Raw genomic sequence first — 72,089 nt, 5'->3', positions numbered from 1 at the left:
AAGTCTAAAATTACCTAACGAAGCTAATCGAATCATAAAAATCCTCATCCGAATTCATTTACTCATAAGTCAACTTCCGGATGACTTTTCTAACTTAACTTTCTAGCTAAGAGACTAAGTGTTCATTTCACTCCAAAACTACTACGGACCTAAACCTACCAACTCGATACAACTCAACACCACTGAACAATACATAAAGAAGCAGGAGTGGGGAAATATGGCTATAGCTCTCGGAACGACTGGCCGGGTCGTTACAGATTAAGTGTGTTATCCCAACATAAAGTGGTTCAAGCTATCTTGGTAGGATAAAGCCAGTTCTCGGGTAACCATTGAAGTTATACTTATATTGCACAAAAATTTGCAAGCTTACCCGCTTTCGGATCAACTTCAAACTTAGCGTGTCTGAAAAAATTTTGTTTGGAATATAATAATATTGATTGATCAATTGTAATTGAGAATCCAAATGCTTGAGATTAAGTTGTCAGGGAAAACATATGAAATTCTTTTCTTATTTGCTTTATCATTATCGTGTTATTCTAATAATGTAGAGATCCCTAGTGTAATTCAAGAAGTTGCGCGAATGAATACAAATGTGCGAACGAATAAAGTTGGTTTATGAAAAGAAATTTTTATATTCATATACACTATTTAAAATTTTATTACCCTCCCTACTCAAGTTTTAATTTGATTACATAGGCATATACAATTTACCAATTATGTACATTTTCGAAATTTAATGAGAATAAATTAACTCCCATAATCACTCTAACGTACACATCCCACTCCCCCCACGTTTCTCTCTCCATACCCCCCATATTCCACCCACCCACCCACACGTTTCTTCAATATCTCCCTCCATTAACGCCCGTTTTCACTCTTCTTCAAATATTCCTCTCGATTTTTACATATTCCAACTCTAAATCCTACCAAATTTATAGTTGCTTACATTTTTCCTTAACTTTCAATGAAGAAGAAAGCACTTTCAAAGATTAGCCCTAAAAAATATAAAGTATGTGATATTCCTACTTTTGATTTGGGTGTTTTCTCACAGGTTTCACCCAAAAAAGTTTCAAAATCGGCACATGCAAAACCAGAGACAAAGCCCAAGCTTTCCCCTCGTGAAACTAGGGCAGAAGCTCGAACAAAACATAAGCATGATAGGCAGGGGCGGGCCTACGCTAGGGGGTGGGGGGGTCACCGGAACTCGTTGGCATATATATATATATATATATATATTTATATATATATATATATATATATATATATATATATATATATATATATAATACAGGGAGGACCCCTTTAAATATTTAATGCGGCCTCCTAAGTCACAAAGGTCGGACAAAAGAGTTGGTTTGTGGAAGTTCTCAACAACCATCTTTTGCCTGATGACCCGGATTTGAATCTGGGGTCCTACAATCTATATTATATTATTTTTATTTTTAACTTAAGATTTAAATAGCTTAATATTTTTTAACCCCCTCAAAGATCCGAAAACAAACCCTTTTTTTCTCTAAAAAACAAACCTTCTAAGTTTCTCTGCCTCCCTTCAACTTCAACCTTCTTTTTAGTTCTTCACTTCTTTGCATCCCTTTGAACTTCGAATCCCACAGTTCTATTAGGTGAAGGAGACTCTTCTTAGAATCTTTAATTATTTGAGTAAGTTTTTCTTCTTTTTACAAATATTATTTTTTAAATTTTTGTGATTTTGACCTAGATTGGTTATGAGTTATGACTTATGAACAGATTTACTTTCTTCCCCATTCAAAATATCCCTTTTCACTAATATCATCAAATGCAAATCCAATTAGTAGCATTTAGTTTGAACAAATAATTGATGAGTAAAGTGCTCCTATAAATTCCTCTTTTTGTTAGCTTAATTTCTGGAGTTCTTTAATATAGTAGATAATGCTTGCAAGTTACAAGAAACCAAATCGTCTTCGCCATTCGGATTTCAAGGATACTTCTTTTAGTTTTTGAATTCATTGTTTGAGCAGACAACAATCATGGTGCATATTTACATGATGTTAAATCTTTAGTTGGTATGCTAATTCTTTTATCTTAATAAATTAATTTCATAGGTATTTGAAGATTTTGTGCTAATGCTATTTGAAATATTGTTTCAGTGAAGTGGATGATTTGAAACCATGCTGTATTTGGATTTCAAGGATACCTTTCACAAATTGGTAAGTGTTCATTCTATCTTTAAGATAATAATAATATAGTTATGAGTTATGACTTATAATATAATATAGGGGTGTGATTCCCCTATTAGAAATATTATATTTACTTTTGTTCGTGATAAAAGGGGTGTGATTCCCCTACTAGAAATATTTTCTTTGCTTTAATCTTGATGGAAGGGGTGTGATTGCCCTATTAAAAATATTATTTTTCTTTGTTCCTGATGGAAGGAGCATGATTCTCCTATTAGAAATACTCTCTTTGCTTTGTTCTTGATATAAGGGGTGTGATTCCTCTATTATATGTTATTTCTATTCTAGTATTAATATAAGGAGTGTGATTAATCATATTAAAAATATTATTTTGCTTGGCATTGTTGCTTTGTAGGAAGTTTTGTTGATGTGAATTGAGATGGACATATTTTTGGCGAGGTTTAATTCTTCTCAACCAAGTTCAAGTTTTAGAGACAATTCCTCCCATTTTGTAGAGGAGTTTGATGTGAAATCACTTAATCCTGACCCCGGAGAGAGAATACCCATTGATAGATATAGCTCCAGAATACGGGATGAAGTGAGAAGACACTACATCCAAAGAGGGCCTTGCCAACCAGTTTATCACAAATTTCCTAAAACTTTATTTGGGAAAACAATGCGCTAATTTAGTCCGGGTTGGTTTAAAGATTCACATTCTAGATGGTTAGAGTATAGTGTGAAGAAAGATACCGCATTTTGTTTATGTTATTATTTATTCAAAAATGATTACGTTCATGGTAGCACGGGTGGCTCTTTCACAAAAACCGGCTTTAAGGCGTGGAATAAAGGACCCGAAAGATTTGGTCTACATGTTGGTGAATTAAATAGCCTCTACCATAAGTGTTTCAACAAAATGCTAGACTTGTCAAATCAATCTCAATCAATTCAAGCTGCTTTTGAAAAGCAATCTGAGAAACAAAAAAAAATGAATATCGAATTCGTTTAAATGCCTCAATCGATGTTGCAAGATTTCTCTTGGATTTTGGATTGTCTTTACGAGGTCAAAATGAAAGTAAATCTTCAAAAAACAAAAGACCTTTTTATAAGGGTTTTGGAATGGCTTGGAAATAGGATTCCAGAAGTAGATAGAGTTATATTAAAACATGCCCAAAAAATGATATGATGGCTACGCCAAAAATTCAAAAGGATATTGTAACTGCTTGAGCACAAGAGACCGTGAAAGCTATAATTGATGACCTAGATGGAGATTATTTTGGGATATTAGTTGATGAGTCCAAGGATATTTTACAACATGAACAAATGGCCCTTGCTTTACAGTATGTTGATAAAAAAGGCCAAGTGAACGAGTATCACAACCCAAAATCCAACTAGTCGTGATGACACCTAACCTCACCCCGCTAGGTAAGTCAAATAACATAATTTGATTCAATTAATAATTAACTAACTATAATACACTCCCCAAGGACTGGTAGTACAAATCATGAGCTTCTAATACAACATCTATTCGAAATGTACATAAACAGATTCTTATAAATCTAAGGCTACAATGAACAAGAGGAAGTTACGATCGAAACACAAGTACATCTTCAAATCCAACTCTCGTCGATCACAGCAACATCAACATTCAATATCTGCACGCAAGGTGTAGAAGTGTAGTATGAGTACAACCGACCAGATGTACTCAATAAGTAACAAACCTAACCTTATGTTGAAAGTAGTGACGAGCTTGTACCAAGGTCGGGTCTCAACTTCAATAACCAGCAATAGTTCATAACAACGTAAACAAGTAATATCAGAAGTAACTCAACAATCAAATGCTCAGCAAAAACGTAATTTCTGAAAATAGTTCTGCCTTTCAAGTACATCAATGAAAACCCAACTCATTTACCAAAAATATAAGTAAGTTTGAAAATAGTAATTTTTCCCAAAATTCCTTTCAACAATAATAAGATGTATGTCCTTTCCCGATAACCAGTGGAAAATGCATCATTATGCATGTATGTCAAATGTGTATGTCAATGCGATTCAACTCAGTGATAAAATCATATGCATACTCTCAAAGTATCATTTCACTCAATCCTCATAGTCACCCATGCCTCACAGTCACTCAATCTTTCCAAATCACTTGGCACTCGCACTCAGTAGGTACCTACGCTCATTGGGGGTGTGTACAGACTCCGAAACGGATCCTTTAGCCCAAGCGTTATAATCTGCACGGATAACTCGCATGCTATAGTATCAATATCAGTATCCGTACGGACAACTCACGTACTATAATAAGCCAATCTAGCATGTTGCGGCGTGCAGCCCGATCCCATAATTATCCTCACAATCAGGCCCTCGGTGTCACTCAGTCATCAATCTCTCCAATCTCTCGGTCTCACAATGTCATGAAAATTAGCCCAAAATGATGATATGATGAATTAATAAATAGCAACAGAGACTGAGAGATGGTATGAAATGAATGAACATGGCTGAGTTATAAAACTTCAATTTAAACAAATTCAACAACAATATGACCTTTGTGGGTCTCAATAATACTGGCATATAGCCTCAACATTATTTTAACATGATTCTCAGCTCAATAGCTCTAGTACGTAGAGATTTGCATTATTTCAGATAAGTTCATGTAACTACACAGTACCACAGGAATAACAGAATTACAATTCACACGGTGCACGCCCACACGCCTGTCACCTAGCATGTGCGTCATCTCAACACCAAGCACATAGCACGTATAATTTATGGTTTATACCCTCAGCTCCAAGATTAAAAGAGTTACTTACTTCAAACAAGCCAAATCCAATACCGAGCAAGCTGTACAATATTCCGAAAATTCCATTCCGCGCGTATCAACCTCCATACGCCTTCTTATATCCTCAATTCAAGCCAAACGACTCGTATGTATTCAAACAACGTGCAAGTTAATCATAACTTACTCTAATGCTTACAATTTAACAATTTACAAAAATTTCCAAATTCGCTCGAAATATCGACAGTGGGGGCCACATATCGGAATCCGAAGAAACTCACAAAATTCGAACATCCATTCCGATACGAGTCCAACCATACAAAAATTATCAAATTCCGACATCGGATTGACCTTCAAATCTTTAGTTTACATTTTTGGAAGATTTTATAAAACTCTAATTTTTCTTCAATAAATTCATGGATTCATGATGTAAATGAATATGGAATTATGAAATATAATCAATATAGGATAAGGAACACTTACCCTAATGTTTATCCATGAAAATCGCCCAAAATCGCCTAAACCGAGCTCCCCAACTTTGTTTTGTCAAAAATAGCTGAAACCCCCCATTTTATGGAGTTTTTACGTCTGTGGCACCACATGTGGCGTGGGGCACTGCATGTGGCGCCCTTTCCAGTACCTCCAGCAGTCCCAGTACCAGGGATAGCGCCCCACGCTACCCTGGGCGCTGACGGCGACAGGAAATCATTCTCGACACGGAAATGGGCATAACTCTCTCATATGATGTCTGAATTCGACGATTCTTTTTGCTATGGCTCCGTAATTTTAATACGGATATAATTCTTCAATCAAAACTGAATTTGGGGATCATTTGCTTAATATGATATAATGTATTCTTGAAGAATCGATAAAGAAACATTCTAGGTTCGATTCCGAAACATAGCAAATCAAGTATGATTGACCTCAAAATTTGCACACAAGTCATAAATGACATAACAGACCTATTCCAAATTTCCAAAATCAGATTCCAACCCCGATATCAAAAAGCTAACTCCCCGGTCAGACTTCCAACTTAAATTTCCTATTTTCGCCATTTCAAGCCAAATTTAACTACGGACTTCCAAATAATTATCCGGACATACTCCTAAGTCCAAATTCATCATACAGAGCTATTGGAACTATCAAAACTCCATTCCGAAGTCATTTGCGCAAAAGTTAAACTCCGATCAATCCTTTACATTTTAGCTTCAAACATGAAATGCATTCTTCCGAACTAATCTCGAAACACCTAGAAATCAAAACCGGTGATTCACACACGTCATAATACATCATATGAAGCTATTCAAGACTTTAAATAGTAGAAAAGAGAGTAATTACTCAAAATGACAAGTCGGGTCATTACATTCTCTCCCACTTAAACATACGTTCGTCCTCGAACGTGCCAAGAGTTGTTTTCCAAGCCATCAAATCACTATTGGATCTTACCACGCACATACATGTGGGTGGTCCCAAGCCACCCTATTCTATATAGGCCTGACAACACAATACAATTGAAGATCATTACTCTAACCTTAGTCCGTAAAACTTAGAGCCCAATTTCCAATATCCAGAATTTCTTACAAGACCTGAGTCTCACATCTACACACTATATAAGTTTGAACAAGTTGTATCAAGCCATAACCATGACCCCAGATATAGTCACATAACATACTACACAATTCGCATACTCGCAACACCATTTCCGGTCACAGTAACTACTCAAAACCAACCTGGTACTAGTATTAAACATCATATCAAATAAAACTGCATTCCCAAAACCTTCGTACACTGCTGATAATTAAAGAAGCACGTGGAATCTCATAACCACTTATCAGACAAACTAGTCATGAAGCTCTCTCGCCCCAACCAGAATCATAATCACTTTCTAAGTCGACTTTCGATATCATCCTCCCAAATATACCATTATCAAATCCGATAGTACACATTATAGGTCCGATGACCTTATATTATCAAACACAACTACCCCATATACACGCCATACCAATATATCTCAAGCCAAAAATTGAGCAATCTGTGCACCCAAAAATGGAAAATATCTCAATGAAGAGAACTGTTTCGCAAGTTCAGCTAGCACCACCACAACCTAATATTTACAACCAACTCCTCAAATTTTGTGAAGAGGATAACCGTAGGCGCATGTACACAATTCCTCAAATACGTTTCTCATGTAATTTTTATCGCAGAGGAAGGAAAGCAATGAAATCCGATAAATTATCAAAGAAATAAAATTCCCACACATGGCACGGACAACTCACGTGCCAATAATATGAATCGTCCGGCATGGTCACAGGCCTCCAATCCCAACATATCATACAGGAGCAATTAAACAAGTACACTTGTATATGATAATAAAATAAGATTCGCATGCTCCTAGACTGGTATAAATAACACGCCATAGTGTAAGCATATGCAAAGTCTTCTATCATACTTCAAATCGGAAATTTAACGCAGAAATAGTAACTACCCCATTTATTTAGGGAATTAACCTCTTGTAACCTCAAGTGCAAACCAGATAGTTCTCAACAAAGGTAAGAACACGAGAAACGTAATAACTTTAGGCTTAACAGTCAACTCTAGGCATATCATAGCCTAAGCATTCTTTCGACTATAAATACTTGCCCAGATGCCCGCACATTGGCTCAAACCTCACATATATACGCACTCATGGTGCGTAGTTGTCCCAAATAATTAACGCAACTAGTGCCTCCACTGGATTTAAATAAAATACTCACTTCAAACAGGTCACAACCTTGAAACAATATGCTTCTGAGAACTCACAGTCTCCAAATTCATAGGACGCATGAATCATCATAACTAATCCCAACTCTAGCATTTGAATGACTAACACATATCTCATGCACAATCATCCCACGAGGAATTCTTCCAAAAATTTTCTGTGCCACAAAGCAATAACTTGAATATCAACAGTCTATCAACCAGGTGAGTATCGCAATATTGATGAACATCTGTAAGTCAAAACACCTAAAATGTATACCCTTCTTAGGGATTACCGAGCAATTATAACATTCACCTAAATATCTGAAGCTGACCATGCTGTCCAAAATTCTTAACCTTCCCTTCAAGACTGAACTGCCAACTTGTAGATGTAAATCTTAATCTCACACAACACAACACATCTATCATGCCATCATGTGACAAGCACAAAAATCTCATTATGAACTCTAAGTCGTCGGCAAATTACATACCTTGTTAGTTAGAAACATTTCTCTTACTTCCTTCCAGGAGGAAATCACAATACACAACACGTTCCCACACCGGTAAAAAATATATATATCCGGTTCAAACCATGGTAGAAACCATCAAGAACACTTTGAAGTCCATTTGCATATAACCAAGCTATTAGAACTGAATTCCTCTAACTTGACCAAGTCACGCAAGTCACCAAACCCAAGAATATTGCAATAAAAATATTTGTAGAGCCTCACCACATCATAGGTAACCAAAGAGCCGATCATACCATTACCATACTGGTCTAGCCTACTACCAGTCGTTTTATTTTCTCCGAGTTTCTTCTGAATTATCCTCAAGTAGACACTTCTCCTTATCAGAACTCCACAATCCTTACCCAAAGCTCACTACAAGACATCCTAACATAAAACCACATCGCCCTAAGGCCCATAAGTTATTGTATTCTTCTTAACCACCCCCAGAAGTACCACAACTGAAACGCCCACTCTAAAAATACCTTATGTGAATTTAAAATTGTTTTTTTACCTTTATTATGTTGGACTGTAGAATCCATAGTCATACAGAATTACCGCAAGTCCGGCACCATTAAATATAAATCTTATATTCTATCCATACACAAATCCGGAAAAATTTTCGATTGCCATATATAAATCTTGAACCCACTAGAACTTACTCGAGAGTAATCCACTCTCCTTAAATCTCAATTTCACCGCCCAAACGGGCCAAACTGCTTGTGCTCAATTAGCACAACAACACCCCAAAGAAGTAACCATGCCTTAATGCAACCGAGCAAATTCATACAGCGTGCACACTACATGCGTCACGAATAACAACTTAACTCATTCCGTGATTTTCATATACTCATAAAGTGTAATGTAACTTGTATCCAGGAATTTCTTTACTCGAGTCATCCTCGATCTCAATCTCAGCAAGTCATAACCGATTCACATGTATGCCTCCAACCGAAACTAGTACAACACATAACCATGAAATCAAATCGTCAATAGAAGGCTCCCCCACTTGGCTCAAAGCCATAGAACAAAACATTCCATAACTCACAATATCCAAACTCTATTACTACTATTATACTGCAGTCATTTCAACGAAAATTCTTCACAAGCTCAGATAACGCAAACCATAAAATGCCTTAAATCATTTGTTAAGCTCACCTTCATCCTCGTGACGGTCAAGTCAACTTTCTCAACAAATCCAAACTCGAATCTCAACACATATACCCCGATGTAAGAAAAGAAACTCCCCACACAACTTTATAAGAAACACACCAACGTAGATTACTCCGCAGGAGAAAACCTACCTGCTCAGTCTTAAATTGGCATCTTGCTATACCCTTTCGCAGCCAAAATTTCTACGCAATCACTTAATATTTCTGAGTCCAAACTCATTATCAAGACATGAGAATTTAATTTGTCCCCAATTTCACAACGTGAAAGACCCTTCAACACACTCATAACCCGAGACTATACGTCATATCAAGACAAAATTTAAGACACCCAATAGTCCTTTTCACACCCCAAACAAACTCATCATGTCATATTCAAACCACCTGGATACATTCTGTAGTTACATCATGCTCATCATATAGCTATTCAACCGCTCATCCAGCCACAAATTCCACTCATAGGGACAATACTATACATATGAGTCCAAATGTATAAGTTCACACAACTGAAGCTACCGAGCCTAAGCCGCGGTTTAAATCTGGACTCAAGTCCTTCATACTGGCCCATCACCAAAACACAGAATACACATCTCAAACATCGTTCATGGAATCACAAGCCGGCGATGCACAGCTGATATCGAGCACTCACATGCACACACGAATGCGTGGAAGGAATTCAAAGAGTTATGTTTCAAGCTGAATAAATTCCGCATGATAAGGAAAGAAAGATAGAAAATTATCCTAAATGCCATGTAGCCTCTCAAAGATAAGTATGGACGTCATCATACCGATCCGTAAGACTCTACTAGACACTTGATCATGACTTGTAGAACCTATGAACCTAGATCTCTGATACCAACTTGTCACGACCCAAAATCCAACTAGTCGTGATGGCACCTAACCTCACCCGCTAGGTAAGCCAAATAACACAATCTCATTCAATTAATAATTAACTGACTATAATATACTCCCCAAGGACTAGTAGTACAAATCATGAACTTCTAAGATTATAATTTACAAAACTAGTATGAAATAAATACATCATATGTTAGAAATGTACATAAACAGATTCTTATAAATCTAAGGCTACTATAAATAAGAGGCAGCTACGATTGGGACACAGGTACATCTTCAAATTCAGCTCTCGTCGATCACAGCAACATCAACATTCAATATCTACACACAAGATGCAGAAGTGTAGTATGAGTACAACCGACCCCATGTACCCAATAAGTAACAAACCTAACCTTAGGTTGAAAGTAGTGACGAGTTTGTACCAAGGTCGGGTATCAACTTCAATAACCAACAATAGTTCATAACAACTTAAACAAGTAATACCAGAAGTAACTCAACAATCAAATGCTCAGCAAAAACGTGATTTCTGAAAATAGTTCTGTCTTTCAAGTACATCAATGAAAATCTAAATCGTTTACCAAAAATATAAGTAAGTTTGAAAACAATCATTTTTCCCAAAATTCCTTTCAACAAAGATAAGATATTTTATTTCCTTTCCAGATAACCAGTGGAAAATGCATCCTTATGCATGTATGTCGAATGTGCATGTCAATGCGATGCAACTCAGTGATAAAATCATATGCATACTCTCAGAGTATCATTTCACTCACTCCTCCCAGTCACTCAGTCCTCACAGTCACTCAATCCTCCCAAATCACTCGGCACTCGTGCTCAGTAGGTACCTGCACTCACTGGGGGTGTGTACAAACTCCGGGGACTCCTTCAGCCCAAGCGCTATATTCTGCACGGACAACTCACGTGTTGCACGGACAACTCACGTGCTGCACGGACAACTCACATTCTATAGTATCAATATTTTTATCCGTATGGACAACTCACGTGCTATAATAAGCCAATCTGGCGTGCTGCGGGGTATAGCCCAATCCCATAATTATCCTCACAATCAGGCCCTCTGCCTCACTCAGTCATCAATCTCTCCAGTTTCTCGGGATCACAATATCATGAAAATTAGCCCAAAATGATGATATGATGAATCAATAAATAGCAACAGAGACTGAGAGATGATATGAAATGAATGAACATGACTGAGTTTTAAAATTTCAATTTAAACAAATTCAACAACAATATGACCTCTCTGGGTCTCAATAATACTAGCATATAGCCTCAACATGATTTTAACATGATTCTGAGCTCAATAGTTCTAGTACGTAGAGATTTTCATGACTTCACATAAGTTCATGTAACTACACAGTACCACAGGAGTAACGGAATAAAAGTTCACACGGTGCACGCTCACACGCTCATCACCTAGAATGTGTGTCACCTTAACACCAAGCACATAACACGTATAATTCAGGGTTTATACCCTCAGCTCCAAGATTAGAAGAGTTACTTACCTCGAACAAGCCAAATCCAATATCGAGCAGGCTGTACAATACTCCGAAAATTCTATTTCGCGCGTATCAACCTCCATACGTCTTCCTATCTCCTCAATTCAAGCCAAACGACTCGTATCTATTCAAACAACGTGTAAATTAATCACAACTTACTCTAATGCTTACAATTTAATAATTTACAAAAAAATTCAACTCCACTCGAAAAATTGACAGTGGAACCCATATCTTGGAATCCGACGAAACTTCACAAAATCCGAACATCCATTCCGATACGAGTCCAACCATACAAAAATTATCAAATTCCGACATCAGATTGACCTTCAAATCTTTAGTTTACATTTTTGGAAGATTTTATAAAACTTTGATTTTTCTTCAATAAATTCACGGATTCATGATGTAAATGAATATGGAATCATGAAATATAATCAATATAGGATAAGGAATACTTACCCCAATGTTTATCCGTGAAAATCGTCTAAAATCGCCTAAACCGAGCTCCCCAACTTTGTTTTATCAAAAATGGCTGAAAACCTCCGTTTTATGGAGTTTTTACGTCTGTGGAGCCACATGTGGCATGGGGCGCTGCATGTGGCGCCCTTTCCAGTACCTCCAGCAGTCCCAGCACCAGGGATAGCGCCCCGCGCTACCCTGGGCGCTGACGGCGACACGAAATCATTCTCGACACGGAAATGAGCATAACTCTCTCATATGATGTCTGAATTCGACGATTCTTTTTGCTATGGCTCCGTAATTTTAATACGGATCTAATTCTTCAATCAAAACTGAATTTGGGTATCATTTTCTTAATATGATATAATGTATTCTTGAAGAATCGATAAAGAAACATTCTAGGTTCGATTCCGAAACATAGCAAATCAAATCTGATTGACCTCAAAATTTGCACAGAAGTCATAAATGACATAACCGACCTATTCCAAATTTCCAAAATCAGATTCCGACCCCGATATCAAAAAGCCAACTCCCCGGTTAGACTTCCAACTTAAATTTCCTATTTTCGCCATTTCAAGCTAAATTTAACTACGGACTTCCAAATAATTATCTGGACATACTCCTAAGTCCAAATTCACCATACAGAGCTATTGGAACCATCAAAACTCCATTCCGAAGTCGTTTGCGCAAAAGTCAAACTCTGGTCAATCCTTTTCATTTAAGCTTCAAACATGAAATTCATTCTTCCGAACTAATCTCGAAACACCTGGAAATCAAAACTGGTGATTCACACACATCATAATACATCATATGAATCTATTCAAGACTTTAAATAGTAGAAAGGAGAGTAATTACTCAAAACGACAAGTCGGGTCGTTACAACGAGCTATTTATTGGTCTTGTTCGTGTTTGTGATACATATGCAAAGTCATTGAAAGAAGCAGTACTTTCTTTTCTAATGAAATACTCATTAAGTCCATCCAAAATATGTGGACAAGGCTATGATGGGGCTAGTATTATATAGGAAAAGATGAATGGTCTTAAAGCTTTAATTTTGCAAGAAACTCCATCGGCATATTCCGTTCATTATTTTTCTCATCAATTATAGTTGACGCTTGTAGCTATTGCTAAAAACACAAGGAGGTGGAGACTTTCTTTTCTATTGTTACTAATGTGTTGAATGTGACTGGAGTTTCTTTTAAGCGTAGAGATCAACTTCAGAAATATCAAGCAGAATTATTGGAGCAATTGCTAGAGAGTGGTAAAGTTCAAAGTGGGAAAGTATTAAATCAAGAGTGGGGGCTTCAAAGTCCAGGTGGCACTCGCTGGGGATCACATTGTAAAACATTGGATAACTTTGTTATTTTATTTTCTTCTATTGTTCATGTGCTTGGGGTGATTGAATGTGAAGGTGATGTTAATGATAATTTGCAAGCAGAAGCTTCTTCGAGTAAAATTAAAGCATTTGAATTTATTTTCTTGCTTCACTTAATGTTGAAAGTGTTGATAATGTCAAACGAGTTGAACAAAGCTTTACAGAAGAAAGAGCAAGATATTGTCAATGCCATGGTATTTCTTGATATCACAAAGGAAAGGTTGCAAGAAATGAGAGATGAAGGATGGGAACCATCGATGGATGAAGTATCTTCATTTTGTGCAAAACATGATATTTTGGTGCTCAAGATGGAAGAATTCTATATTTCTGGAAAATCGAAGCATAGGCCTTCACAGTGTTACTTATTTACATCACTTACGTGTTGAGCTTTTTTATGCAGTGATTGATTTACAACTTCTGGAGCTTAATAGTCGTTTTGATGTTGTGAGTAGTAACTTGCTTCTTGGTATGGCTAGCTTGAATCCGGCTAACTCATTTGCTAATTTCGATAAGGAAAGAATAATTACATTGGCCAAGCATTATCCCGATGAGTTTGGGGAATTGAAGCTTCTAGATCTTAGTCGCCAACTTGACACTTTCATATGGTACATGCAACATGGTGACCCTAGGTTCTCTGATTTGAAATGAATTGGTGATTTGGCAAAAGCATTGGTTGAGGCAAATCTTGTGGAGACTTATTCACTTGTTTATTTGCCTGTGAAGTTGACTTTAATTTTACTTGTTGCAACTGTAACGGTAGAAAGAGCATTCTCATCCATAAAGTACATCAAGATGAATTGCGTAGTAGTATTAGTGATACATTTTTAAATGATTGTTTAGTTTATTACTTTGAGAAGTAAGTATTTGTAAATATAAGCAATGATGTTATTATTGACCGTTTTCAAAATATGAAAGCGCGTCGAGTTCAACTATGAGTGGACAGTGTACTTTTGTTATATTAGTATCAAGTTAATGGTATTTGATAATATTGATGTTTTTATATTGATGATAAATTATCATAGTTATTTCAAAGAGTTGCACACGAACTTTATCGCTGGTGATTGGGATACTAAAGATAATGGTGCTCCTGTTATGCTCAAATCCTGGGTCCGCCTCTAATGATAGAGATATTGGTGAAGCCTCGACATCTGATAAATCTATAAAGCGGAAGGGCAAAGAAATTGCTTCCGATGATGATTTCATCGAAGAAGAAGTTATCACGAAAGTTACAAAAAATATCAGAGTTTCTCCTACTCTTAAACCTTCAAAAAATAAGAAGGTTCAAAAATCAGCTAAAACTATAACCCAACAGTCATTTGAGAAGGTAAAATTTTAGTAATTACAATTTTGTTTTTTTTTAAGTTAAAAAATTTGTTCTCATTCTCATGAACATACATAATTTTTGTTTTTTTGTATTTATAGAAATTTTGTCTACATTGTGTAGATTTGTTGTAGGTTAATAAATTTTCTACATTTCCCGGTAAATTGTAGATTTTTTGTATATTATTCGAAATCATTTAGTTAGGGAATGTACTATATGATTTAGTTGGTTTTATTGGTTATTATTTTCTCTATTTTGTAAATGTTAGTTTCATTTACTGTAGAGAAATTGTATATATTATGTCTAGTTCTTAATTTCTAATTTTTTGCCCTAAACATAATTTTATCAGTGCATTTGTAGCTTCAATGTAGTTAGTTGTTATATATGTTTACTAATGTTGAAACTTACTTGTATGCAATGTATTAATTTTTTTCTGATTATAGCTAAAATGTAATAGAAATGTAGTTATTTTGTTTTCTAGTTTTGAAACAAGTTTTATTAACTTGCTGTTTCTTTTGGTGCATAATCGAATATTTTTTGTACCACATGATGTTGATTATGGCATCACTAGGTTCCAGACATTATCCGACCCTGCTATTCCTGGCCAAATTAAGGATTTACTGTTTGAAAATGGGTTAAAGCTGTTTAAGAAGACATGTTTTGGGCATTTTCATTCCTTGCCCAAAATATGTATCCAAAATCACGCAATTCACCTTCTCGTAAAGTATGAATTGAACGCATCTGGTTCCGACTTTTTTACAGCAGAGATAAAGGGTGAGAGGCTGAACTTTGGGTTGAGAGAGTTTGTCTTGTTCAGTGGCTTTAGATGTTTTGCAGAAGTGACATACTTTGGTTATACAACTAAGTATGACAGTAAAATAATGAAGAACTATTTTCCGAATAAGGAAAAAGTTGAGAAGTCATACTTGAACCAAATTGTAACCAGTCATAGTTGGGTGAACGATGAGGATGCAGTCAAGCTGTGTATTATCTATCTGATAGAATTCTTCCTCTATCCTTCAGACAAAGATAATTTAAATTTAATAGACCATTTTAGGTTCTACTTGGTGGACTCAGGGCAGTATGCGAACTACGCATGGGGTATCGAATTGTGTATAAGATTCGATACACAACTGATGCAACATGCAATGTTGTTCTTTTGTTTTAAATTTTGAAGGTGAAACAGTCGACTACATTAATGTAGGTGATTCGGACAATGACTCCAGGTCTGAAAAAGGGGAAGTAACACTTGATGATTTTGAGCTGCCTGAGAACTTCTCCCAGATTGTTAAGTTCGAGGAGCTTAATGAAGATGAAACAACACATGTGCATCAAGGAAGAACAAGGCATCCTGGAAAAGCATGCCAGATCCCTCTTTCTCCCTTTTTACAGTTCTAGGGGAAGCACTTCTGTTGGACCTCCAATTTTTCTCATCAAGCATCCATTTACTGGGGTTATTGGCGATGATGTTGATCCCGGCTTTTTGGAAGAATTCAATAAGTGATTGTACTTTGGTACCGATACAGTTTCAAAGAGGTTAGATTATACAATTTTTTCATATTTTTTAGTGCATTCAATTTTTGAATTTCCAGTTGAAACTATATATTAATTGTAATTGCTATGTGTTTAAATAGGAGGAAGGCGCCTTATTCTTTAAAAGATAACCATCTCAAGCCGTGGTATGATCTTGGAGTGGAGAAAATTGATAAAAGGGGTGGTTTTATACTTTGGCACATCCCGGGCAAGTCCTCAACGACACGTTAAATACATACCCTGGCAGAATTTAATGATTAGTTATAGTATTCTGTAATTTAAGAAGTCTGTAGTTTTTTTGTTTAAAAATTATAGTTAAATTGTATGAAGCATTGACAAATAATGAAATTTATTTTTTTGCAGCACATTGATATTATTTTATACTATTTGAGGAAGAGAGGAAAGTATGGTCCTCAAAACAAAACACGGTTTACAACCATTGACTGTATGTTCAAGACTAAAATTGAACAAATTTATCAGAGGTACATTAATGCTCTTGTCGATAAGAATCTTGTTGTTGTTAAACCCCAGGACGTCGTAGCATAATACATATTGGGGTACAGATTACTTGCAAATGTTGCATAGGATAAAGTTGATTTTGTGATTATGCCCATAAATATTGTGGAGAAATTTCATTAGTTATGGATTGTGTTTGACATTACCGATAGGGTTCTATATGTTTATGATTCTATGGTCTGTTCACGAAATCACAACCTTGTTGAATCTGTTGTCAACAAGTTTGTTGTTATGATCCCCCTCTACTTGTCATCCACCGGCTTCTGTGGCAAGCGTCCACACATCAACTACAAGAATATAAAGGCATACATTGAAAAGGGTGTTAGTGGCCCTCTTGACATTCAGTGATTGGTCGGTGAGATACCCCAGCAAAAAGAGGGATCACTGTATGAAAAAGTTGTTTTTCCTTATATCTATTTAACAGATTTTATTTTACAATGAATACTAAATCTTTCCCCTAATTTTTTTTTTTACAGTGACTGTGGTGATATGTGGCTGCATTTTCAGAATATGTCAGCATTGGAGAGCTAGCGATTTCAAAGGAAGACCTTTCTGATATTGATCAACACCGTAGACGTTGTGGGGCGCTACTTTGGAATTATGATAGGAAAAAGCAAGAGCTTGGTGCAATTAGTGAAAGTGAGGTGATTGGCAGATTAGCAAGAAGAAAAGGTACACCAGCTATGAACGAGAGAACACAAGTCCGGAAAAAGAAGAATTAGTTGCCCTTTTCTATAGAAAAATTATAGTTAAATTGTTTAATTGTAGCTGGTTTGTAGTAAAGTTATAGATAAATTATTAACTAAGAACAAGTCAACTGCAATTTATTTGTAGCATATTTGTGCTACAATTATTTTACCTTTTATTTTATTATTTTTCCAGAATTCTACTACTTGGAATAGAAAATATTTGTGATTTTTCTTTGGTTGAAAGTTGTTAGTACTTAATCTCGATATTGTTAGCATATAATTTCTTTACAATTTAACTACAATTATATCTACAACTAATATACAAAAAATACATAATCCATTCTATTTTAAGCAGTGTTGTTAGGAAAGGCTGAAATAAATAAACTTAGTAATTGAACAAAACAACTACAAACCAATTGCATTAAGAGTTGAAAATATTTCATTATAGGAGACGATTTTTATTCAAATTAGCAACACAATTACACCTCAACTATAATTCTCCGGAACAGAACAAATACAACTTTGTATCTTAAACTACAGATTATCTTCAACGGTACTCAGGAAAAAAAAATCTTGTGATTGTATCAATTTTTATTTCCTTTTGGGAGCAATCTTATAAGATCTTTTGTTATGCCCTTCTAGTCCGCAGTTGCCACATGAAACCTTGTAGTTCTTTGCATTTACTTCATCATATGGTTTGTATCTTTATTTTTGAGGTCTCCCTGACTGTCTTTTCCCAGTAGGTGGCATTACAACTTCTTCAGCTATATCTTGTGGCACATTCCATTTGCTTTCGTCAGGCAGCGAGTCTACTGATATTTCATAAGTATGCAAAAGGCTCTCCCTCGAGTAATAAGGAGAACAATAGTTTTCATAAGACTCGTTCATGTGCCTCAAAGCCGCCAAAGCATGTGCACAAGGAAGTTCATCAAGCTGGAATTGTCCACAACTACATCTTTTGTTTTGAAGGCAAACAATGAAGAGCTTCACACCATCTATCACAGTATGGATGTGATTTGTGTAAGCCCTCACCTACAATTTCATTACAAACACACAACAAGTTATCAGCTTCATATACAAAATAACTACAATTATACAACACTTTATCTACAATTAACAGTATATATTTAGTTTGATGGAATCAATGATATGATGTTAGTGGCTATAGCTTACTCTCATCTTCTGCGATAATGTCATATTGTCCTCCAACTCTTTGTTGTATTTTTTCCCAAGGTATGTGAACGTACCATTTACTTTCAATAACTTTTCATTAGTCCAACGTTTAAGAAGAGTCCTCATGTACTCTAATAGTTTTACTACAGGCAGCTCTCTTGCATCTTTTGTTACCGCATTCAATGACTTTGAAATATTTGATGTCATCGTCCACGTTTTGTTCGCCGTAGCAAGTACCCAAAATGATCTGTGATAGCCAATATCGTATAGGTATGCTTTAACACGTGTGTCGATCTCTTCAATCTGTGACATTCTTTCATTAAATTTATCAAGTATGTATGATTGTGCCGTAACAAAGTACAATTCGCTTAACTTTAGATGATCCTTCTTGAACTTTGACCTTACATTTGTCCAAATATGCCACATGCAAATATAATGTAGCATGCCGGTATAAACAGTAGATGTTGCGTTCAAGATACTCTCATTCTGATCCGAAACAACACACGTTTGTTTTTTCACCATTCGCATGTTTGAATTGCTCAAACAATTACGTCCATGATGCGTCATTTTCTGAATCAACAACAGCGTATGCCAGTGATAATATGCTACATATCACATAGGTGGCAAAAAGAAATTCAATTTCTGTAATAAAACTTGAGAGTATAAAAAATACATACTGAAAAACAACTTTATAACAATATTTCTACAATTAATCTACAATACCTGTTGCATCCATTGTGCTAGTTGTAACATTATTCCCATATATGCCAACTTCAAGAAGGTGCCATCAACTACTACAACTGTCCTACAATACTCCCAACCCTTGATGGACGTACTAAGTGCAATAAATGCGTACAAGAAATAGTCATCTTCAGTCTTCTGCAATTTAACTACCGACCCCGGATAAGTATTTTCCAGAATATACAAATAACTTGGCAAGCGACTGTACGAATCAACAGGATGACCTCTCAAAAATTCCAAAGCATTTTCCTTTGCTCTCCAAGCTTGCATGTATGTTAAGTTCACACCATGTTCCGACAACGTATCAGTTTGTATGTCTTTTGGTGTGTATATTATCTTAGGATCCGCATATTTTGGTATAACCATGCTACCAACTACCATGGCAGTAGGTTTGCATTGTATGTATGTATGTATGTATGTATGTATGTAGTGTCCATCAAAGAGCGTGTGTGCAAGCTATTGAATTTTCGAACCTTGAACAATGTTGATTCGTTTATGCTGGTGGACTTGAAGTGCCATGTACAATTGTCCTCAACACATACGAGGCAGTAGCTACAGAATAAAAAATAATTTAAAAAATGTGATGAAAAATATAGCTACAAAATAAGAGGATGCTTAAGCACAAAAATCTTATATTAAACAATTTATATACAAAAAAACTACAAATTAAACAAAAATACGAATTTGACAATTGAACTGTTCCTACCTTCTTGTGCTAGCTAGACCTTCACCCTAAATTGAAACTTATTCATGACAGAATAGTGCTTCATTGCACTAACAATTATTTTCTTGTCTTGGTAGACTTGGCCTACTTCAATAACATTTGGCGTATGTTCTGTTATGATGATACTTTCATATTCCACAATCGCCGGAGATGTTGTCCTATCAATAAACTTCACTGTTTATGATACTTCTTCAATTTTGTTACAATTGCTTGACAATTGAACCACCATAGACATACAATAATCAGATGAACCTGCACTCAATTAAAAGTATCTACAACTCAGACCTACATTGTAGATAGGTTGTAGTAAAATTGTAGAACACGTGAAATTGAATACTTCAATAGACATAACAGTTGAACTACATTTGTCATGTGGTATCATTATAGATATGTTGTAGAAAAATTGTAAAATATATAAAACTAACAAAACATCACCACTGGAAGAAAAAAAAAAGCAAACCTGCAATTGTGCTCGAATTGGAGATACTGCATTCCAAATCGAAATCACGCACTGTTATATACAATGGATACATTCCTAAGCTTTTGTTTTGCTTTTTCGTCTCCATGTATACTCGAACTCCCATATTGTTCCAAATTTCTATTGGAGGACAACGTTCATTGACAGTATATTTGATTTTAATTATTTTTGCAGAGGTATCGATCATTAGATGCTCTACAATTGCAGAATTCAATTGACTATAATTTGTATCCTCGTTGACTACAATTCCATCAACATTAAAATCTTTGTATCTCCCAATGCTATCCTAGTGACTATTTAGCTGAAGCATAATCGCTAATTTTGACATTATGTTGCGAAATTCAATACAATTGTAGATAATTATTTGCAATTTATTTTTTAAAACCTTCGCTTATAGAAAACCAGAGGAAACAGAGAAAATCAGAGAATAAAACTTGATTATGGTGCGATGATAATCAGAGAAAATCGGCATAATAGCAGGATTCTACAAATATATTGGTTTAATTAATGTGCGATGATTGCGTCAGTAAAATCTCTGAAGAATCCTACGCGATCCCAAATTCTCGCGTCTAAAAAAGGAAGGTTACTGCAGAAAGGATTCTAATTTAAATAAATGTATATATTTTGTAGATAAAATTTATTTAGGTAGGATAAATAAATAAACATGAATATTTTTTATAATAAAATTTCAAATAGTATATAAGATCGAAAAAATTCCTTATGAAAATTCCTCTTGATAAACCCTGTCCAAGCTAGTTATCAGACAGTTTGTTGGACGACACTTGAGTTTGGTTTTCAAAGTTTAGCCCACCATTTCTTTGGCCCAAAATATATCACCAACGCCTAGTTAGCCCTAGTGGATGACTTCAGCCCTTGTGTGTAGGCTGTAGCTATCCCTCCTTTGCACTATTGGAAGGTGCTGTATTTAAAATTTAAATACCATCTTTTTTAAGGTGTAAACGTAGCTCCAAAATTGAAGCTTTTGTTAAATCTACTCCTAATTTAACTTATTATAGCATGTTAATTATCAATAGAGTAATACTTATTATTGACATTTATATATAAATGTTTTATAAATAACTGATTGTATAAGTATTTTTTACATCGTTATCATACAGAACTTGAAACTTCACTATATACAGGAAGCATAATTAAAATCTTTTTTGCTTGTATTTTTTCTTATAATCTGCTCGTATTAATTATGAAGAAGAATTGGAGTCGATTTTGGGATATATTGAGGAACTTGCACAATGATTTATCATCACTAGCTATAAGAGCTTGAAGGTTAAGACCATCTCCAACCCAACACATTTTTTGACGTCAAACGCTATTCTGGTGCAAGATTTTATTTTGATGCTCCAACCCAACAACATTTTGGTGTGTGAATAGTGTTACACCAAATTTAGTATAACACTATTGTCAACACTATTTCTATTTATTAATATTTTATTATTATCTTTTATTATATAATATTTTTAATTTAATATATTATAAATTTTGTAATTACTTATACTTTTTATGTAATATTTTATAATATTATTTTATATTTTAATTTTGGTGTAAAAATTTTATAAATTAATTTCGTATATATTATTTTTATATAAAATTTTAAGTTAATTTTATTTTAATTTATAATTGTATAAAAATATATAACCGTAAAAAATGAAAAGTGAGAATCTAAAATATAATATGTTGTTAGATCGATATAAAAAAATTAAGGACAAAAATGATCATTTTGCATTTCATAATGTATTAATAAAGCATTTATCGGAGCAACATACTAATCCTGGAAATTAAATATTTATGTAAAAAATAAATAAAATTTTACCATAATATAATATTTATTTAATTATATCTTATCAATGATTTTATTTTTATTTGAATTATCCATTAATGTGTATAATGTATAATATTTTCTTATAATTTATATTATTTAAAAATTTATGGTTTAAAATAATTTTATATTAAATGGTTATATAAGAAAGGAATATGAATTATATGGGATGAATATGTAAAAAAGAAAAAAGAAAGGATTTGTTTTATGAAATAAAAAAAATTAATAAAAGAAAATAATATAATATAGAAGAGAGAAGAATGTAAAAAGATTTTTTTTTTGTGTATAAAAAATAGTGTAATGGGTTGGAGTTAATTTGCATCATTTTAGTGTTTACACTATTTTGGTGTAAAAAATGGTGAAAGGGTTGGAAATGCCCTAAGTAACATATACAAATAGTAACTTCGACATTAATTTTATGCTTTATCTCTTTCACACATAATAATGGACAAAATCTAACATTTTGAATGACTTTTTGTTGCAATTATTTCTTTGGTCAGAATATTCTGCATACATATCAATATTTCGTATTGCCCTCAAATCTTGCTGGTGCTCCACCATAAAACTTTCTATAACAAAAAATGTGATTTTTAATTAGTTTGGACTATTTTACTTTAATTTAATAGAATCTTTCATAATAAGAGCTTGCATTGATGGAACAATGTTCTGCAACAAAAAAAAAAGGTTAAATAAGAATATTTTGGTGGTAATAAGGTTTAAGGAAATTATTGTGGAATTAACAATAATCAGTTTATACCACAAGCAATATTTGATTGTGAGACAAAAAATATATAGTAGATGTTTCCTATTAATAAGTGCAGCGTATTTTCCTTGCACTGTTGTCAAATCTTTTCAATAATAATCTAGTATTGCGGTTGTGGTCTAGATTCGGAGAAAATAAAGAATAATTGTATTTGCAATATATCTAATGAAATTGAGATGAATCAGTTCATTATTATTCAAAATAAACAACGATCACGACATATCTTGTTACTTGATTTCTAGAAAGTATCAACTTGCTCATCAACTCGGGTTATTCCCTCATATAGTCATATGCATTTAGTAACAATCCAAAAACTCTTTTTGTGTTTGACATGACAGAAAACTAATTCCTAGAAAAACTTTTTGAGGAAAAAAATAGGAAAATTAATATTGTATACCCGCTCTTAAATTAATATATATATATATATATATATATATATATATATATATATATATATATATATAGAGAGAGAGAGAGAGAGAGAGAGTATGTTATATATTTTATACACTATTTTACTACAAAATATAAATAATTTCTGGCGCGTGCTAAAAATGAAAAAAGTCCAAAAAAAATTATTAAAAACCATATTATGTGGAGTAGTAATTTGTTGGACATTTGAATCGTATAAGATGGTAGGGGTAAACTATAGGGGTTTGTTTGGTGTAAAACCAGGATATATCAGGATTATATTAAAAGCCAAAACTATAACCGGAATAACTTATCTCATCTTCTATATAATAAGCTATACCTAAATTTGGTATAAAAGTAATACCGACTTTGGCTAATACCTCTAACCAAATATAACATTAGGATAACTCACTATCTCTTGAACCAAACGGCCCTTAAAGTGATTAAGAAAACCACTTGCCCGAATGATATTATGGGGTATCATTACAATTCTACTCAATTATACCTCACCAAAGAGTAAAAACATTCTTTTTGGATATTCCCTCTCTTTAATATTGACTTTCTTTCATTTTCCATGATATATATTCTTTCTTCCCTCTTCCAACATAAAAGAAAAGAAAGGATAAATTCCCATGATTAGACTTAATGAATAATGACTTAACCTTTGTTGGAAAAAAGTCAATTGAAAGAATTATGTCTCATAGCACCCATCCAAAACCAAGTAGCTAGTGTTACTATCTCATATAATTAATTAAAATAAAGGTTCTAATATGAAAAAGATCAAATGAAATATGCTCAACTTGGAGCCCCATTAGAATAATGACACGTCCACTACAATACAAACAACAATTTGCTTAATTACTTTCCGTCCCTTCCACAAAATTATATGATTGATTCTATCAAGATTTATATTTATACATATTTAAAATGTAGCACTTATTCAAACAAAAGATTATAATGTTTAGTAAATACCTTGCATTTATCATCAATTTAGCGTAAATATCATGTATAAGTACTCTTTTTTAATTTTCATGGACAAAGAAAGATGCAATAATCCAACAAATTAATTCTTTAATTATGTACAGTCAGATGCGGATTCCAGATTTAAATTTTATGAGTTCAACTTTCAAAATTATAATATTAAACTTATTATATTTTTAAAGTTATGGGTTCATATCTATTATTTTTACAATTTTAATGAATTTATATATATAATTTTTATCTCGCATCGAAAGTTATGAGTTTAATCGAACTTTTTTATTCAAACACTACATTCACGCCTGTGTATAGTAAGCTCGTCCCAAAATTGCACTTGTAATATAATAACGCAAAGGAAGAAATTTCAGTGTAAAGAATAAAGAAAATAAAGTTTGAGAAAGTAGAGGAATTAAAGTAACAAACTATATTTTGCAAGAACAGAAAACATATGTGGATCCTACGTCATACAAAGGTCTAAAGAAGCTCTAAAGACAACAAAATATTAATTAAAATAATAGAGAGGACCAAGTAACTAAAAAAACAGAAAAGAAAAGACGGATTGAAAAAGAGACAGGACATTGGACTTTCCAGTGCTAAGAGAACATCTCTTCCCAACTTTTTGAATAGCCAACCATTTAAGTATTTAGCTAAAAAAAGAAAAAGAAAAGGAAAAAAATATCAACTTGGTTATGCTCAATACAAAGTACCCAACCACAAACCATTTGAATCACTAAATTCACTTCTGTATAGGGCATTAAACAAATTCATCCTTTAGTGACCTCCATTATTTGGTATAAGCACAGTCCATTCATTGAATTGAATTGTCATTAAATATATGTTGCATAAATTTTGAAGAGAATCTCTTGCATTAGACCCTTTGACTTATGGAACAATGAGCTTTAGGGGCTCGAGGAGCTTTAGGGGCTCGAGTATGTTACAAAATTTTGAAGAGAATCTCTTGCATTAGACCCTCTAAGGGTTTGTCTTTTTGGGGTATGCCTCCTCGAGCCCCTAAAGCTCATTGTTTCATGCCTTATAAAACTGTTCATTTTCCTATCTCATTCCGATATTGAATTCGTCTAAGGTAACGTGTGCACCCGCTAGTCCTACTTGACCCGCCCTTATCAACCAGCCCTCCGTCATGAACATCACATTTAAAGAATTCTTATAAGTTATCAATGAGGCAAATATCATGGTGTACACACTTCCATGCACAGATGGAGTTTAAAGCTTATAAGTTCATAATTTTGAATTTTTAAGTTATTGTATTCTAAATTAATAATATATCTATATAATTATTAGATTTTTTTTAATAAAAACAAGATTTGTACTAAAGCTACTAAGTTCGGTGAACTCATAAACCAAACACTAGCTCTGCCCCTGCTTTCATGCTCTAATCTCAAACGTTGTTGTCTTGTATAAGGGTGCTTATCGGTCGTATCAGGCGGTTATTTATGTCTACTGGTTCAACTTATCGGTTATCGATTTATAAATATAGTAATCCGCTAGCCATCCAATAAGACATCGGATGGATTGGTATCGGATTAACGATTAGCGGGCGTCGAACGATTATCGGGATGTTTATCGGCTAAACCAAATAGACAATAAAAGAGAAATAGACAATTAGAAAATTTATCATTTTTCCGCAAAAATTATGTGTTAGATTATTAAGACGACTTCTTTTTACCCTACCCTTTGATTTCTTTTTGGCAATTACAACTAGCTTAACCATAAGAAACTAAGCATTATTTCAACCAATCTGGTAAGTGCCGGAAACTGAAATCTAATATGTCAGAAAGCTGGTTTGAATCAGTACCAATATTGAACTCAAGTTGTCTACAGATATCATCTATCGTTGTTGTGTCTTCTCCCTTTTAGCTAGTAAGTCTAAGTAACAAAACATAAATAGAGAAGGAAATCCTTTATATGTTTCTGCTATCTCTCTTTCCACTTAAACCAACTCTGACGGAATATCAGATTTAGCTTGCAAAGCCAAACTCATGTAATCAACTCGTTAACATGATTCTACTTGATTGATTTGAGAAGCTCATGGCCCTCATATGGAATTATCTTCCTGCCTTTCTTGATTAATAGGGGGAAAAGTATAAATATAAATATTCTTAATGGGTTAACGGTTTATCCGATAAAAAAATTGAGTAATCTGTCTCAAACCATTAAGCCGTTAATTATAAATTTTCAATTCGATCACCAACTATTATCCCAATAACCCAATACCAATAAGCCATTTTTTCGATTCGATTAACGATTACGGTTTGATTTTGAACGTCCATGTATAAACATCCTTGAGAGATATACATCAAGATCATATCTTAAATGACAAGAATTTAAGATGTTTATTTTTTTCTTCTTAAGTATTAATTCTCTAAAAAAAAAGTTACATGATTAAGAGCAATGTTAGAAATCAAGCTATCATTGAACGAAAATTTTAAACGTTTTTTCTACTAAAGCTGGCGTATTTTAATCAAACAATAACTACAAAAATAGGTATGAAAATATATATGTTGGTGTGGTTTGGCAGTATCTATTGCCTAACTAGATTAATGTGTGAAACATTAGCCAATAAGTTTAAACCATTAGATCTGTTCTGCATATAATTTTTTTATACTATTATTTATTTTGTCTTTATTGGTCATAGGGATTGGAAATTTGGAATAGTCAAACTAATTTTATACATCTATTTTTCTCTCTTTTGAAGATTTCTTTTCTTGTGGGGAAATTGTGGATTCCAATCCCTTTCACTCTTTTCTTTCAAACCAAACAAAATTTAATTTGAAAGAGAAAGCAATCTTTGATTACAGTCAGCAAATGCTTAACCGTTTCAACAAATTGCGGCACTTTGTTGTCCCTTTCTTATACACTTGTTTATAGTACTAGTATCCCAAGTTGATTAACTTTTAGCCTATACTTACTTTATTGTCTAGAAATAAAACTAATTAAATGAACTCATTTGGCTCTGAATTTCTGGGTGAGTTATGACCCCATTTGCTCCTATTACTAGGCAAAAGGACAGAATTGTTTAAAGCATAAGAATTTGATTTAAATTGGGAGATTTTTTATTCATATGTTTCATTCAAAAAGATTACGGGAACTCCTCTAATTGCTATTTAACAAATAATCGTAATGCCACTTCTAAGTCTTAAAATATAAGCCTTGTAATCTCATTTCCTAGTTAAAAAATAAGTCTTTGCTCAAATGAAAAAGGTAATCTAATACATAAAATATCTTATATTTATGGAGGACCCAAAAAGGGCGAGTCTTTGCTCAAGTGAGGATAAATAAAAGTTGAAGGCACTGTCAAAGTCTTAAGTTTATTTACCCTATGTTAGTATGATGTCTATATCATTGAGTGAGTTCCTGTACTTTCAATCTGAGGTCTCAAATGGAAATGTAGTTCTTGGCAAGGAGTAAAAGGAATAAATATACTGTTAAAAACTTATCTTTTTACATGTAAATAGTATAAAGTTTGTGTAATGAGACACAAGATCAAGTCAAGCTTAGTTCTTATTTCGACACACTAGACTCAGGACCCGTTTGGCCATGAGTTTTGCCAAAATAAATTTGGAATTCATTTGACAAACACATGTTTGGCCATAAATTTTGCCTACATTTTGGCAAAATCTCAAATCCCAAATCCAAAATCCCCAAATCACCTCAAATGGTGACTTTGGGCCAAAACATGACCACTACATTTTAAAAAAAATTTAAATATTACCCTAAACTTTTATAGTTTGTAAAAGAGCCTACATTTATTACGACCAACTAAATATTTGATGAATATGCTCCCTTATCAGCTCAATCCTTTGTGCATCTTACTTTTGCTTCTGATTTGTAGGCTAAATAGCTTTCTGAATACTCATATCAGTTAACTTTTTCTTTTTAATTAGGAGCCGTAATTCTCTAATGGGACTTCATTGTAATTAATGATTTATATAGTTCATTATAAAAATGATAATTTTATACCAAACTTATTTATGTTCAGGACTATGGTTTGTGATAATGGTACTATTGGGTATTTGTGATAGTTTTTAGAACTTGTGGGATATAAGTCATGTTTCATGTTTTTTCAAATAAAAAGTGAAATATGTTTTGAAAAATCATGTCCAAACACATTTTCATCTTCAAACCAAACTTCACCAAAATCAAATTTTTCAAAATAAATTTGGGACTCTATGGCCAAACGCTAGCTCAGTCAACGTCGTAAATCGAAGTAGATTTCAAGTCCTAAGCACTTATCTTCAATCCGACTCATAAGCTGTAGTATACTTATTTAAAAAAATAAGTGCAATTTCGTGGAGTGGTTAGTGCAACTACAAACTGTTAGTTGCATTACAACCATCTTTTCGTACGTTCTTTTGCAAAGTAGCAATGTCTAGCTGTTACTAAAGCTATTGAAATTAATTGCCAACCTGTTAGGTTTCTTCAGTAGAGATCAATTGACCAACAACTATGACCTAAAGGAAGAAAAGTTCAAAATTGTTTAGTATTGATTTTAACTCAAACTAGTTATATTTCTTTCACATGAATCACTAATAGTCCACATTTTTTAATAAAATTGTACACTTTTAATCTTCATGTTTGATATGAAAAAATATATATTTTCCTAGAAAATAAGTGGTTATCATTTATTTTCCTTATTTGGTTGGTAAGTGAAAAACTTTCTCGTAATTTTTTTTTCTAATTTTGTTTAGAAAGTAAAAAATATTTTTTAGAAATTTTTTATGCTACTTTCTTACTCCCCCTTCTCCCAAATATCTTGTTTTTCGTGCTCCCCTTCCCTCTCCCCTCCTCTCTCTAACCTTCTTAAAGAATTTAATTATTCTTTTAAAAATTTACACTAACCAAAGGGACTAATGTGTTGTTTTACCTTTTCTCGCAAAAACAACATTAAAATCTGTGTTACATAACTAAAAAGAAAATACTTTTTTTTTGGTTGAAAAAGAAAATACTCTTTCTACAACACGAAAAAAGTATTCATTTTATTAAAATAAAAAAAAATATTTTTTCTATATCATGAAAAGAAAATACTTTTTGCTATATCATTTTTGTTGAAATGAAAAAAAATACTTTTTCTACATCATAAAAAGAAGTAGAATTAACCCAAATAGCCATCTACCTAACTACTTAAACTAATAATAGCCGGTTGAAGGTATAATATATGTATAATTTATGTATTATATGTATATAATTATGTATATGACTAAAAATGTAAACATTGAAGAAAAGTTTGAAAAAAGGTGTAAGAAAAATTTGAAAAAATATTTTTCCTTTCTTATGGAAAAGAAGGGGAAAAAAAATTAATATCAAACATGGAGACTAAAAGTGTACCACTTTATTAAAGAATGTGGACTATTAATACTCCATAAGAAAGAAATAAGACTAATTTAAGATCCAAAGATACTTAACTATTTTGGGTCTTTTAAAGGCTAAAGTGTTTTCTACTTGTGTGTTGTGAATCAACTACGGGGAAAAAATTAGCCTTAAAAATAAAGAATTCACATCAAAACATGCAATATTTTGTGAATTCAGATCAAATTTTCAAGCTCATCACCATATATGTACATAACCGATCTCAATTAATTTTGTGTTCTTGTTAATTGACTGATTGATCAAAATAGTAATCTATAAAAATGATTTTGAAGGGAAAGAGGTATCAAATCAAGAACTAAGAAACACTAGAGTTGAAACTTGAAAACAATTGAAGTTTCTTCTTTTTTCAATTCTATATTTTTTTTTCTCAACAAAATTGCTTATGATTTACAAAACCTCCAAAGAACCCCCCAAAGTTATCAACAATAAAAAATCAGCCCCACATCAAAATGGCATGATGTGAGTAGTCTTCGTATCATAGCTAGTAGAAAGACAAGACGCCGCTTTCAAATTCACCCTAAACACTTTAAGCAAATCGGCGGCCATTTGTCTCACCGCCGGCGAACAATTACTTTGCAACAACAACAATATCTTCGCCATGCCGTTGCTCTTCGCAACTGATTCCTGTGCTTTATGATCCCGAAATAAGCAACACAAGCTCCACAAAATCGTTACCGCATGTTCCGTTGCTTCGTTCGATACTTTCAATACTTTCTTCAATATTGCTTGTACGCAATCTCCGTCGTTACACAGTTCTGTTCTCCCTTCTTTACACGTAGATATTAATTCTAACAATCTCAACACTTTATCCGTTAAACCGGCCCCCAGCTCCGCCGTGGACAGTGCTTTTCCGATCGTTTTCACCGCTCCGGCTTTTACGAGCTTCACGCGGTTTCTCCGTAGCATTGCGAGAGAAATTAAACATGAAATGGAACTTTCCATTAACTCGGGATTCCAATCGGAATTGGTTGTTGAAAAACTCACGAGAACTGAGTATAAATCGGCGTTTTCTGATAAGGATGATTTAGCGACGGAATCCGTTGACGTTATGAACGCTAAAGCTTTTGTCATCTCAATTCTCAACTTTGAGCTTCCGTTTTTGAGAGAATTTATTATTGTCGGATATACATCGTTTGCTTTTGCGATTTTTGACGCGGAAGAGCTTCGTTCGAGCAGCATTTTCCACAGAGGGACGATTTTCTCAACAACTTTGAGGTTTTTTGGATTGTGAACGAGGAACGAAGTGAGAATCGCGAGGAAATCACTCTCCGCGGCAACAGACGCTACGAATCGGAGATTCTCTGGCGATTCTTCGGAGAAAGCTAAGAGTTTCGATAAGCGGTCCGAGTTCGCCTCCAACTCGGTGTGAACTCGAAAGTCGCTAACGAACTGTTTGATTAGCTCGCGAACCTGATCGCGGCTGACTGAGTTAACTCGGTTTGACTCGCCGACGGAGGCCTGAGTTCTGACCGAGTCGGACCAGATCCGGATGAGTCGTTGGAGAGTGTGGTTAGGTACTAGGTCCTTAGTTTGTAACACTTGCATGGTGGCCGGACAGGTATTGTTACCGCTGTCGAGCCACCGTTGGATGCTACTCCGGTCGTAAGTGACGCCGGTGCATAAACTCACCGGCGATTTCATCACGTCGAGAGAAATCGGACACCGGAAGAAACTCGGCACCGTTATGTACAAATCGTCCCTCCGCATTTTTATGTTGCCTTTGAACTGTGTGTTTTAGAGAGAGAAAATTGCAAATGCGCAATATCTGTTTGTTTGATGGGTCAAGTTTTTAGAGAGAGAAAGAAATAGAGAAGAATGGGAGGTGGGGGAATGGAAAAAGAAGGGGTTTATGAAGGAGGAGGAGAAAAAAGAGTCAAAGGAATGGTGACGTCAGATGTTGGAAATTCCTTTGCTTTTTATGTAGTCTTTTGCTCTTTTTTAATTCCTCTTGCACTTTTATTTTTTTAGTTTTGAAGTGTGGCGAACATCGTACAAAAAAATATTTAAGTTGTTCTTAATAAATTAAGATAAAAAATTATTATTTACATTATTATTTTTTAATAAAATTATATATCGTTCAACATTATTTAAAATTAATATTTTATTAGTCTATTCTATAAAGAATAATACAGACGGTCTGGTGCATTATGCAAAGTATGGGGAAGGGTCGGACCACGCGTGTATATAAAAAATAATATTTTTATATATTTTTTAATGAGAAGTTTATAGTCATGTTTAAAACTACATATTTTAAATATTTTATGGATACAATGTTATGACATTTTTTATATCTCGTATTTTAAAAGTTATTTTTGTTTAATTTTGTATCAAATTAAACTACAAAAAATAAAATATAACGAAGAGAATATTATTTGTACTATTATTTGTTGTAAATAGTGACTATGAATAAATTTATCCAGGTGGAATGGTCAATGAAAGGAAAGGTTTTTATTCAATTCAAAATGGGGGAAAAAGGTAAGCACATTGGGTGTTGCAATGAGGTTCTCTTCTTTAGTGTACTTTGCTCATCGCCATCCAATTTACAACCTCCATTCACTTTTTTCTTTCTTTACTCCATTTTATTGTTCAAAATTTGGATTCCTTTCAATTTTTGTCTTATCTGAAGAATAAAATAAAAAAGATTAATATACTTTATTCATGGTTAAAATAGGTTTTGAGAGATCAAACTTTTATAATGTACGATTATTATATGGGTATTTAAAGTTACAGTCTCCCACTTGTCCATAATGATTGTACGTGCGCCATTAGTGTTAAAAGACAAGTTTAAGTTTAAGTATTACTTGCTTATCCAATTTAGATGCTCCCTATTGCATTATTGTATCCATTACTCGTAGTAGAAATTGATTCTTTTAACAAAATAGATATGAGAATATTATAATACCAACATCTTTCTCAGTACTTATAAATCAGTTTGATCAAGATTCCCTATAATCTTACTTTAATTAGAGTGTCCATCAACAGAGTATTGCTAATAATATAAAAACAATAGAGGGTAATAAAAGGAGCCGGTTGGTCAAGTTTCTAAAAATAAACTTATTTTGAGAAATATTTTTTTTTAAAAGTTTTTTTGTCAAAAGTACTTTTGGTAAAAATCAATTTGTGTTTGACTAATTAATTTGAAAAGTACTTCTCAACAGCAATAGCGTTTGGCAAACTTTTAAAAAATTGCTTCTAAATATATTTTTTAAAAATATTTTCAAGAAAAGTATTTTTGGTGAGAAACTATTTTTTCATGCTTCTCCAAAATTGCTTCTGTTTATACTCTAAAGTAAAAAATATTCTTTTAAAAGTTTGGTCACACACTTCAATTTTAAATAAAAATATTTTTTGGGGGGATTTGGCCTTGAAGAATCTTGGGCAAACAAGTTAATGCTGTAAATAATGGGTCCAACCAGCAATTGCTAAATTAGAGAATTCAATCGGTTTAAAGAGTAAATAAAAGAAAGAAATTTTACCTCCAATAGCAAAGGTATACACTCTATTTACTATAAACCAAAATTATTTTCTATAGCTACCTTTTATATTTTAAAATGGAGCCTTGGCGTAACTGGTAAAGTTGATGTCATGTGATCAGGAGGTCACGAGTTCGAGCTGTGAAAATATCCACTTACAGAAATATAGGATAAGGCTGTGTAAGATAGACCCTTGTGGTCCGGCCCTTCTCCGGACCCCGCGCATAGCGGGAGTTTAGTGCATCGGGTTGTCTTTTACCTTTTATATTTTATAACAAAATAAGTATTTATGGTATATATTACCATTGATGCATGAAATACGTTATTTATGTTTTTCCTATCTCTTAGACAACTGGACATACCTATTTTTAAGGTGATTGTCGTTACTGTATTCATGAATACATGCGCGTACAGCTGGACTGCCCTACTTTTAGGTGTTTTTTACTACTTTATTCATGAATACAACAGTGCGAATACATGCGCGTACAACTAGCTGCCCTGATTTTAGGGGCTTTTTGCTGATGTATTCATGAATACATGTGAATACATACGCGTACAGCTGGACGACCCTAATTTTAGGCGCTTTTTACTGTTGTACTCATGAATACAACAGCGCGAATACATGTGAATACATGCATGTACAGCTGGACTGCCCTGATTTTAGGCGCTTTTTACCCGCTGTACTCATGAATACAGCAGCGCGAATACATGTGAATACATGTGCGTACAACTGGACTACCTTGATTTTTAGGCATTTTTTGCTACTATATTCATGAATACGGTAGCACGAATACAGCGAATAACTACCGTAATAACTGAATAGTAGATATAAGAAATAATTATGTATATGATAGCTATGAGAAGTTAATAGCCACTAAATAATAGTGGATTCTGAAAGTTTTTAACTTTTGTGAACTGATAGTCTAAAAAAATTTGACTTATTATGTCACCTAAGCAAAATTAATAATCTGTAAATAATATAGATAACTAGCTATGGAATAACACTGACAATTACTATGTCTTATTTTCAAATATGTTATGATTGATTATCAATATATATATGCAGAAATGTTTGGACCCCTTTAACTTGGCAACTTTTATTTAGTTTCCTATTAAATTTCACGTGATCTTTAATACCCCTTGAACTTGAAAATTCGATAGTCTTGACCCCCCAGATGTTGATATGGTAAAGGGCATGAATACACTCTCTTTTAGGCGTGTGAGAGGGAATAAAAATCGAAAAATCAGCTTCCAAGAGGTTTTTTTTTTCAAATATTAATTGCCACATAATCAAATGTAAAAATTTATTTATTCCAATTGCATTTTTCATTGTTTCTTCTTAATATATATTGCATATCATTCGGATTGTATTGTTTTTAGATACAACGAGTATTTGTTTCAACTATATATTTTTTATCTTTTTTTCGGTCCAAATCTATAAAAGTTTGTTGAAACTCCATTTATTTTTAGCCAAATAAAAAGAAAATTTAGCCAAAGTAATGAAGTTCAAATGGTGTATTTTTTACAAAAACAAAAAAAATACTTGTATTTTTATTTTTATTCTCATGCAACTATTTATTTAATCAATGCATTTTTCTTATTCAAGTCAAATTCGCAAATATTTAGTCGAAATTTTATTATTTTTAACTAAAATATTTACTTAGACAATATATGGAGTTCCAACATCGTACCTTTTTTAGATGCAATGATAATATATTTTAACTGTATATTCCTTTTTTTTCTGACAAAATATGTAAAAATAATTTGATTAAAATATTATTATCTTTAGTCAACTAAAAAGTATAGTAAAAATAACTTTGTTTCAAGTTATTTTTAAACTCGAAAAAAATAATTTAAATAGTTGATGGACTTAAAAAGAAAAAAGATTATTTTATCGTTAAAAAATGCCACATGGATGAAAAAATTAATGTGGCAGTGCATGCGTCACATTCTAATGTATTGTCAGCATCCAGGGGTAAAGACTATGAAATTACCAAGTTCAGGGGTATGAAAAATCAGGTAAAATTTTAAATAAATAAATAAATAAAAGTTGACAAGTTTAGGGGATTCCAACTCTTCTACCATATAATTAAAAATCCCATGATCCTAGTGGAATATATTCTACAAAACAATCTAAAGAATTATCATTGAAGTAGGATGGCGCGAGCAGAGCGTGGGAGGGGACCAAATTCCCGAAGTTACAAGGAGTAGTATTATTAAGAAAGATGGGGTCGTGGTCAAACTTATGTGGGGCCTAAAATTGGTAGAATAGAGAAACTATAAAGTGCGATGCATTAAACTCCTGCTATGTATGATATCCGAAGAAGGGTTGGATCACATATTTGAGTAAGTTACATATTTGATCGATCGACCAAAAATAATTACAACTATTAATCAAATATACAAAAGATATACATCCAACTGGTTTAACTTAAAAATAGTTGTCGGGTGTATAAGATATGTATAATTTTTATGTAGGATATGTATAATCCGGGGGTGGCCCAAGGTCAAGTAACTAAAACAAGGGTTTTAGGCCCCCAAATTTTGGGAGCCCCAAATTTTTCTTTTTATTTTGTACTCGTGTTTGGTATTTGTATTGATACCCCGACTAATCTGGATTCGTACCGCGTAAGACCTAGTAAAATAGAGAGCACATTTCAACATGATTTTTTTCATCCACAGGGCTCAAACCCGATACATCTAATTAAGGTACGTTTTGGATCATACCCATCTCACCATAATCTTTAGGGCCTAATTATATTTAGTATTTCAAAATAAAAAATTGAATATATTTTATAAAAAGTAAAAATAACCTTTTACTTTAGTATTGATGTAACCGTTTGAGCAAAATATCAGAGAACGAGAATCAATCACCTTAAACTCTTACCGCGAATATAAAATCTTTCATTATTTAAATTTACGATTAACATCATTAGTGATGTATGTATATTATTATTTTTCTTTTATATCTCTCACTAGAAATGTTTAATATATTTTTACTGGTTATTATTTTTGTGAGTGATTATACCGTATAATTTTCTCATGATATTTAGGTGACGATACACGTTGGGTGGGATTAGATTAGGTGCTCTTCGAAATTGTTGCGTATGATGAGGAAAAGGAACGTGGGTTATTGGGCCCCACGTACCAGTGGACAACTTATTTTTAGTTAGTTTCTACTGGGCCCCATTCTTTGGGCCCAACTAATTGTTCGCTTGGTCGGTTCATGACACAAAACGCACGGCTGGTGATTTGCTTTTGGTATAACATAATTGGCTCTTTAGAATTAGACGTATCTTTGTATTGTCACTTTGGTCAAACCTTTTCCCCCTTTTCCCTCCACTTTGTTTGCCCTTTTTATAATATTTTTCACCTTTATTTATTAAAGGCAAAATACTGAACTATACGATCAAATTCATATCACGTGAGAACGAAAATTAGATTACACACCAACATTTTTAAAATGTAACTAATACACATTACTTTTTTTCTTAACCGGTTTTAATATGTAATGTCACGCACCAATAAGACCATACACATGTTATAGTTTTAAAAAATAAAATAATAATAAAACATCTAAATTTATAATTATACCTTTAGCATCTCCCTTCGTCTCTTTATCTTTTGCAAACGACCAAAACAATGGCTGCCACCAAACATTAACGGGCACCCCACCATTAAATTAATTTTCATCTTCTTCACTATATCAATAACTTTATTGTGACACATTCATGCTTTCATTTTCTTCTATAACCACCAAGCTTCATTAACTCTGCCATAACACCACCATGGCTTCCACCTCCACAATCACCATTTTCAACGGTTAACCCACCGTCAAAACCATTTTCATAACCCAATAATCTTTTTCACCGGCAAAAAGTATACAAAATCATTAAGAATTACAAGAAGATCGAATCATCAGGAGAACCCAGAAGTTGAAAACGACTAAAGAATATTTTTCTGAGAAACTTTCTTCAACAAATTAAGGTTTTTCCATTTGGGTTAGGGAAAAATATACTGGTAATTTGGATTCCCAAATAAAATCCGCAGAAAAAGTATCTCAGAAAGCTCAATTAAAATCCGATATATTTTCAAACTTAGGCGTCAACAGAGGATGGTTTAACCCATTAACATGATTGAAGTAGCTGAAGTGGGTCCAAGTGTTTAGGACTAACCAGGGCAGATTTGTGAATTTTTTAAACAAGGAACAAGATGACCCAATTTATTTATTTTTAAAAACTAAAAACAAATTGACATATACACAAAAAATCTCCTGTTCACGCGCTTCACTTGTGAAAAAAAATAAGCACTAGCCACGTGGGCAAAATAGTATGTATTAAACACACTCCGAAAAGATTGAGTGTGTAAAATAATTGTCGCCTTCAAAAAGTGTATAACAGAGATTTAGTTCATAGTTTCGGAGGTAACTTATGTATTTTGCCTTTATTAAAAAAAGAGAATATATTTCCTCATTTTTTTTATAACTAATTTTGTAATATTGAAAAAGAACCCCCATGCTCTACTACCTAATTTGTTAGAGCAAATAACCACATAAATATCATGGCCCACAAAGTTTTTTCCCTTAAACTTTTAAAAGAACAAGCTTCAAAAATCTTTTTTTTTCTTTAACTCCGTGGCGAGTCAAACTATCTCATTACTTATCTTAATTATTACATACGGTTACACATTATTATTTTTTAAAATAACCTAAAAATGTAAAAAAATTATTTACAGTATTAATACATAAAATTAACATTAATAAAAATGTTACTCTGTCCCCACAAATTGATTTGCGTATTTGGTTATATATTGAGGGTTAAATAACTACATCATATTGAGTTAAACTAAAAGGTGCATGGTTAAATTATGCTCTCAGCATAATGACATTTAAAAGTCGGACCAAATTACAGAAGTTCAAGTATATACAGTTTACAATTTAATACTATTTCTATATATTTTCTGACAAGGTGAGTTGCTCTAATGATAAGCACCCTCTGCGTACACATTATCCTCCCCAGATTCCACTAGTGGGATTATACTGGATTGTTGCTGTTGTTCTATATACTTTCCGTAAAAGATTATTAAATTTGACTATTGAAAAATTCAAAAGGACATTTTATTTATGGCTTTTGACCCCTAAAGTGAAGATACCTTTATACGTTTGTAATAAATAGTTACGTGTACAATTTCGTTCAACTTACATCAGAATTATGTTATTAAAGTTATAAAATTTTAAAAATAATTTGAATCATTATAAAGAGCAATGATGAAAACTTCATTTTGTCTTTTAATTTTTACCTGTCATAATCAAATACAGGTTATTTCTATCCGTCTCTTTATTGATTGTGAAGTTTATATTAGTGTTAGTACTTCGTAAGATACAAATTACAAACTTTTGGATTATTGCAAATTTGTTTGCTTGAAGCATAGTAGATAATGATGGTTTTCGTGCGGTGGATAATGATGGTTTTGGTTAGTGATGTCCATTTCAATGTTGTCTACACTCATTTCTAATTATAACAATTGGAATAATCCAATTGCTACTATAATTATAGTCCTATATCTACTAGTTTTTAAATAATTTTTTCCGATAATTGTCTCTACGTTTATACAAGTAGTGGAATATTGGTATTCTGAACCCTTTTTTTTCTCAAGGTAATTTGCTTAAAATGAGTATTTGTCGTAAAGTGTTTTCTAGAAGTGCTCAATGCAATTTGCCTAAATATTCAGTCACTTTCAGAGATTTGAAGATTGAAGTTTCTCATACGATGAATTGATATTCTAGCTAGTTCTTTTATAATTATTATGATTGTTCGAGTCAGTAAGCACGTATCTCAATTAAGTTTACGAATATCAAAATATATATCGAATAACTATGTCTATTAAAACTTCAAAATAAAAAACTACTTCATTCACTACTAGACATCGGATGCTTGATATTCTAGCTAGTTGTCAATCGGGAGGGGAAAAAAATAAGTGTTTCACATTATTTGAAAATATTTGTCATTTGTTTAGTAACTAAGTAAATAAAATTGGCGTTTGGTTGAAGAGTGAAAATTATACATTTCTTTTTAAGAAAATTATTTATTAAATATTGATCAGTATTGGCAAGTTTTGAAAATTAGTTGAGTGTTAAAGATTGAAGATTATGTATAAATATTAGTGATTAGTAATATGAAGTTAAGAGTTGAAATAACAATAAAGAAAAATGACTTCCAGCCAAAGGATAAAGGAGATTATAATCCTCGCTTTTACTAAAATGTGTTTTCTTTAAAATATATTCTACCAATTAAACATCAAAAATTAAATATTGAATCCATCATTACCAAAAACACGCTGAAAATTTGCAATATTAAAAACTATGAGAGACTTGCATGACAAAAGAGAATGGAAACTAGGGGAATTTGCAATTACTAAATATTAAGGTCACCATATTTAAAATTATGAGAGCCTTGAACCAAAGCCTTGAAAATCATGAGTGATAAGTACTTTTTTATTTTTAATCGGATGTTTCGGGTTTGAATTCTTAATTTATTAGGAAGTATTTTACCGTTCGACGTGAAATTTTTGGGGAAAAAAAAAACAGAAATAGCCTGATTTACAACTGGTAATAGAAAAAAAGCCACAAATTCAAAAATAATCAAAATTTAGCCAATTTTTCATGTAAAGATAAAATTTGAACAAAAATCCATTAAAATCCGGAAAAATTCAAGCATAAAATGCTAGAGTTCAATTTTTTTACATATAAGATTCCAGTATAATGTGCTAGAGTTCCAACATAATATGCTGAAAGTTTATACGCATGAACTCCATAATCCAACGTATTATGCTAGATTTTTTCGTGTTTCAGCTAGAGTATTTTTGTCTAAATTTTATATCCATATATACTAGTGACTATTTTTTAATGACTTTACAAAAAATTTCGATTACCAGTCTGAAAAGTATCTAGCCCATGATATTTTTCGATGCAAATACAGATTTAGTCCGAGACCCCATAAAACATTAGATGAAAAACCCAAAAAATAAAAAATGAAAGTCTTGAACGACAAAAAAGGGAGACAATTCTGGTTCAGTTGTGCTTGTAATGTAACTGAAATATTCAAAGACAAGGACCTAACTAGATTTGACTTACCTAACACATGAAAACATTACCAATAATAATAAATGCTTGTATGCTTGGAATGAGCTGTTGTCTCAGCCAAAAAAGGGTCAAATATAGTGGTTCTGTACCAAACGGCATTAATTGTTGTTACAATTCATTTATTTCCAAAGTCAAAATCACAACTATTTTCCAGTCTTTCATTGCTTAATAAGCAATGAAATTGTGGTAGTTATTATGGAGTCATAAGAGTAGTCTTCCACCCACTTTACTTACTTAAGTATATTACATATTTGAGTATGGTCCATGTTAGCCTCTGTGTTGAGTTAAAGCTAGCGTTTGGACAAAGGTTTACTTGAAATTTGAATTTTTTTTTTTTAAAAATTGTATTGAAAAATAATTTTTGGAATTTGAAATTGTGTTTGAACTGCATTTTATTTGAATAAAACTTGAAGTTTTGTGAGTGAAAAAAAATATTTCACCCAAAAACTGCCCTAAACCATTTTCTGAAAACTTAAAAAAGACCCAATTTTTTTTCTTCAAAAATAGATCATATTCTATGAACAAACAACGTTTTCAAATATATTATACAACAGATATTATAATATTATTGTCCCATATATAAATAGCTTAAAGAATATTGTATGCGGTCGAAACCTATTAAGTTAGTCGTACGGACTGGTCGAGATAACAATACTTCGATCGAAAGGTATCTACGTAAAGTCAAGTCGAGGTCCGAAGAAAGGGCTTCAGGATTCGAGCTCTAAGTCCGATCAAGGATCGGTTCGGTATCATTCATGACCAAATCGAACCACGAGGCAAAAGGTTGTCGGAGATGCACAGACCGACCAACACTCACCCCGGATATCAAGACTCCGAGTAAGGATCGAGCTCGAGTCAAGGCCGATGGCTCGACCCGATATCGAGTTCGATTCAGTATCGAAGCTCACAGACAAGGCCGTTACAGCTGCACTAAGGGAGAGAATCCTCGCGGGAAGTAGGGAAAAGACAATACATCATGGGCTCTCCACTACGTATTTTTTATTGTATATAAAGTAGTATCCCTCTACTATAAGGATGTGATGGATTGTAAGCATAGAGAGGGATGGTAACAAAAGATTTCTTCTCATATTGAAATATATCCCCTTGTGTTTATTTCACTTTATCTTATTCGTCTTCTTGCTCACTATCCTCATTCTCATAGTCAAGAATACACGTATTTCTATTTCTCTATACGATTTGTATCAAATTATATCACATATCCTTAGAACCATACACAAATTTAACTCTATCCAAATTTTCGGGTAAACAAATATCATGAGGAAAAAAATAATAATTAGTCACATCTTGGATCACTTCATTAGAAATGGACACCACAAATGTACTTGCAAATTGCAATGCAATTTGTATAACAAAAAAACCTTACATATCCGAAATTTACATATCGACAAGACATGTAAGACAGTTAAAAACAAACAAACAAACACCAAAAAATGAAAAAAAAATCATCAATTCAATATTCAAACAAATCAGAGTTTCTGAAATCATAACCGAGTTAAGTTGGTAAGAAAAAATCGACTCAATTCTAAAAGAATAAACTGGAAAAAAAAGAATTATAAAGGACAAACTGAAAAAAGGAATTAGGAGAGAAAACTAAAGAAACTTATCACCATGCAATGAATAAAGATTGATATAAGAAAGGAGAGGGTTTTTGCTTTAATAACAAAAGAAAGGAAAAAACGTGAGTTATCTTAGACGTGGGAGGGGAAGATGCCTTTTGCTTTTACTAATACAGTTAATACAAATTAATCACATTAATTATAGGGCAAGGAGATAAGAGTAACTGAAATATTTAGAAACTTTTGAATTTTTTAAAATAAGATAAAGGGAAACATAAGGGGGAAAAAACCAAAAAAAAAAAGGAGAAAAAAGATAAATGAGTTTCTTGTCCAAGGAGAGGTGTCAAGTCATCATTTTTTTCCCACTTTTATATATAGATATAGATTATATACAAATTTCTATCATATGTATTAATTGGTAATCTAATAAAAATTAAATATCCAACTATCACATATTAGAGTACACTGGAAAAGCAAAAAATATATACACAACTTAAAATCTTTTTAAAAACTAAAGAAAACATGAAACTCGTGTTTAATCGACAGATTCATTTTTTTTTTTAAAGTTCGCCAAATAATTGAACAATAAATAAAGTAGCATAAGGTCTAGTAATTTGACTAACTGGTAGCAAGTGAAGCAGTTTTAAATATTGTAGGTGGATATATAAAATTAGGACTGGACTATGTGTGGCATCAGACACCCTAGAGAATTATAGAAGTTACGCTGACCTAAACCTTTTGAAAAATCTAACCTAATCTTAGCCCAGATACAATTTTGAATTCAAACCTTCTCGTATTCTTATAATAATCTTATAACAGGTTCGAACCGTGAAATCAACTAACCGATACTTGCATAGAGTAGTCATGTACATCGGACTCCCTTGGAGCACGATTCTTCGTCGAACCCTGCGTGAATGTCTTCTACTTCGTGTACCATGCTACTCTTCTCACCATTCTTATTAAATGATTCATAAGGAAAAAATCTCAAAGGATTTGACCAACTTGTTTTAATTTTCATGTTTGCAGTATATCTTCTTTATCAGTTAAATGTTCTTGAAAATTTTCTTAATTTTCGATTAAACTAAATGACCATATTTGAATTTCGTGCAAGGACATGTAGACGAGATTGTCAAAGAGAGAGAGAGAGAACCTAGAACGAAAATAAAAAAATCATACTACTCCTATAACGTATAAATTTGACAAAACAATAAATAAATAGGAGTAATAGATACTACTCCTACTACGTATAAATTTGACAAGAATCACGTGTTTGACCAAGGAGTTGACTAAGAGTTCTCTTATTTGTTTCCTTATGTAGGTTTTATATAATTTCGGCTGATTTGTGCAAATAGCTAGTTTGGTAGCTTTGAATTTAGAAGTTCACAATTCTTTTAAAATTATACCAGTTGTTAGAAGTTCGGAACTTATCACTAGATCTGTAGTTCAAAATTCAAAATTAATATTCAATGGGTCAAATATTGAAAAAATGACCAACTTATAAATAAAAAGTCCACAAAATGGCCACCTGGAGAAAATAACATTAATTTCCCAAAATCCAAACACAAGTGATCACTTTTGTTTGGTTCGTCTACACTAGATATGAATCATTTTTTCTTGAATGACATGGTTTTATTAATTTGTTTAACGAGGACCCAAAATCAGTCTTTTTAATGTTAAATCTTTACCGCTTTCTCATATCCATAATTGATTTTTCTTTTTTCTCTCTTCTTATTATGTTTAGACTTTTTATCTAGTTTAACTCTTTAATTTGTTTGTATTTGTGATATACAATTTCTAACCCCCTCTTATGGTTATGACTAATGTTATTTTAGTTTTTGCATATAAAATTATTCTGATACATCATTTCTTTTAGACGAGTTTTTCTTTTTTTTAAAATCTTAAATTTATTTATGTAATTGATCATAAAAGTTTTAATTTTTTTCAGTTTAACAGTCATAAAAAGATTAATCGGCTCATCAACATTCTTGAGTCATTCTCATAGCACAAATCAGGGTGTTTCTCTTTCGATATTTGTCGTAATAGCGCGAGTTAGTCATTTATCAGCTATGTAATTGAAAAATAATCATTTTTATGAAGTTTCAAGTTTCACGATTGAAACGCCACGATTATGTCCTGAAATTTGAAACTGGCTATTTGTGTTCCCTTTGTGTATTGTATCCTAACTTTTTAGTTAAAAGGCTTTCATGAGTTTGAAATGGGTAAAGCCCAAGAGTTGCGAAAGTCCATAGAATTCCCATTAACGGGCCTTTTCCAATTAGTTAGTGGGCTGACGGTGTTTACCGTCTAGTCACAGTCGATAGTATGGGCCCATATCATAGCCGTCGGTCAGTGCACACTTTTTCTTTTGGGGTAAATCGTAATAACAAGAAAAATTCAACATAATATAATGTCCTCATACTATAATACGACGTTTAGTTGATAGTATTAAACTTATATTGCTAATACCCCCTAAGTTATGCATAAATTATTTTTATGCGGAATAAAATGTGAAACATTAATATGCGAAAGGCAAAAATGATCTTAAAATAAGTAATTATATATAACAATCCTTATAAAATGATCTTAAAATATTAGTATTCGGCTATTTAGCGCATAAACGATTCTTGCATTATAATTTATCTCGAACCAAATAACCATAAAATTATAGTAAGGAATGTGAATATCTCGTCTCATTTAATGAATTCATATGGCTTTATTATTTCATATTACTAACAGCTAATATTTTGTTTTAAGCTTCTAAGTCAAGCAAGGACAAAAACCAATTAATGAACATCCAAACCTGAACTACTTACATCTACTTTAGCCCAAAAAAATTATATTAAAAACCTCAAATCCTAAAAAGGACCAAAAAAACAAAAAACAAAAATCTACGGTCAATCTCTTTACATATTTTCACCACAATGTCCTCATTATTATATTTATCATTTATTTTTTAGAGAAACTTGTCCTATTAGTTTAAATGAAAAAGTAAATGACTATATGTAAGGGAAAATGTGTTTTGTTTTGTGCTTCTAAGTCAACCAAGGACAATGACCAATTAAAGAGAATTTAAAAGGTGAATTAGTTATACCATCCCTCTGATTCAGTGAAATTTAACGAGTCTTCCATCTACTTTGACAAATTTTATAAAAACCCTAAATCTTTAAGAAAAAATAAAAAATCTCTAAGGTCATTTTTAAACATTTTTTTACCAAAATGCGCTGATTATTATATTTACTTGTAAGAGAAACTTTTCCCATCTGTTTCAATTAGAAAAAGTAAATGAACATAGAAAAAGAGAACCACATCCCACTCTTTCTTATTTTTACTATATCTCTTAGGTAAATACAATGACACTAAGAGGGAAAAATTAGAACAAATTTTTTTATTATTATTATTATTATTTTGCCGTCATTGGTTTTAGTTGTCGTGATAGGTTAAAGGAGACATTTGTGTAATTCAACAACAAACTAGGCAAGAAATTATAGGATTACTATTCCCTCTATCCTAATTAATATAATGTGTTTTACTTTCTCAAAAAGAATATACATTTTTATATATATATATATTTTTTAATATTTCACTTTTTTTTCCCTTTAATGAGATAATTTATGCCACACAAATAAATAACTTATTTTGAATCATAGTTAGATGTAGGTAACCTTATAATTTACCCAAATATTTAATAATAGTAAAATCTCTTTTCATTTTTTAATTGGGCCCAGGGTAATCGAAAGAAGATTTCAAATCAGGGGACATAGTTTGAAAACTTTGATTGATCCATCAGAAAAAATGTTTAAGTCAATCAAAGGGACAGTATTCTTGTACCAAGTCCCATCTTCTATAAAAGTTAAGTAAATTAACTCCTATTTAATATTTTTTGTGGCGCCTATAAATGATAGACCCCCACCCCCCTCAATTTGAAAGATCATTCACTTGACCTTGTTTTAGTCCAGCATATCCCCCAAAATATGACCTTTGATTCAATAAAAATAGTACACTGAGCTATAATTAGGTATTGCAATTATTAACCTTTATTCGAACTTCTATATTTGTAAAATTTTCAACAATTCAAGTTCGAGAAAATAAAAGATGAAGAAAAATTGATACTGTTCGCATAAAATCTTGTGAACATTCATTTTTTTTTTTTTTAACTTTTTGGTAAATAAGTTGAGTTGTGATTACAAGTCGCTTGCACAGGGAGAAATTTTTCAATCTGTGAAGTGGGATTAAATCATAGGTTAATTACAAGAATTTATTTGCTTGATCCTATGAATTTATAGGCTATATAAAATTTAACAATATTATTAATATAACAATTTAACTATTTTTTTCAACTTTAGCCTCGAATTGGAATTTATTTGACTGTGATCATGTGTTACTTTGTAGTTTACGAACAAAAGGTGAGATGGAATGGTTAAAAAATCCTCCTCTTAGTCCACACTTATTTGGCCAAACTTCTAAAATTAACATCTATTAAGGACTCGTTTGGCTATGGATTTTGTCAAAATAAACTTGAGTTTTATTTGGCAAACACATGTTTGGCCATAAATTTTGCCTACATTTTGGCCAAATCCCAAATCTCAAATCCCAAAACCAGCTCAATAGCTGGTTTTGAGCCAAAATATCTCCATTATATATTTTAAAAATTGTCCCAAACTTTTGTATTTTATAAAAGAGCTCATCATTTATTATTTTGTAATGATGTTGCTTCGTCTTCTCGGTCATCTGATAGTGTATCATGTAGTTCATTATAAAAATGATAATTTTGTATCAAATTTATTTATATTCAGGACTATGGTTTGCGATAATATAATGAATGTTATTGATAATAGTATTGTTGAGTATTTCTAATAGTTTTTAGAACTTGTGGGTATAAGTCATGTTTCATGTTTTTCCAAACCAAACTTCACCCAAAACAAATGTCCAAACACATTTTCATCTTCAAACCAAACTTCATCCAAATCAAATTTTTCAGAATAAATTTGAGAATTTATGATCAAACGCTAGCTAAAAAGTATTTTTTTCATAAGTGCTTTTCAAAATGTATTTTTACTGAGAAGGATTTATATTTGATTAATTAATTTAAAAAGTACTTTTGAGCAGTAATTATTATTTGGCCAAGCGTTTTAAAAAAGTATTTTTTAAGTATATTTTTTCTCAAAAATACTTTTTGAAAACGTGCTTTTAAGAAGAAATTATCCGCTTCTAAAAATATTGCTTCTGCTTTTACTCAAAATATTTTTTTCTTTCTTTTGACCAAAATAGCTGGGCCAACAAGCTATTAATAAGCCTATTTATCAAGATTAATCGGTCAGTAAATTTGAAATATCGAATAGTTAAATAAATAAAAATATTTATAATTTTGAGACACTTATATGGTCAACCCCACCTCAAACGAGAAAAGAAAAGGGAAAATATTCCCGCAGTCTACAGTGTGAATCTCTGCAGAAAACAGCAAGTAAACAAAATCTCTGTCCTTTTCTTCAATTGCATCAAAATCAGTACGTTCATCTTTTGGTTGCCTTAACTCTCTGACTTTTCTCCCATAACCCTATTCTAGCTCTGCCCACTGTTTTCTTCTTCTCAATTTAAATAAAAATCTACTCCTATCTACTACTGCGCACCATCAAAGTCTGCTATTTAGTGATTAGACATATATATTAAACATACATATTCATATGTTCTTCTTTGGACGTGATTTTATAATATATCGTATGTTATTATATTGTATTGTACGATATCGTTTGATGAATAATATAATGTTTGGATTGATTGTATCGTTTGTTGTTATTTTATCATATCATACACTAGCAATATAAAAAATAAAATTGCAATATTATAAAGAAAAATTATAATATATGATAAATTTATTATATAAAAAGGTAGGGCAAATGATAAAATAAAATTATTGCCCTACCTTTTTCTCTACAAAAAGGCAGCGCAAATGAAATAAAGAATAAATTGTGGTTGCATTGTTATCTTGTCTTTTTCTCTCATCTCACCCTTCATTATTATTAAATTATTTTATTTTATTATTTGCCATACCTTTTTATATAATAAATTTAACTTGTATCATATTTTTTTCTTTATAATATTGCTGGTGCGTGATATCATGAAACAACAACAAACGATACAATCTATCCAAATATTGTATCCATCAAACGATACCGTATAATACAATATAATACGATACGATACATTATGAAACGATGTGTAACAACCATGAACCATTTCTTTTTCTTCTTAGTCACCAAGATTTTTTAGAATATATTAGTATGTATTCATTTCTAGCGTTTAATTTATTTAATAGTCTATAAATGAGTTTTAGTGAATATTGGAAATATAAAATAGTTTAATGAGTTTTTTTTAAAAGAAAATTCAAAGGCAGGACGAGCAGGGGAGATTAAATGAAAATTAATAAATTTTACTGTTTCAAACTCGTCAAATTTAACTAAATAACATTGGAAATATAAAATAAAATAAAACAAGCGAAAGTTAAGGCCGGCATAGGCGGTAAGAAAGAGAGAAAATATTTAAGTGGGCAGGGCAGGCTTCACCTGGTCCGCTCGTTTGCCATCCCTACACTAACTCTTAGAGTAGGGGCAGAGGCGGAGAGCTATAATTTTTCTTACATATTCGACAAAACTCAAAAGCTTTGATTCAAATATTATATTTGCATTTAAAAATTCACTTAATATCTCAGTAAGTTGTCTTTTTCAAATGCAAAATTCATAACTCAAAATTCGAATTCCGCTTCTATTTAAGGAGATCATATTTACTAGGTTTGGCCACAAAGGCACCATGCGAGGACCATCTAGTGATCATTACAATTGTAGCTGGGACAAAGTGTTAATTAATGTTAGTAAAATACATTTATTGCATGTTGTTGTAATATCAATACCTTTGTTGATAATAGTATCTTATAAATACAATTTATGTAATTTTAAAATATCATATTTACTAAATGATTCAATATCTAAACTTTTCAACTGCTAGTTTGATAATGTTTTCTACCACTAACTACCAACGAACATTATACAAATCAAATTGTTGCTCAAATTCCATATCATTTCAAATAGGCTACATTAAATAAGACAACGTGAATTATATCTAGCTAATTTGGTTTTAAAATTTTTATTCTGAACTAGTAGTCAAAGACCCCCTTAATTTGATTCCCTAGAACTGAAAAATGATAACCACTTTCAGACAAAGGGAGTACTATAGTTATAGACCATTATCTAATCTTACAAAATCTAAATGATTGATTAAAATATGGAAAATTAGCTGATCGGGAATAAAGGTACATATTATTATCCATTTTCTTTCCATAGTTTAATTTCAGGTAGTTTGCAGTCTTACTACACAGAGTAACTACTTAGATTTCCACAAGCAATCTATATAAACCCTCTAATGGCTGACCTTTCTTTTCTAAACGGAATATTTTGTGTACGGAGCTGCCTTTTAAGTTTTAAAATCTTTACTTCTTTTATGTATTTATAAAGCTGAATTATTTTTTTTTTGGATTTTTCACCCAATGTTCGGCGTTGCATTTGTGATTGATTAAAAATCCTAAATTGGGTAGTAAAATTGTTAGAGCCCAGTCTGCACACAACTGGCCCAACAACTGACCCGGCCCAATTTCTCTTTGTAATAAGCATTAATACATTGATGTATTTTTCTATTTTTCCTAGTAAATATAAAAGACTGCTGGAGTGAAAAATAAAGATTCAAGGGCTATATTATAAAAAGTCATCTCCTGCTTCTCTCTTTCTCTCAAGACCCTTTTAGGGTTTTCTCCAAAATAACTTCACCATAGCTCATTCAGTTTTATTCGAACAAAAATGCTCCTTAACTAGACGAGTCCAAATATTATTTTTCGCTCAATATCCGATACTTACATTAGGGCACGACTAAATCCGAATTAATATCAATATAATGTCACAATCTGCTTTTTTTCGGGGAAGCTATTATATTATGTTTTCCTTTGCTTTGAGAATTGAACAGTTGTAAGATTAAAAGTTAAAACTCTAGTGTCTAAACTCTGAAGTTGATAACATAGTTTATAAAAATTATTAGAATTATTATTGCAAATAGAAAAGATGAAAGTATGTGATAAAAACACAAAGAAATTATTATATATGTTTAGAAGGAAAGCATCAAATCAAACACTACAAAAAGGAACTGTGGAAAAGAGGGGACATGATTTCCTGTTTTCTTGATTCTAAAAGAACAGTGCCAAAGCCTTAGTTGTCCATTTAAATTGTAGTGGGTCCAAATACTCACCTAATGCATAAAATGCCATAACCCCCTATTACCCCATCTATTCTCCCAAGTACCCCAAAATAATTGTAATTTTTTTTATAATTATAATGTCCGCACCAATTTATAAGCACTTTTAATTGCTTCTACGAGATACATACTTACTCCAGCCATCACAGATATCAACTACTAAATACTTTTAATTTTACACACACTTTAATTAATTCTACGAAATATCTGTTACCTCCAACCATAAAAATATTAATCGATTACTAAATACTTTTAATTACCCCTACCCTTACCTTATCATTTTTCTCCATTTCTTTTCTTGGGCATTTGACAAAAGAAGAAGAGAACACCTTTATTTTTTCTCTTTCTGTCACTTCCTTGTTTCCATTTTTTTTCCTTTTTTTTTTCCTTTATTCAATTGCCTCTCAAGTCACTACTCTCTATAACCCAAACCAAATGGCCCCTTTCAAAAAAGCCTTATCAAACTTTTCAAACTTTCTACTTCATGTCCTCTTCTTCTTCTTCTTCTTTCTTCTTTCTAACATTACTTGCCAATAGAAGAAGCATCTGATAAAATCTTCCTGCTACACAATCTCAAAAAAGTCATCCAAATATTCCATGTTTTCTCTGCTATTTCTGAACTCTTACTGAATTGTCCATAGAGTTTTCAAGAATATGATCAGTTTCTTCAGAAGAAAAGTACCTCTTATTCTAGTCTTTTGGATGGCTATTATATTAATCACTATTTTTGGTCATTGTCATGGCTCAAGAACCAGCTCTCAAGTATTTAACCCAAGTAGCCAAAGAAACTCTCATAAATATGGCCATTTTTGGAACTTATTGCCAAAGAGAATTCCAATACCAGCTTCTGGTCCATCAAGAAAACACAATGATATTGGTCTTAAGAGTACTTGGAGATTTCCCTGAAAACTAAGTTTAAATCTTCGATCTGGCTCTACTAGAAGAAATCAAATACATGCATCTTCTTCTTTTTGGAGGAATACTGTACATTTTTGGGTTTCAAGACTTCTTTTTTCTTTTTTCTTGACTTTGATGATATAACAAGGATTGTGTTAGGTTGATTTAGCTTCTTTTGGTGAAGGTGACGAGAAAGGGAAATTATGAAAATATGAAAAAGATGAAGAGGCTGATATATGGTTAATTATTGGCTTAATTCAAGAACAATTTTTTGGTTTTTGTGGATCAAAGTATAATTGATCAGTAGCTGGTTAGGTGGTGCGGTTCATTAGTATGCTTTGAAAAGCTTGTGTATGTATTTTTGTATACATAGAAGAGATCATGAAAATACAAGAAGAAAGACTCTATTTTTCTAGAAAATTTGTTGTTATTTTTATTTAGTATTATTTGAACTTTTTCATTTTTCTTGTCATTCGATCTCCTTTAGTTTTCGAGCGTGTATAGATCCGGGGGCGGAGCTAGTATGGTTGGTTGGACCGAATCCAATAACTTCGATTCAAATTAATTTTTATATGTATATAGAAATGTATTAAAAATATATATATTACTATTAATTTAGAACTCAATAATTATAAAATACTACAATTTCAGAACTCATTAGCTAAAAATGCTTGTTCCGCCTCTACTTAGATCAACTCTACTTAGACTTGGGCCACTTTTTCACAAGTTTGTGCTTTCTTTCTTTTTCGGTTAACTGCTACTTGCAAATTATTTCGACAATCCGATCGCAGTCGGGATTAATTTATGGAAAATAAAAAAGATATTTCTTGAAATTACACTATTATCCTATAAACGAAAATTTAAACCGTTTCAATGTTATAAATTTCTCTCAACTTAAATTCAGTCATAATCACCACCACGGCTGTATTATTATTATTATTATTACTCCTATTCTTATCATCATTCTTATTATTGTTATTATTATTTATTTTTATTAGTATTAGTTTAGTAGTTTTTTACTATATGTTTTGTGACTAATAATGTCAACATGCAATTCTTGTGAAAGCAAGTGTATTTATGAGTACTGAAAGAAGGCGATATGAATATCTCATGTCATAGATACAGCTGCGCACGTAAACTCTTAATTTGGTACTCATACCGTACTTGGAAATGTATGCATACCAAATTAATAATGGCGTCACTGTCATCCTATTTTTGTTTTTTATATTTGTTTCGTTCGTAACAATTATTTTAATAATAAGTACCTTTTATTTTAATTCTTCAGAGGAAAATCTCTTTCCTTCAAATTGTCATATATAGTTTTTTCAAGTACGAGAAAGGCTAAATGTGTTTAATTTTATTTCCCTTACTTTATACTACTCTTTTTTTTCCCTTATGTATTTGTCCATAATATACCAAATAATTCTAGATTTGCGTATAATTGCTATGATTTTGTTCATTAATTGCTTTAATCACCATGATCCAGTTAAAAGTAAGTCGATCAAATTTTCTCGAATATAATTAGTATATAGCTTTTGTAATGATTTGAAGACAAATGTGTCCCCATTATTGTTCATGATTTTCCCTACAGAATATCATATGATTAGAACCAATACTTTTTTAACTGCAAAAGAGTTACAGTTAGTAAATATGTACTTGCTTTTTACACAGGAATGAAGCATGGTATCCGAAGTTTGACGAAAAAGGCTTAATTAAGGGGAAAAATAAAAATAAGGAAATTCAAAAAATAACTTTTTAGGGAATTAATCTAATTGATATGCAAATTACTTGATAATTAATACAGACGTTTATTTCTTTTGTACTCTTATGATCAAATACTGGACCAGCACACATGGGTTATTATTGATAAAGTGTATCTGAAATTCTGAATAATGGAATACATGAAATTGTCCATCTAAAATTGCATTATGCTTATCTTTTATCTCTCGTATTCCTTTTTCTTAATATTAGTTAGGAAAAATATTTCACTTTATAAAACGAACTTAAATACTATTTAGATACAAACAGTTGCATCTCTGACTTCAAGATGCAATTTTTAATTATTTTCACAAGTTAGTTTGTCCGGTAAAAACTTATACATTCGATATTTACAACCAAATCATGCTAATTTATTATGATTAAGTCATAAATTAAGCTAATGATATTAATTAATTATAATTTAAGTAAAATAATAATAATATATATAAAAACACGTGTCAAATATTTATTGTGTTTATATAAACACATCATAATTTTTCACCTACTTTATTCTATTCTTGTACTCCTTTATGCCTTTAACTTGCTCTTATATATTTCTTCTTTCGGCGGGCATAAATTATACAATTACCGACAGCTGTTATGTATATACATGGTAAAAAGTAGATTTTGTGTATAATATGCTGATAATCTTTTTGAAAATTAAATATCCGACTATTAACTAACACCACATGGAATAGCATATTCGGCCAAGCTTTAAAAAGTTATTTTTCTTAAATGCTTATTTTAGAAATTTGAGTTATTTGGCCTAGTCTTTAGGGTGAAAGAAAAGTGTTTTTGAATACTAGCGAAAGCTGTTTTCTAGAAGTTGAAAAAATTAATTTTTTTCCCAAATGTATTTCTTCGAGAAGTTCTTTTGACATTTTTATTTTAAAATAAATAGATTTTGGAAGTTTAACCGAACACACTACAAGTTATAATATGACATTTGTCAACAAACTAAATTCACAGGCGGAGCTAAAATTTCAAGTTTATGGGTTTAACATTCTAAGCCTTTTAAGTTACTGAGTTCTAAATTACTAATTTATAACTAATTAATAAATTTTTCAAGACAAATACTGAAATTGAACCAAAGCTACTGGTTTCACCAAATCCGGAACCGAACCACAATGGTGGCTCTTGATGTTTAAATTAATCATTTTATAGCTATATCAATTTTGGTGCAAAAGTTAGATTAAAACAATTAAATAGAGCAATAGCATGCCGTGCCATTCCTTAAATCTGTGGATCTGTTTCGAAATATGTTTAGAGGGCCCCCCTTGTTTAGGATTATGTTAACAAAGATCATTTGACAGGAATTTTTAAATGTTACTTCCTTAAATATTTTATCGTCATTAATAGTTTAAAATATATTCCACGTTTCAAGGCCAAAAGTGGAGTATAAAGAACAAAGTTTCTCTAATTAGCTGCATATTGGCATAATTTATTATGAAACCGGAATTTTTGGAATGGATTCAACAGCTTTTTAGGAAATATTAATAGTCAATGTAGTTCATATTTTCCTTTCCCCCCCTTTATTCTCCTTTCTTGTCTTTGACAAGAAAAGTCAGCTTGGTCAATGTGGCATTAATTAATTTATAAAGGGTTTGTAATAAAGTACCGTATCCGTCAAATACATAAATCTATAGTCTGCTCTATTAACTATTTTTTCCAAGACAATAGTAACTATTTTTTCCAAGAGACTTAACTATTTTACCGTTATTAAAATTTAGAGTTCAAAATAATAAAAGTAAGAGTAATATCTGCTTATTTTCCTATACAACTTGATTAAAAAATATTTATTTTGTTTTAATTAAATGATTTAGCGGACTTATCTGGATCAATGTATAACTCATAGGGCACCAGTAGAAAATAATTAAATAAAATTTGAAAGTATCAATCAAACTTAATCAACTTTAAATGTTGAATAAATTATACAGTAATAATTTAAGACAAAGTAAAATGTATAAACCATGGCCTTTTGCTATAACCAGAGTTTTTACCCTTCCTACTTTTAATTAAAGTGGGGTGGGAGGTTCCCCTAATGATTGTAATAATTCTGTAGAATGACTAAAATCGAGATTTCATTATGGACCCACAAAAAAGTAGAAAGTAAAGATGGTAAAATCATAACTTGAGAGTTTTCTTTTATTTTGTTTTTAAAATTTCCTTTTTTCCTTTGATAATTTGAGAGTTGAGATTGGTACCTGTGACCTGACAGTAAGTTGTTTTCATTATTAATTTTCTCTAATAAGTTTATTAATCATAGTGCATTATTTGACTCATGTGCATTATTTGACTCATGAATGCCTGCTAGTTTAATTACTTAGAAAAAGTGAGAAACAATTAATTTGCAATTTGCACTTTCTAGCTTAGAGAAGAATTAATTTGCATTAGAAGCTGCTTCAGGCAGAAGATTGCAGTCTGCAGGAGTATCTAAACCCTTTAAAAAGTCTCTACTTAAGCCCTCTAACTATTACCTCTCGTTTTAGTCCCAAAATTCTTGTTTCACATCACAAAATGTCAAAGTTTGCTAACAAATAGCTATACTAGGGGCTCGAATTTCTTTAATAAAATTATAGCAGCAACAAAGCATATTATGTTCTAAGATATTTATTAGTATGTAATTTGGACATTTTATCCCGGTCTTATAAGATTTTTTGGATTTATCTTGATGCTCGCTCTAGGGCTAGAGACTAAAAAACGCCCTAAGGCACATCTAGTAGGCGCTTGTTTCACAACATTTACATTTCATGTGTCCAACTGATACTCAAAGGCCGTTATATAGTTTTTACATAGATCATGTGTCAAATTAATTTTGTTAGCTTTATTGAAACTCAAAATTTTTAAACTAAGCATTTCCCCAACAGTGCTCTTCATCTATTGCTGACAGTGGTGGTATTGTGTTCAGAGAATGTTGTGGTGGCTAGGGTTATTGAAGCCATCAGATGATAACAAATGAGACAAACCAGAACACAAGACTTTAAGTTGGAAGAATTGGTTAAGATTTGACTTTAGAGTAAGCGACCTCAGAATCGGGATTTGAACGTTACAATAGGTTCGTATGATGATTTCGGGCTTGGCTGTATGTTCGGGTTGAGTATCGGATCACCCGGGAGCGTTTCGACGCTATTTATAAAAGGTTGGCATATTAAAAGTTTAAGAATTGGTTAGAAGTGGATTTTGATGTTATCGATGTCCGTTCGGGGTTTCGAGCCTTGGAATAGCTTTGTTATGTCATTTGTGACTCGTGTGCTAAATTTAAAGTCATTCTATATTTATTTGATACGTTTCAGCACATGATATATAATTTGGAAATTTAAAAATTTATAAGTTTGATTCGAGGCGCGATACATGATTTTGATATTGTTTGTCGTGCTTTAAGGCTTCGACTAAGTTCGTATTACATTTTGGGATGTGTTGGTATATTTGGTTAAGGTCCCGAGGGCCTCAGGTGAATTTCGGATGGTTAACAGATTGTTTTTTGGACTTGAGAAATGCTGAAGCTCGGCAATAGCTGGTGTGATCGCTTCTGCGATGTCTTGGTCGCAGAAGCGAAATGGGAAGGGACTGGCAGTGGCCACAGATGCGAAGATTTTCCCGCATCTATGTGACCGCAGAAGCGGCGCAGTGGTCGCAGAAGCGGTAGGGAGTGAGGCAGGCTGGAGGCGCAGGTGCAAGGTTTGCGCCGCACCTGCGGGACCACATAAGCGATTTCTTGGTCGCAGGTGCGACTCCACAGAAGCGGAGTTTTGTTAGCAGATGCGAAGGCAGGGGCTGAAGGGTAACCGTAGAAGCGGTATGTTGGCCGTTCCTGCGGAACCGCAGAATCGATCGAGTGGCCGAAGTTGCGAGAGGTCGCTCGGCAGAGTGTTCTTTTAAGAACGGGATTTGGCCCATTTTCACTTGGTTGGGGCTATTTTGGAGAGCTTCAAGGGAGGTTTTCATTGAGCAACACAAGGTAAGTGTTTCTCACCTATTGCAAGTTAAATACATAGTTTGTATTACGAATTTAAACATGGAAATTAGTAGAAATTGTGGGAGTTTTGGTAGAAAACCTAGAATTTGGTATTTTTGGATTTTGACTACGAAATTAGACGTGAAATTGGGAATAAATTATATATTTGAGTTCGTGGTGTTATGGGTAAGGTTTATCTTCAAAAACGTTCGGAATTCGGGCACGTGGTCTTGATGGTTGTCTTCATCGACTTTCCGAGAGGAGTTGAGAGTTGTTTAAATTGATTAATTATGGGTATTAGAATATATTTTGACTGGTTTGCACATTATTTGAATAGTTTTGGATCGACGAGCATTGGTTTGAGGTGTTAGAGAGGTCATGGAGCCGGTTATGGAACTTCAGAGCGAGGTAAGTCTCATGTCTAACTTTGTGAGGGGAAAATTACCCCTATGTGATATTTATTGTATGTGCAACTAGTTGTGGATGCTACGTACGCACGAGGTGACGGAAGTTCGTACGTAGTTAAATCATGCTTATGTCCGGGTAGACTTAGGACTTTATCATGTATAATTGAATTATTTGAACTCATTCTCCTAGTTTAATTAATTAAAGTTATAACTAAATTTGATATAGAGTAAGCATATGTATACTAGGCCACGCCTTAACGCTTTGAGTTGTGGGCGAGTTATTTGAGAAACGGTAAAGATTATATTTATTTTGTACCCATGTACGATATTGTAAACACATGCCTCATAATGGTAACTTCCTTCCTTTTCTTGTGGAGCGGTCCGAACGCCTTGGCAGTATATATATGCATCTATGGATTGTGCCGCACGTCCCTCGGTAGTGTACACGTTATTTTGGATCGGGCCGAACTACCTCGGCGAAATCGTGCGTTATATCCCTTCTAGTCCGGATGTTCATGAAAGAAACCTTCCACTGACGCCCGACAACTTATAGTATTTTTTATTTATTTGGTATTGACACTTGGCATGTTCTAAGATACTAAGGAAGAATACAAGATTGAGAAAATTTATGCTTTAAAGGGAATAAATTGGAAAAATTATGGGATTACAGATTTACTTCACTATAGTTGTACATTTCATATTTGTTATAAATTATCATATTGTTTATTTGGACTTCTAGTAAGTGTCAATGTCGACTCCTCGTCACTACTTCTCTGGGGTAAGGCTAGATACTTTCTAGGTAACCGTTGAATTACGTACTCATGCTGCACTTCTGCACTAAATGTGCAGGATCTGACAGGTTCATTTCGAGATCTTCTTGGAATGCTGGCGCATCTGTTAAGGAGACATTATATGAGCTGCAACCCAGGCTACGCATCGCAGTGCACCGAGCCTCCATCGTACTAACTATTTTATCCTGTCTTATTTACATTCTAGACAGATGATGTATTGTTGTTGTACTTCTTAGAAAAAGCTAAGGCACTTGTGACACCAAGTTTTAGGGGTTTCTTCAGGTTATTCATTATTATGGTTCGTGCAAATATTTTCATTTACTCTGTAAATTATGTTTCATACTGTTCAATTAAGAAAAATTATGATTTCAAAATTCTAAGATGCGTAATTAAATTGATAAATCATTATTGGCTTGCCTGACGGCTGTGTTAGGCGCCATCACGACCTATAGTGGATTTTAGGTCGTGACAGCTTGGTATCAGAGCGTTAGGTTCACTTAGGTCTCATGAGTCATGAGCAAGTCCAGTACAGTCTTGCGTATCGGTACTGATACGTCTGTACTTATCTTCGAGAGGCTACAGGGCTGTTACGAGTACTTCCCTTCTTGATTCCTCATCATGCGATTTGATTCCTTTGAGTCTTGTGCCATAATTTCCTTCCTACTCAATCTTATGCGATGTGAAGCGCTCATTATCATTTGGACGTCGAGTAGTGGTATTGTTACAGCAGACGTGGTGCAAGATGTTTTTCCCTGCGTGTTCGGGCATACTATTATCGTCGCCTTGCGAAAGGATGTTCTGTCGCTTCAGTTCAGTATCTGTACTTCCTATAGTTTTGAGCCACCGTATAGGTGTAATGGTATAGTGCTTATGTATGGATCACAAAAGTTAATGGATCGGAAGGAGGATTTCTCAGAAAATGATTTAGAGGTTCACCATTTAGTTCTAGCAAAGGAAAGGCAATTGGACTATGGATGTTCAGGTTTTGGTTGATGAAGTAACAAGACTTGGTATTTTCGAGCGTGGTGGAATTTTCATTGTGATGCATTGTTGTCATCCTTGTTTTAAAGTATTACGGTTCACCGGTGTTATGGCCTCCTTTGATTTTACCTTCGGGGCAAGGTGTTGTGAAATGGTGCTTGAGGGGTAGTTGTCAGAGATAGCGATGTGCAGTGGTTTAGAATCGAATTGGTATTTCCAATGTTGATGGCTTGAGAAAGATGATCTTCTAGGAGGTTTAGAGTTGGTGGCAATTCATTAAGTCCAGTGTTACAGATAAGGAATTGGTATAAGGCAGAAGTTGGGCAGCAAAGTATTAGGGAGGACCTGGCGGGAAGTGTCTCGCGGTAGTTGAATTACTAGCAGGTCAAGTTTGAACCACAGAGGTCGAGAAGTTGCTTAAAAGGAGATGGTTTGACCGAAGTGGGGGTGGCAGGGTAGCATATGGATTCTGTGGTAGGATAGCCACGTACCTTGAGAAAGTGTAGAATGGTTTGGGAATCATGATGGAAGGTGATTTGGTCTACGAATTTTATTTGGAATGATGGTTATTACATGAAGAAAGATTGAATATGGCAGAAAGAAGTTTCTTAGAATGAAGATGGGTGTGAAGATTTGACTAACGATTCTGATGCAATATGATTTGAGTTTGGAAGGTATTGTTGAACTTTCAGTTGATGTCAATGGGGAAGGAACAAACTTATACAGTTGGTGGGCGAGCATGGGCTCATGAGAGTTTTCTGATTTCACGTTAGATGTAACCAGTGTAACGCCGTTTGAAGGTGTCGACATGGAATTTCATAGGTGGGTTATCTCCTGTGGGCAGGTTAGTGGTTGCGTGATGTTGACGGAGCTTCTGTGAAGAATACTACTTGCTATCCGGTAAGAGGCCGAATATGTGATTGTGACTCATAACTCACATTTTCCATGAAAAGCTTAACAAAAGACTTCAAGAAATTTGAGGGGTTAACAGTGCAAGATCATGGTGATTGATAATGAGGAATCTTTGTGGGTTCTAGATTTATGTGATTGTAGCTTAAGGCTGAGTGGGGGAGACCCACCATTTACGATTGGATCGCGTGGTTGCCTGCTTGTGCGGTTTCCGGTTATCGATGCGTTGACGTATTAATTATGACTAAGAAAAGGGAACATCAGAGGTATTCAATAAAGGATTTGATGAATGTGTGCTATATTTCGCCTTATCGATTCATGCGTAGATTTTGGGAAGGCTCAAAGTTTATGCTTCTGGTAGATATGATGTACAAGGAAAATACTTTATCTGGTTGCTTCTTTGGGAGTGTTCATGTGCTGACAACACACTAGAGTTTGGCTTATATTTGGGACTAAGTAAGAGTGGGTGACTGTCATTAGTGGTTCTAATGGGTTCGTTATGTGGTTGGAGACAGGGATTTTTGCAGCAGAGTGTGAAGAATACCTGTGGGATTTTTTATGTTATCATTGAGTCTGCGAGGCAGTTTTGAAAAAAAAAGAAGAACAATTTCGGATTCAAGGAAGGTCTTTCAGAATAGGTGTACCAGTTGGAGATGCTATTGTGCACATACGGAAGGTATGAGATGGTTCATAGGTATCGAGACGATGTGGTATTGTGAAGTGGGTCACTCGGGAGAAGTGTTGTTGAGTTTCATTATGATTCTTGAATGGAGCTATTTTATTTCTATGTCAGGTCAAGGTTAAATTGAAAGAAGTTGGGTCAGTTAGTAATGATTGACTCGACATGATTGTGGCAATGATCAGTTCCTTCGGCGTGTGAAGTCATACATGTGGTTTGTGGTTGTACGTGCAGGCTTGACAACCACCATAACTTGATTGATCTAGGAGATATTTAGTTCAAATGGCCTTATTGTGTAAATAGATTCCGGAAGAGTCATGGTGGTTTAGGTTAGGATTTGAGGTTTGTATTTTCTGCTGTTTGGGAATTCGGTTGCGTGTTGCATTGGTTCTTCTGAAATGAGCTAGGTGAAAGGTTTCTAGCCAATGAAGTATTTATTCTACTGGTAATTTAGACGTTAAGATGAATTCTTGTGTTATCGCGTAGCGGTATGATAGGTGCAGAGAGCGGTATGGGAATTTGAAGGTTTAAGATCAAGGTTGCAGTTCGGTGTCGACAAGAATGTCACGAGCTCGGATGAACAGGGGTGAATTCAGATGTTCAGAGTAAGTTGTCATTTTCTTTAGTGTCACTTGGGAATGATTTGCTGTGTAAGAGTCTTTGTGTATTGATTTGTAGATTCTTGATTCGCTTTACAAAATTAGAACGGTTGGTGGTGTGGATATGCAGGCTTTTCTACCTGAGCGGAAGGTCGTGGGAGCACACCCCACAGGGAAATCTGTATAAGTATGACAGTCACTTGATTGTTAAAGACCAAAACGATGTATGAAGATTATGGTACTATCCTTCATGCAAGAGTTTATGCCTGAGAAACATTCTATTCTTCGGGTTGTGGACCGTGCGAGTTTGTTTCGGATGTGACGGATATTCTAAAGTGTCATGAATAGGACCGTTGTGGATCCTTGGAAGGTTATTGGCCCTGTATGGTATTCTCGGAATCAGGTTCAGTGGAATCAGGTTCAGGTCTGCTTGTGGCCCTAATGTGAATGTGTGCCCTATGTTAGGTCAAACATATTCATCCGTCGTAGCAGTACTTACGAAGGAGTCGTCGAGCATTGGATGTTATTCTCGTCGTTAGCCATTCTATGTAAATTTCTATTGTACCATGTAGGTTGTGAGACATCTTGATTATTTGCACACGTGTTATGTTCTAGTGTAGCTTGTGGTGTTATGTGAGGAGGATGGCTCTCGAAATGCAAGTTATTTATTTCACTTTAGTTGTGCTTGGGTTTAATAGCGTATGGCGCTACCCGTCTCCCCAGGATTGGTATTATGCACTTGGCGTACTTGTGGTCAATATTCGGGCATTTCGTAAGTAAGAGCGCTATGGCTTGATGTATGTTTTCCTCTTGATTGTTATGTGCAGATCGGGTGGCACGCCGCCACGGGTATATAGTTTGGATCGGATGGCACGCCGCCACGGACATGTTATGTGTATCGTGTTGCATGCCACAACATTATCATGTTGTATCGGGTTGCACGCCGCAATAACGAGATGTTGAGCATAGTATCTTACACTCATTTTGTGTGTCTTGTTTTAATTCCTGAGGTAAGTTCATAGCATTTATTCGATCGTTTTATTCGTTATGCGGGCTCGGTAGTCCTTTTGAGAGTTCGTTCTTCCTTGTGTATCACATTCTAGTTTGTAGCTTGTTGGTGCATTGCAGGCGTCATATGAGATTTTTGGCAGTGCCTGAGATGGCGTATTTCCCGAGCAGTTTGTACTGGGTGAGACAAGATTATTGGACGTGAAATTTGTGCAATCATATTTATATAAGGTGCATTAAAGAGAAAATATCGTTATTCAATTCAGAATGAAGTAATGGTTCTATTTAGGAGGAGAGGCTCCATGAATTATTGATTCGGCAAGTGGTTATGAGTTTCTACACGTCTCTTTCATCGTGGCAGTATTGCGAGAAGTGGAATAGGACTTACATGTGTCATGAAGCGTATTGTGGGCATCAGATTCGAAATATTTCCGCTATTGTGGTCGGGGTATGTTATTATGGACAACCGACTTATATGGTGCATAGTGTGGTTTCATCATAAATGCATGATAATGTTTTGGTACTGTGTGTGGTGATTGGTACAGAGTTCGTGTATTAGAATCAAGCCTTGTTAGCTAAGGTTATAGGGAGGATTTTCAGTCTGGCTCGAGCTAATGTGTTCAACTGGTGTGTGGTGGTATGGGTAGGTGCACGAGGTGTTAAACAATGATTTTGGACAATGCTGGAGTAGTCCTTAGCACGTTCGAGGACGAACGTATATTTAAGTGGGGGAGAATGTAACGACCCGACTGGTCGTTTTAAGCTCTAGCGCATCGTTCGGTGGTTTAAGGCCTTGAGTAGATTCACTTCAGGTATTATGACTTGTACGTGTGGTCAAAATTTAATTTCGGTAAGTTCGGGATTGATTTGGAAAGAAAATTCTAATATCAGAAGCTTTAAGTTGGAATAATTAGCTAAGATTCGACTTTTGAGTAAACGACCTTAGAATCAGATTTGAAGGTTTAATAGGTTCGTATGATGATTTCAGACTTGAGCGTATGTTCGGGTTGATTATTGGATCACCCGGGAGCGTTTCGGCGCTATTTATAGAAGGTCGGCATTTTAAAAGTTTAAGAATTTTATTAGTTCGGTTTGAAGTGAATTTTGATGTTATCGATGTCCGTTCGGGGTTCCGAGCCTTGGAATAAATTTGAAAAAATAAAAATTTATACGTTTGATTCGAGGTGCGATTCATGAATTTGATGTTGTTTGACGTGGTTTAAGGCTTAGGCTATGTTCGTATTACATTTTGGGACGTGTTGGTATATTTGGTTAAGGTCTCGAGGGCCTCAGGTGAATTTCGGATGGTTAACATATTGATTTTTGGACTTGAGAAATGCTGAAGCTGGGCACCAACTGGTGTGATCGCTTTTGTGATGTCTTGGTCGCAGAAGCAATATCGTAGAAGCGAGGTCGAGCTCGCAGAAGCGAAATGGGAAGGGACTGGCAGTGGCCACAGGTGCGAATATTTTCAGCATCTGCGTGACCGCAGAAGCGACGCAGTGGTCGCAGAAGCGATAGGGAGTAGGGGTGGGCGTTCGGTACTTCGGTACGGTATTTATGAATTACGGTTCGATACTTCGGTATTCTATATATCAATTGTGCATATCAAATACTGTACCAAAGTAGTTCGGTATGGTTCGGTGTTTTCTAGTTTGGTGCGGTACGGTTTCGGTATCGCACCGTCCGTCCGTCCCTATTAATGATGCAGTTATAAGTTATAACACTCTCATAGTCCCACTCTGTGACAGAACATTTAATTTGCACATAACAATAAATGTATCTATTAACGCAAGGTACTACAGAATAACGTGTTTCTCACTTCTCAGTTTCTGAAGCTATGCAAAAACCATAGAACTACAACTACTACTATATACAGAAGCTAGGAAGTGAGAAACCATAAACATGAAGAGGTAAATCCTATTATCCTAGAAAACATAGAACTATTATATGCAGAAATCATAGAAAACATAGAACTACTATATGGAGAAACTATAGAACTCTCACTTAAATAAATAATTTAATGAACAATACCAATTAAAAATAAATAGAACACTTGGTACTAAAACAAAACCAATTAAGAATAGAACACTTAACCCAATTAGTTTTACCATACAGAAAAATAGAACACTTAAGTCTAAACACAATCCAAGATTCCAAGTCGACTCCTCTGTTATATTGTTACAGTGCAATAACAGAGCGAAATACCACAAGGCAACAATAACAAGACAGTTTAATAAAAGCAAAATAACATAGAATGTCTCAATTCACTGAATTCAACTTAAATAAGAATTTTTGGAAGACGCTCAAGACAAGCCATGTCATGCTTCCTTAAACCATTTATGCCATCCCTCTTTGGATGAACATTGAAGACTCGACCACAGTGCTTGTACTCTACTTTACGAATTTCTTCATTATCTTCTACCACCTCAAAGTGTTCCCAAACATGTGAGCACACTTTAGGAGCACGTGACATGATTGAACTTGAACCTAACAAAACAAGAAATAAAATCATAAGTTAGAATATAATATTTTGATGATAAAAGAACAAAACTACAAAAGTATATCACCAAACAAATAGAGTATTTAACTTACCACTAAAGTTGCAACTATACATCAACAATGCTAGTAGTGCTTCCATTATTTTCCATATCTAAAGATAATTCGACCAAATATGTCATAAAACATAAACAAGTGTAATATTTTATTTTGAACTAAAACACACAAAATATTAAAGCTTACCAAGTTCGAGTTCCTCAAGATACTCCCACTCTTCTTCAACATTAATAGGATTCTTCTCTTCTCTAAGCCAATCTTGAATACAACAAGAGCTTGCACGCATTTAGGAGTCAATGAACTCCTGAATGAATCAAGAATATGGCCACCGATGCTAAATGCACATTCCGACGCCACACTAGAAATTGGAATGGCCAATATATCACGAGCCATCTCTGAAAGAATAGGAAATCTAGGAGCATGTGTTTTCCACCAACTTAAAATATCAAATTCTTCACTAAAAGGCTTTTGTTCTTCACTAATGTATTTATCCAACTCCGATTTAGCAACCCCACCTCCATTGTCTTCTTTTTGTTTTTTCAAGTGAAGTTTCATCTTTATTAATGATGCAGTTATAATACTCCCACTAGATGTATTAGATGTGTTATCAAATAAAGTAGATCTAGATGGAGATTGAGGACAAGATCTTGTTGAATACTTTTTTAGATACTCCTGAAAAAAAAAATTATATAAGCATACACCTCACCATTTATTTTATTCCCTTTTCCTCCCCAAAAGTTCATCAAGTGCAAGGCTAACATATTCAAACTTGTTACGTGGATCGAAGACGGAAGCAATAAAAATTATTTTGTTCATCTTTTCAGGTTCACCCTGATACTTCTTGAACTTTTCTTGCATACGCTCAACTATTTTTCTCAAATGCCCATCCTCACTAATTAAACACATTTTCAAATGACAATAAAGTTCATATATATCCTCAAAATGAGCATTACAAGTGAAATAACGCGAACCTCAAAACTTTTTTGGTGAGCTCGTGAAATCTTGAAAGAAACTTTATCACATTCCTCACATTCACCCAATCGTCAAATTCAAGAGGACTTGTACTACTACCGTCTTCACAAAGATGAGAACAAAGATAAGTATAAAATCCATCATCCAAAAAGATGAAACTTGTCAAAGGCCTTTTCCAACTAGGTGGAATTCCATCTAGTAGGAACATCCAAACATAATATTTTGGTACATTCTAACTTGACATGTACACAACACTGTTTAAACTTTAAGGTCCTTGAAGGCGACGATCTCACATACCTCACAGTATTTCTAACACGTGTGACAAAAACATCAATTTCTTTCAAATTATCTTGCACAATAAGATTAAGTATATGAGCCATGCATCTCACATGATGATGTTTACTATTCATCATATTAGTTTTCCACATATCAATCTTTTTAGACAATTCTTTGACTGTGACATCATTTGAAAAAGCATTGTCCACGGTAAGAGTGAACACCTTGTCTAATTTCCATTCAAGCAAACAATTACAAATACCTTTAGTCATCTCTTCACCCTTATTAAGTGAGTTGTCAAACGCATATAATTTATTCCTTTCAATGAAGTACATGTGTCTATTGAGAGGCAAATTTTTGGTTGTGCTTCTCTAAAAGACCTTCTTAGATTTTGCTTCAATTCAAAATAAACTTCATAACAATCTCTTGTTATTGTTCTACGAGAAGGAAGACGAAATAGTGGTTGAGTAATTCTCATAAACCTTCATAAAGCCTTCCTTTTCTACAAAGCTAAATGATTGTTCATCAATAACCATCATCTCAATTAAAGCCCTCCTAATCACTTCTTGATCAAATTTACAAAGCGATCCTCCATCATTTTAGCAAGATTGAAAGTTTATCCTTGTTTGAGTATTATCTTTATCAATGTTAGGTGGGTATTCTTTGCATCTATTCAAATGACCTCTCAATCCTGTTGTTCCTTTCTTAGATGAATTAGTAGCCTAAGCTTGCTTACAATACTTACACCATACTTTACCGACCCCATTTTCCTGAAATTTATCAAAATATTTCCAAACAATGGATCTAGGTTCTACGACTTTTCTTTTCTTAGAATCTTGAGTATTAATTATGTTGGCATTGTTATCATCAGTAATAAGTAATCTTTCAGCTGAACCAGCATCATTTACTCTACTTTCATCCGTCATCTATACAAAATTAAAACAAATACAAACACAAATTGAGATTCCAAACAAGCATCGAATTCAGTTGCAAGTTTTTTACTAGAAAACTAAACATATACTTAACACAATGTATTATAGTAAAAGATATTTTTCACTTAAACAGAATTCTAAAATTTACTAAGAAAGAAGAAGTAACTAAATATTCAAACATATTTTTTCTATTAAACAGAAGGCATGTTTAACTCCTTACAAGTTCATGCGATTAAAGGAATCAAAACAAAGTCGCAAATTTAGTTGAACAAAGAATTTAAAAGAAGACATGTTTAACTAAATATTCACACATCTTATTTAAGTTCTTTTTCTAGAAATGAGAAAGCTTTGTTTTTGTTGAACAGTATCCAGAGGCAAATTTCTTTGTTGGAAACCTCAGTGCTCTTTGACGGCAATTTCCCAGAAAAGAAAAATTTAAGATTGAGTTTAGCAAAAAATAATGATTATTAAATTCTTAACTCCATACAAGTTCATGTTTAACTCATATCTTTTCACTAGCTAAAACTCCAAAAATAATGATTCTTTAAATGCTCAAAAACTGATTATTGTCAACATAAGAAACTTAATGAAATATAACAAGTTAAAACTAACATAAAACCTGAAGAAAGAAGAATGAAGAATGAAGAAGTTTTGAAACTGTTGAAGACTTGAAAAATAAATATTAAAGGTCAGCAATGAGCAAATATCACTCATCGAGAAGAGGAGTCGACGTCGTCGTCTCTTCTTTTGTAGTCATGAATTATAGCATCAGTCAAGCAATGTTTTTGAGAGAAATTAATAAATTTGGTTTAGAAAATAGAAAAAAGGAAAGGGCAAAAGGGGGAAGCAGAAGCCAAGTTTTGTGTCTGCTCGTGCTCTCTAAGTCTCGAAGCCCTAAGGGACTAACTAAGGCCTAAGGGATTAGGGGGCTTGGGGTGTTGGGCTTAGGTTTATTCTTTATTGGGCTAGAAAATAGAAGTAGAGGTGGGCTTGGACTTAATATATTTTGGTATACCAAAATATCAGAAATTCAATACCGAGTACCGTGCTGAAATACCGAAAAATCTATACTGAATAATACTGAAAACTGAAAAACCGGATACCGAAATACCAAATTAATTTGGTTCAGTTCGGAATTCGATTTTTTTGATATTACGCCCACCCCTAGTAGGGAGTGAGGCAGGTTGGAGGCGTAAGTGCGAGGTTTGAGCCACACCTGCGGGACCGCAGAAGCGGATTCTTGGTCGCAGGTGTGACTCCGCAGAAGCGGAGTCTTGTCCTCAGGTGTGAAGCCAGGGGATGAAGGGTAACCGCCGAAGCGGTATGTTGGCCGCATTTTGCGGAACCGCAGAAGCGGTCGAGTGGATACAGGTGCGAGAGGTCGTTGGGCAGTGTGTTCTTTTAAGAACGGAATTTGGCCCATTGTCTCTCATTTTCACTTGGTTAGGGCGATTTTGGAGAGCTTCAAGGGGAAGTTTCCATCGAGAAACACAAAGTAAGTGATTCCCACCTATTACAAGTTAAATACATGGTTTGTATCAGGAAGTTAAGCATGGAAATTAGTAGAAATTGTGGGGCTTTTGGTAGAAAACCTAGAATTTGGTATTTTTAGATTTTGACTACGAAATTGGACATGGAATTGGGAATAAATTATATATTTGAGTTCGTGGTGTTATGAGTAAGGTTTATCTTCAAAAACTTTTGGAATTCGGGCACGTGGGCCTGATAGTTGTCTTCATCGAGTTTCTGAGAGGAGTTGGGAATTGTTTAAATTGATTCATTATGGGTATTAGAATATATTTTGACTGGTTTGCACATTGTTTGAATAGTTTTGGATCGACGGGCATTGGTTTGAGGTTTTAGACAACCTTGGAGCCAGTTTTGAAACTTCGGAGCGAGTTAAGTCTCGTGTCTAACCTTGTGAGGTGGAAATTACCCTTAGGTGATATTTATTGTATGTGCAACTAGTTGTGGGTGCTACTTACGCACTAGGTAACAAGAGTCCGTACGTAGATAAAACATGCTTACGTCCGGGTAGATTTAGGACTTTATCATGTATAATTGAATTTTTTGAACTCGTTCTGCTAGCTTAACTAATTAAAGTTATAACTGAATTTGATATAGTGTAACTATATGTATACTAGGCCAAGCCTTAACAGTTTGAGTTATAAACTAGTTATTTGAGAAACGGCAATGATTATATTCATTTTATACTCATGTACGGTATTGTAAACACGTGCATCGTAATACGACAATTTCCATCCTTTTCTTGTGGAGTGAGCTGAACGCCTCAACAAAGTATAGATGCATCTATGGATCGTGACGCATGTCCTTCGGTAGTGTACACGTTATTCTGAATCGGTCCGAATGACCTCGGTGTAATCGTGCGTTATCTCGCTAGTAGTCCGGATGTTCACGAAAAAAACCTTCCACTAATGCCCGATAACTTATAGTATTTCTTATTTATTTGGTATTGACACGTGGCATGTTCTAAGATATTAAGGAAGATTACAAGATTGAGAAAATTTATGCTTTAAAGGGAATAAATTGGAAAACATATGGGATTACAGATTTACTTCACTATAGCTGTACACTTCATATTTGTTATGAATTATCATATTATTTATTTAGACCTCTAGTAAGTGTCGATGTCGACCCCTCGACACTACTTCTCCGGAGTTAGGCTAGATACTTACTGGTTACACATTAATTTACGTACTCATGATGCACTTCTGCACTAAATGTGCAGGATCTAACAGGTTCATTTGGAGATCATCTTGGCGCGCATGCGCATCTGTTGAGGAGACTTTATATGAGCTGTAACCCAGGCTACGCATCGCAGACCACCGAGCCTCTATCGTACTAACTTTTTTATTCTGTCTTATTTACATTCTGGACAGATGATGTATTGTTGTTGTACTTCTTAGAGAAAGCTCATGCACTTGTGATACAGGGGTTTGGGGGTTTCTTCAGGTTATTCATTATTGTGGTTCGTGCAAATATTTTCATTTACTCTGTAAATTCTATTTCATATTGTTTAATTAAGAAAAAATATGATTTAAAAAATACTAAAATGAGTAATTAAATTGATAAATCACTGTTGGCTTGCCTGACAGAGGTGTTAGGCGCCATCACAACCTATAGTAGATTTTGGGTCGTGACATTGTACAAGGATCAAACAATATCGCGACATATTTCAATAACGTGAAAGCTATATGGGATGAAATTTATCTACTCGATGCTAGCGCAGTATGCAGTTATGTTAATTGTAAGTGTGGAGCTATGGAGAAAAATAGTTGTAACGACCCGACCGGTCAGTTTTGAATATTTGCACTTCGCTCGGTTGTTTGAGAGCATGAGTAGCTCCGTATGATGTACGTTGACTTGTGTGAATCGTCGGTTTTGGGTCGCAGGTATTTATGAATCGAATTGGAAGAAGGAATTTCATTGTTGAAGCTTTAAATTGGGAGAGTTGGACCAAAATTTGACTCTTTAGTATTTGACCTCAGATTGGAATTCTGATGGTTCCATTAGCTTCGTTAGGTGATTTTGGACTTAGGAGCATGACCGGAATGTAATTTGGAGGTCCGTGGTAGAATTAAGCTTGAATTGGCGAAATTGGAAATTTGGCGATTTCGGTGAGAAGTGGAAAATTTGATATCGAGGTCAGAATGGAATTCCGGAAGTTGGAGTAGGTTCGTAGTGTCATTTGTGACGTGTGTGAAAAATTTGAGGTCATTCGGACGTGGTTTGATTGGATTCGGCATCGGTTGCCGAATTTAAAAATTAGAAGTTCTTAGGATTGAATCCGAGGGTAATTTGGTATTTGGATATTGTTTTGATTGATTCAAAGGTTCGACTAAGTTTGTATGCTGATATATGACTTATTGGTAATTTTGGTTGAGGTCCCGAGGGCCTCGGGGTGATTTCGGGCGGTTAACGGATTTGTCGAAGTTGGACTTTGCAGCTGGAGCTGTTGCTTCTGCTATTTCCGCACATGCGGAAGAAAGGGTCACAGGTGCGAGGCCGCTGGTGCGCGTGGGGAGTGTGCAGGTGCGGGAGACGCTGGGCTAAGGTTGGGAACGCAGGTGCAAAGAATTGGCCGCATCTGCGAGCCCGCAGGTGCGAGGCCTTGAGCGCAGATGCGGAGATGAGGAGTTTGGGCTGGTTTCGCAGATGCGCACCTGGGACCGCAGATGCGAGTCCGCAAGTGAGAGGAAGGTGTCCACAAGTGCGAAATTTGGAGATTTTGGGTGAGATTTGAAGAGGGAATCAAGGGGATTTCGTTGAAGTAAGTTACTTGAGCCCTAATACTTGTATATATGGTGATTTCCCATTATTTTAATCATGGTAATTAGTGAAAATGAGGGGTTAGGGCTTCAAATTCTTCCTCTTATCCTCTCCTTCCTTCTAATCCTTCCTCCCTTATTCTAGTATCCGGGTCGTCCTCTACCCCATCGTCTTCTGGTTCTACACCTTCATCCTCCACTATTATCCTTCTTCCTCTACCTATGCCACATATTCATCATTCATCTTCCCATGTTCCTTCTGAAACCCCTTCGCTCAAGTCCTTAAGAGAACATAAGACACCTGCCTACCTTTCATATTTTATATGTGGTGATGTCCATCTCACAGATGACTCTACCCCATGTTTTCTTTCACTTATATCTCCTAATGTTCTTTCCTTCTCTGCCCTTTCTTCTTCCAATCGACAACTTGTTAATTTTGTCTCCCATATTCAGGAACCAAACTCATTTTCTCAGGTTGTTACCCATCCTGGCTGGCAAGAAGCCATGGCTAAGGAAC

General features: G+C 33.7%; 4 protein-coding genes across 4 annotated transcripts; 2 read left to right on the top strand and 2 right to left on the bottom strand.

Moving 5' to 3' along the window:
- Nucleotides 1-12,228: 12,228 nt before the first annotated feature.
- LOC104112884 (uncharacterized) lies at nt 12,229-14,182 on the top strand. Its single transcript, XM_070176800.1, has 3 exons — nt 12,229-12,312; nt 13,300-13,891; nt 13,935-14,182. The coding sequence occupies exons 1-3, from the start codon at nt 12,229-12,231 to the stop codon at nt 14,180-14,182; spliced, it is 924 nt and encodes a 307-aa protein (XP_070032901.1).
- Nucleotides 14,183-18,298: 4,116 nt separating this feature from the next.
- Nucleotides 18,299-19,888, bottom strand: LOC104112883 (uncharacterized). The gene is made up of 3 exons (XM_009622924.1): nt 19,490-19,888; nt 18,767-19,336; nt 18,299-18,625 (listed from the first exon to the last, which is right to left on the bottom strand). The coding sequence occupies exons 1-3, from the start codon at nt 19,886-19,888 to the stop codon at nt 18,299-18,301; spliced, it is 1,296 nt and encodes a 431-aa protein (XP_009621219.1).
- Nucleotides 19,889-30,391: 10,503 nt separating this feature from the next.
- LOC104112882 (U-box domain-containing protein 27-like) lies at nt 30,392-31,913 on the bottom strand. The gene has a single exon (XM_009622923.4). The coding sequence runs from the start codon at nt 31,785-31,787 to the stop codon at nt 30,525-30,527; it is 1,263 nt and encodes a 420-aa protein (XP_009621218.1). The 5' UTR covers nt 31,788-31,913; the 3' UTR covers nt 30,392-30,524.
- Nucleotides 31,914-50,971: 19,058 nt separating this feature from the next.
- Nucleotides 50,972-51,880, top strand: LOC104112881 (protein IDA-LIKE 2-like). Its single transcript, XM_033660450.2, has one exon. It carries the CDS (start codon nt 51,218-51,220, stop codon nt 51,467-51,469), a length of 252 nt encoding a protein of 83 aa, XP_033516341.1. The 5' UTR covers nt 50,972-51,217; the 3' UTR covers nt 51,470-51,880.
- Nucleotides 51,881-72,089: the final 20,209 nt, after the last annotated feature.

The sequence above is a fragment of the Nicotiana tomentosiformis genome, chromosome 5 (genome assembly GCF_000390325.3).
Source record: "Nicotiana tomentosiformis chromosome 5, ASM39032v3, whole genome shotgun sequence".
NCBI classification, from domain to species: Eukaryota; Viridiplantae; Streptophyta; class Magnoliopsida; order Solanales; family Solanaceae; genus Nicotiana; species Nicotiana tomentosiformis.
This window is presented reverse-complemented; position numbering and strand designations above follow the sequence as displayed.

Coding starts and splice junctions, on each gene's coding strand:
- LOC104112884 (XM_070176800.1), top strand. CDS start 12,229: ATGGCTGAAAACCTCCGTTTTATGGAGTTTTTACGTCTGTGGAGCCAC. Junction 12,313..13,299: donor TGCATGTGGCGCCCTTTCCA/GTACCTCCAGCA, acceptor TAAAAACACAAG/GAGGTGGAGACTTTCTTTTC. Junction 13,892..13,934: donor GAAGCATAGGCCTTCACAGT/GTTACTTATTTA, acceptor TTTTTTATGCAG/TGATTGATTTACAACTTCTG.
- LOC104112883 (XM_009622924.1), bottom strand. CDS start 19,888: ATGGTAGTTGGTAGCATGGTTATACCAAAATATGCGGATCCTAAGATA. Junction 19,337..19,489: donor TAGCACAATGGATGCAACAG/GTATTGTAGATT, acceptor TTGTTGATTCAG/AAAATGACGCATCATGGACG. Junction 18,626..18,766: donor CATTATCGCAGAAGATGAGA/GTAAGCTATAGC, acceptor ATGAAATTGTAG/GTGAGGGCTTACACAAATCA.
- LOC104112882 (XM_009622923.4), bottom strand. CDS start 31,787: ATGCGGAGGGACGATTTGTACATAACGGTGCCGAGTTTCTTCCGGTGT.
- LOC104112881 (XM_033660450.2), top strand. CDS start 51,218: ATGATCAGTTTCTTCAGAAGAAAAGTACCTCTTATTCTAGTCTTTTGG.